The sequence below is a fragment of the Trichechus manatus genome, unplaced genomic scaffold, assembly GCF_000243295.1.
Source record: "Trichechus manatus latirostris isolate Lorelei unplaced genomic scaffold, TriManLat1.0 scaffold00003, whole genome shotgun sequence".
Taxonomy (NCBI): Eukaryota; Metazoa; Chordata; class Mammalia; order Sirenia; family Trichechidae; genus Trichechus; species Trichechus manatus.
The window spans coordinates 31573814-31630858 of NW_004443939.1; the positions used below are offsets into that span (position 1 = coordinate 31573814).

General features: G+C 38.5%; 1 non-coding gene across 1 annotated transcript; it reads right to left on the reverse strand.

Annotated features, from left to right (window-relative positions):
- Positions 1-32496: 32496 nt before the first annotated feature.
- On the reverse strand, positions 32497-32620 carry LOC111820624 (small nucleolar RNA SNORA70). Its single transcript, XR_002824155.1, has one exon. It is a non-coding gene; the product is annotated as a small nucleolar RNA SNORA70 (small nucleolar RNA).
- Between the last annotated feature and the right edge of the window lie 24425 nt (positions 32621-57045).

Sequence of the window (57045 nt, forward strand, 5' to 3'; positions counted from 1 at the left end):
CCAGAAGAACTAGATGGTGCCTGGCTACCACCAATGAACATCCTGACAGGGAACACAACAGAGAGTCCCTGATGGAGCAGTAGGACGATGGGATGCAAGAAAACCAGACTTAATGGTCTGACTGAAACTGGAGGTGCCCCAGAAAGCATGGCCCCTGGATTCGCTATCACCCCAGAACTAAAACAATTTCCAAGGCCAACTCTTCAGACAGGTATTGGACTGGACTGTGGGACATAAAGTGATACTCGTGAAGAACGTGCGCCTCTTAGTCAAGTAGATACAAGAGACCAAAGGGCCAGCTTCTGTCCAGAGGTGAGATGGGAAGGCAGAGAGAGTTAGGAGCTGGTTGAATGTTCATGGGGAATCAGGGGCGGAGGGGAGGAGTGTGCTGTCGCAGAATGGGGTGAGCGGTTGGGGTCTCATAACAATGTATGTAAAAAAAAAAATTTTGTATGGGAGACTAACTTGAAACGTAAACTTCATTTAATCACAACAATTAAAAAAAAAAAAACTGTAAAAAAAAAGAGTAGGTTATTGTTGCAGGTTGAGTTGTGTCACCCAAAGAGATACGCTGAATTTCTAACCCCAGGTACCTATGAATGTCACTTTATTTGGAAATACGGTCTTTGTCGTTAAGATAAGGTAATAGTGGATTAGAGTAGCCCTAAATCCAATGACCGGTGTCTTTATAAGGAGAGGGAGATTCATAGACATGGAGCCGTAACAGGGAAGAAGGCCATGTGATGACAGAGGCAGAGACTGGAGTGATGCATCTGCAAGCCAAGGACCACCAAGGACGGTTACAACCATTAGAAGATAGGAAGAGGCAAAGAAGGATCTTTCCTGGGGCCTTCAGAGCGAGAACGGCACTGCCAACACCTTGATTTCAGACTTCTGGCCTCCAGAACTGTTAGAGAACACATTTTTGTTGTTTTAAGCCACCCAGTCTGTGGCACTTTGTGATGGCAGCCCTAGGACACTAATACAGTTATTTAATTGTTAAAGTTTTGGAAACAAATGAAGTATGAGATTGAAGAACACACAGATCGGGGATAGATGTACCAATTTTAGAATCTTTAGACTAAAGATTGCAGTTCAAGCCACTAAGAAAATACCACATTTAAAAACAAAAAAAGAACTGACAGCATAGTCTTGAAAATTCATTCATAGTTGAGGAAATTGAGCATGGAGTACGGCAACCTGAAAAAGTCATTTAATATCTCCAAGCCCCACTATCTAATACTGTATAAAAGATAAAAGAAAAAGCTGAATTAGACAATCTTTCGGTTCTTTTGCAGCTCTATTATTTTACATCCATCACTAAACTCTTGCTTTGGCCAGCAGTAAGAGAAAAGCACAGAGTATCTTTGGTGATAATAACGACAATAGGAATACTTTGTATTGCGTCTTTCTGGGGCGTTCAAAACATTTTTATCTATAACATCTATTAATCCTAACACGTTCACTATGAAACAGAACAAGCATTATCATCATTTAAAGGATAAAGAAACAGAGACACGGGAGAGTTAAATGAAAAAGATTCTTCAGTGTAATACACTGCCCGAATGAGGCGAAATGCTTACCAGGAGAAAAACTAATGACAATATAAAGAGCATAGAAGTGCTGGTGGGAGACACATTACATTCTACCACTCTCTTGCTCCCTCCTCTAATTCGCCCTCCCTCCCTCTCTTTCTTCTAAATTCCCTTGCCCCTATTTGTAAAAATAGATTTCGGTGACAGAATATTTGACACTCAACGAAAGGGAAATAATTGACATGCAGGGCGATCAAGAAAATAGGTATTTTTCTTCCTCGTTACTTCAGGTGTTTTCCTTCTCAGGGTTAATGAATAAAGAATAGTTATATTAGATACTCTAACATTTCTGTAAAGATGTCAGTTTTCTCCCGTTTTTAAGGACTGGAGCAGTTATCAGTGCTATTTTACTTACGGAAAGAAACTACCGAGCTGCCAAATCTATGTCGTGAGAGTCGAGCCTCATTTTGTTCTTTAGAAAAAGCCAATTCTTCAGGTGTCTTACCCCTTCAAAAGAGACGTTCACAATGTGCTTCAACAAAGCATCAACATTTACTGTTTCCTGATGTTGCCGTTGCATTCTTTCGGCGCTCTTTCCTCCAAAGTTGAAAAACAACAACAACCAGCATCAAACAGTCTGCCTTAAAACACACACTCCACTAGGAACCAAAACTTCCTACTGGCGGTAACCAGCAAGAGCAAATCATACTTAAGAATAATGGCATGTCTTGCACGAGTTGAATTGTGGACTATACAGAGTTAAAAGGTCTCTGTTTTAAAAAGCTGTCAGAGAGGAATTTTCATTCTTTCGTTTGCCTTTGAAGAGTGACTAGCCTGCAGCAATCGCAGCTATATTTTTTCCACTGTGACACAATAACATTCCCAAGTGACACACCCCCTGAATGAGGAGAGATTTTGTTCGGCTGCAGGAACCTGAGACCCAGAACACAGTGGCGTAAACACTCTTTCACGAAACTCCATCAGTGATAGGTGGCTTTCTAGCAAGGTTTTCTCACAGTACTTGCCTAGAAGTACTCGATCCTTTCCACTCCTTGGCTAGTAAACACCAAAGACCAAGACAGAGGTGTTGCTACCTGTCAGGGAACAATTGCTTTAATGAACTGTCACACTTTCAAATAGGCTGTACTATAGGACAAATGTTACATCATTCAAAACATGTAAAAACTGACACATGGAAAATTTAAAAGATTCTTCACTGTGACATAGTGAACTGCCCCAGGATATGTTTGAGACACCATGAGGTCTCTGCACTAGGTGGTCCATGAAGGAATACCCCACTTCAGTCCTTTGACTAGTGCATGGAAGCCCACAGCAGACATTTAATAAATACAGACTGATTTTGAATGAAAGCATTTTTACCTATACTTTACCAGTTCAGCAATTCCTTATGCACTTCTTTTTTTTTTTTTTTAATTGTTGTGCTTTAAATGAAAGTTTACAATTCAAGTTAGTCTCCCATACAAAAATTTATACATACATTGTTATGTGACCCTAGTTGCTCTCCCTATACTGTGACAGCACACTCCTTCCACCCTGGATTTCCCGTGTCCATTCAACTAGCTCCTGACCCTCTCTGCCTTCTCATCTTGCCTCTGGACAGGAGCTGCCATTTAGTCTCATTTATCTACTTGAGCTAAGAAGCACACTCTTCACGAGTATCATTTTATGTCCCATAGTCCAGCCTAATCTTTGTCTGAAGAGTTGGCCTCAGGAATGTTTTTAGTTTTGGGCTAACAGAAGAGTCCAGGGACTGTGTCTTCCGTGATCCCTCCAGTCTCAGTCAAACCATTAAGTCTGGTCTTTTTACTAGAATTTGAGTTCTGTACCCCACTTTTGTCCGGCTCCATCAGGGACTCTCTGTTCTGTTCCCTGTCAGGACGGTCGTTGATGGTAGCCAGGCACCATCTAGTTCTTCTGGTCTCACCTTACACGCTTCTGAACACCAGGATGGTGAAGGGCATGCATGGGTAGGTGGGTGGGAGAGAGCTGAGTTAAAAATAAGGAGAAGGGATAGCTCTGCTCTTCTTGCTTCAATACTTTATTAATTATAATGATGCTAAACCAGATACACATCCCGCTTCAGAGGGTTTTTGTAGCACCCTAAGTAATTTTCATTAAATATTAGCTCTCATTATTATTATCATTCTAGAAATGGGTACTAGGTAGCAGTTTCAGAAGTCATGAAAACCAGATTCATATTTCCATAGCAAATGTGACTATAAAGGCGTATGACCATTAAAACAAACAAAAACATGCTTCATAAAATGTGACTATAAAGTAAGATTTACTGAAGGCAATTCCCACACTGGAGTCGTGAAGATTATCCAAACCAGCTTCATGTCTTTAATGGTTTTCTTTTTTTCCATAATCTGAGCTACAGACACCCTATAAAAGTTTCCCTACCCCAGGAATAGTTGTTTAGTATTCCATCCTGGGTGAATCCAAGAGGGATAGGCTTCAAATTGAGCTGGCTTTCTTAGACATTGGGCTGGGCACAAATGTAGGTGGAGCTGGTCTTCAGCTGCTGCTGCTGCTAATAATAATAAAAACAACAAAAATAATAGTAATTATTTATTGAAAGTTTACTATCTGCCAGATGCCCCATTAAGCACTTTATTTAAATTATCTTATTTAATTATCACAGCAGTTCTTCTAAAATGTACTATTACTATCTCCGTTTCTCATATGAAGAATCAGAGGCTGAGAGAGCTTAAATAACTTTTCCCATGACCATCATGGAACTGTCTCATTCTGAATAAAAGCAAATCCTGTGTAGCAAGGTCAAATTTAAGATAGTAAGACAGAGTTTGAACTGTATCAAAACTGTAAGTCTAGCAACATTTCAGCCTAAACAGATTCAAAGCATGGAGCCTTGAGAGATCTCCTAAGGCTCTGGACTTCTACAAACTCCAAGTCTTGATATCCTCCAGCTCCAGCTCATTACAAAATCCCATAGCCTGGCCCTGGCCCACAGCTGTGGTTAGATTCTGAGCAGCTGGGAGCCATCCTTGGCCAGCTGATGAGGATCATAATAAGTGGTTTGGCTTTTTCTAAGTGGTCATCTTGGCAAGCCAAGCCAGTAGTCGAACAATCACATTAGTTGGAATAAATCACACCATTTTTGGAACTTCTCTTTTGATGTTGCCTTCAGGCCCTACACTATATTTTTTAAAAATATGTATATCTTAATCCTTTAAGATTGAATTGGTCTTTTAAAATCATTGAGATCCAAGCGTGATGAGTAAGGTGGAGATCCAACTGGATGAATACTATCGTCTATCAATCATTAGCAGTCCCTGGGTGGCTCAACCGATAAACATACTTAGCTGCTAATCAAAAGGTTGGCAGTTTTAGTCCACCCGGAGGTGCCTCAAAAGAAAGGACTATTTGTTGATCTACTTCGGAAAAATCAGCATCGAAAACCTTATAGAGCACAATTCTACTCTGACACACATGGGGTCACCATGAGTTGGAATTGACTTGACGGAAACTATTTTGCTTTTTATCAATCACAAAATGTGACTATAAAGTAAGAAGATTTATTCTGAGGACTATCCCCAAAGTGCAGTTCCAAAGATGTTCTGAGGCATCACCACTGGAGTTTGTGTGTGTAGGCTCTCAGGGTTATATTTGAATGTTTGAGTCCGATAGGTGTCTTAAACAATCAGAATTGATACTTTATGATAGTTTAAGGTGCCGTGACTTCTCTCACCAAGTTGTCTAAACGGCCCCTCTTGATCAATCTTGATTTATATAAACAATATGTATTGTCTACTGAGTAGCACTAGTTTACTCTCACAACGATCCTGTGACGTTAGGATTATTATCCCAATTTATAGGTAAGGAAACTGAGACTCATAAGCAAGGCCTATACCACCTATTTCCTCAGTAGTAGAACTAGTATTTAAATCCAGGTCATGTCTAGGATAGTGCTTTCTCTTCACCATTCACAATTGCTTCAGCCCTGGCTTTTCTAAACTCTCTCCAGGTAGAATATTTGGGAAAAACACAGCATTTCCATACTTTAAATCAATCAAGTGGCACAATTTGATGGTACAAAACAACATGAACTCTTTAAACAAGAGAAGGATTATTTTTTCTTTTACATGTAAAAACTAAAAGTTTTACTTCACAAAGTTATGAACTATGTTAGATTTCTTCACTTCTCTAACAAATAACAAGAAATAATGTAATATATTCTAGACAAAATTTTAAGATTATTTAAAAGCTCTTACATTTGGAGGGTAGTACCTGAATCACGGTTGTATATTATTCTCAAGTCTCATTAGAGTTTTCAAGGAGAAAGTCATCTTTATATCTACTAGCTAGTAGAGTATCTGCCAATAGAATTTATAGTGCAAGAGTGACCATTAACTCCCACTTCTTTAAAGCACATTTTCTCTTAGAGACCTTGACAGTTTAGACATAGGGCAAAAGCTTCATTTACTGACTTTTAGTTGAAGAAGATGAAAAGGGTATTTTGAAAAGAAATAATAATAAAAATAAAGGACGAATTATATGCCTTCAAGGAGGAAGATAATAATACTACGCATATATCAGTTATATATATTTTTCCTTGGTGTTAAATATTATATCATACTGAATGTCTAAAGATATTAACAAAAACAGCCTTATATCTTATAAAATCAGATCTGACACACTCTAAGGCAATATTTGCAAACTGATGGTTACGAACCCCAAGAACATTGTTAAATTAGTGGGTCATGAACACCATTTTTAAAAAATGGAATAGAATAGAATAGATTAAAAAATAAAAGAAAATTTTACAATAGAATAGAATGTATCAGCCTGCATAACACATGACAAGGTTAAGTATTGTGTTATGAATATAAACTCCATATTCACTACTGTTTCCCCATCAAACAAAGAACAATGCCTGGCACATAACAGACAGTTGATGAACATTTGCTGTTAAATGAATGAGTATATATGTATATATATACAAATATAGGAAACCCTGGTGGCATAGTAGTTAAGAGTTTGGCTGCTAACCAAAAGATTGGCAGTTCAAATCCATCAGGCACTCCTCGGAACCCCTTTGGGACAGTTCTACTTTGTCCTATATGATCACTATGAGTGTAAATCGATTCGATGGCAATGGGTTTTGGGTTTTATACAAACATAAACAGCAAATGTTTATTATTTTTGTTAATACATATATATTAATAATATATATACTTTCATTAATCCTTGTACTGGGTTATAATGTAAAATGTACTTCCTACTGTAGGACAGGATAAAAAATTTGGAAAACTGTGTGTATACATGTATATATACATACACATACATTAATACGCACATGCATATACACATACATATATAATATATATCATACATACCTATATAATGTCTTAGGTTTGATTTCCTAGGAGCAGAGTAGGAGACAGGGATTCTTGTGCAAGTGATATACCGAGAAAGTGTTTTCAGGAGACACTAATAAGGGAGGGAGATAAACAGGATAAGGCAGTGGAGAGAAAGCAAGGCAAAGCTGAGGTTTCAGACGTCTAACCTCCCAGGCAGCTCCCATCAGCCAAGGGCAACCCCCTTCAGAGGATGCAGCAGCTATGAGCCAGACTCCTTCCATAGTAAAAGCCGATAAAATTCATTCATTTGTTCAACAAATAATTTTTGAGCACATACTCCATGCCAAGAACTGTGTTAGGTATTGGAGTCTGACCTTATCTCATAGAGATTATAGTTTCCTAGGTCGAAGCCCAGAGCCCTGGTGGTGCAATGGTTAAGCGCTCAGCTGCTAACCAAAAGGTTGGCAGTTCAAATCCACCAGCCATTCCTTGGAAACCCTGTGGGGCAGTTCTATCAGGTCCTTTAGGGTTACTCTGAGTCAGAATCAACTCGACAGCAGTGGGTAGGTCAAAGCCCAATTGTGGAAGAAAAAAAAAAAAAATATATATATATATATATATATATGTAGGATTCATATGATAGAATACTTCTAAAGTGGGAAAGGGGCCATTTCCATCACAAATTAGATTCCTTGGATGTTTGTGAAGTTTCTTTCACTTCCCAGTTAACCTACATTTCTTGATTCTTCAACAGTCTAACCGGACATGCATTTATAATGAGGTGACATGAATGTTAAGATATATATTGGGTTTGATTAGCAACCTAAAGGAAACTTTCTGAGTATACCAATATGCTTTACAAACATGTAAAATGTGTTACAGCTTAAAGGCCTGCAATTGTAAGAATAATTACATGAAGTGGCATCAAACCACGTCAACTATGCTACTGATATGGAAATAAAGTTGTGTTTCTGAAGAAAAATGTTTAGCAGAATCTTAAGAAAGCCATCCAGGCAAAACAATTTCTAATCTACTGCTGAATTCTACGTGTTCTCCTAATTTTAGATGATGTTTTTAATATTCGGGTGATTAAAATAATAAGCTACACAACCTAATTTTATGAGACTTGTAGACGTACACTAATATTGAACAGTGAACAAAAATCCCCATTTATTCACATTCTTACACTATCTTTACTTCATAGTTGTTTTTTTTCAGGGTGCGTTGAGAATTTCTACCTGATCAGTCTCAGTTGAAAATACAGATTTAATCATGTCGCTCACCTGCTCCAACACCATCCCTATCTGTGGGTCTTTTACAGTCTGGAACCAACCAACATCTCCCATTCTATCTCCTACCAGTTGCTACAACACGCTTGATTTAAACTTTGCCTCGTTCCCTGCTCCATTGATTTTCCTCCACCCAGAGCTAAGGCCAATTGTCCTCCATTGCACCACCATCCCAGGCTCTGGATCTAATCCTGACCTAAATCAGAAAGCCTAGAGGATTTAGGAATCCCTGGGTGGCACAAATGATGAAGTTCTTGACTACTAGCTGAAAGTTTGGCAGTTCAAATCTACCCAGAGGCACCCTAGAAGACGGGCCTGGCAATCTGCTTCCAAAATGTCACAGCCTTGGAAACCCTATAGAGCAGTTCTACTTGGCACACATGGGGTTGCCCTGACTCAGAATCAACTCGACTACAACTAACAACAGAGGATTTATGGCCCTCTAATTCACCTCAGGAATTGAGTTTTAATGACCTTCTCTCCTGACTATGTTTGACTTTGTGGTCGATATTAGTGCTTTTCAAACTTTAATGTGCATACAAATTGCAGAGAATTGTTAAAAGATGGATTCTGATTCATTAGGTCTGGATAAGACCTGCAAGTCTGCACTTCCAGCTAATGCCAGAGCTGCTAACCTGGGGACAACATTTTGAATAGCAAAAGCCTAGTACACTGATTCTCAAATGTGGCTGCACATCAGAATCACCCTCTGATGACTGATCTCAACCCGAGATATTTAGGCTTTGTTAATGTTGGGTGCAATCTGGTCATGGAGAATTTTAAAAAAGCTCCCCAGTTGATTCTAATGGGCAGCAAGGTTTGGGGAACACTGGTACAGCTGCTGTTGTTGTTAGGCGCCGTCAGGTTGGTTCCGACTCATAGTGACCCTCAGTACAACACAATAAAACACTGCCTGGTCCTGTGCCGTCTTCACAATCGCTGTTACGCTTGAGCCCATTGCAGCCACTATGTCAATCCATCTCGTTGAGAGTCTTCCTCTTTTTCACTGACCCTCCACTTTACCAAGCACGATGTCCTTCTCCAGGGACTGATCCCTCCTGATAACATGTCCAAAGTATGTGAGATGTAGTCTCACCATCCTTGCTTCTAAGAGGCATTCTAGTCGTACTTCTTCCAGGACAGATTTGTTCATTCTTTTGGCAGTCCATTGTATATTCAATATTCTTCTCCAACACTACGATTCAAAGATGTCATATATACCTGATATCAAATTCTGATAATGTACCCTAGTTCTGATAATATTCCTTGATTGTTCTACTTTGCTTCTGCAGTGCCAGACTCCATAGTCTACACAATATAATTATTACCAATCTAGCTTCCTCCATTCCTCCACCCACTCCTGCCCCTAAATGAGACACTGGAGCTCTTTCTCTAAATCGTTGTTCAGACCCTGCTAAGTTTTATAACATTTCCTTGATGCTGATCATAGGGCCTAACTACCTAGATCTTTGAATATTGTTGGCTCTGAGATTTCCCATCATGTCATATTTCTCCTGTCCATCAAAAATTTTTGTGTGACATTCCAAAGCACATAATAAACACTTGATGACATAAATTTAAAAACAGGCATTCATTCATTTGTTTATTCAGTAAATCCTCACTGAGCACCTCTTACGTGTCAGGCAATGTTCTAGGATCTGGTGATCCATTAGTAAACAAACCAAAACAAGTAAAGGCCCTGGCTTAACGAAGCTTAGAGATTAATACGGGAGACAGATAGTAAGCACATAAATATATAAGCTACCCCAAGTAGTGATAAAAACATGAAGAAAAATAAGCAGAATAAAAGGATAAAGACTGAGAGAGTCTGCAATTTCACATAGGGTGGTTAAGGAGGATCTCATGTGTAGGAAACATCTGAGCAAAGACTAGAGTGAGGCTAAGGAACAAGCCATGTACATATCTGGGAGGAAGAATTTTCTAGGCAGATGGAAAGAACAGCTGGGGCAAAGGAGGTTCTGAGCGTTTAAGGTAGAGTAAGGAGGCCATGGTGGGTGGAGCTGAGCGAGCAAAGGGATATGTCATGAGAGGAGGTAGAGGTGGGCAGGGACCAAAGTAGGCACAGCCAGGTAGGACATAGTAAGGACTTTTATTGTAAGTGAAATGCAAAGTCTTTGGAGGGATTTGCACAGAAGATTTAAAAAGAATCAACTTGGCTATAATAGTTTTTTTTTTGTTTTTTGTTTTTTAATCAAACAGACAACATTGGTCTATTCTTTTCAGTCACTAACCTGCCTCTGACTATTTTAGGACATACTGCAAAGGAGTGTCTATCAGTCCATATTATCCTCTACTTGTTTCCAATTTTTTAATGGTGAAACAACTGTCCTACTACTCCCGAGTCCCAATATACAGAGAGAAACTGAGAAAATTTTAGGTGGGCTGCATTTTGTAAAACGTTTGTTTGCCTTTTAAAATGTAGATATGGGCAAGGGAATCTCCCTTTTAAGATGAACACTCAAATATCTCATACATCCCTTTTAATGCCAAATGGGCTTCTCAAACTTAATGTGGCCAAAACAAGAACGTTAATTTTCTCTGTCAGATCCCCTCCTCCCCATTTCAGTAAATAGCACCACCATCTATCCAGTTGTTCAAGTCAAAACTCAGCTTTTATCCTAGCTGCCATCCGAGATTCCTCACATCCAACCCAGAATTAAATCCTGTTGGATCTACCTCCAAAATGTTTCATGAATCAACCACTTTTCTCCACTACTACAAACCTTATCCAAGCCACCACCATGACATGTTAGGCTGGAGAGATTAATCAGACACTGAAATGGAGATAGATTTATTAGTTACATAAATAACTCTGGAGATCAAGAGAGAGGTCTAGGCTAGAGACATTCATGTGAAAGACTTACGGGTGCCAGTGGCATTTAACACCATAAGACTACATGAGATCACCCAGAAAGTATATAAGGAGAGAGAAAATGTCAAAGAACTCAGCCCTAGAGAACTCCGAAGAAGAAAACTGGGTCAGAGACCCAGAGAGGTAGTTAAGAGAATCAAGAGAAAGTGGAGTTCTAAAAGACAAGAGAAAAAAGTGTTTCCAGAAGGAAGAACGGATCAGTATTGTCAAATATGGTTCATAGATTGATGGATTGAGGACTAATATGTAATTGACCACCGAATCCATTCACAAATACGATCTCTTGCCTGGACTACTGCGGTAGCCTCCTTATCTGTCTTCCTGTCTCTCCTCTTACCTGCTTACAGTCCATCTTCTACAAAAAACCCACAGTAATCTTTCTAAAGCTTAATCATATCAGATAATTTCTCCACTTAAAATCCTCCAGTGGCTACTTAGCACCTTAAAACAGTCAAAGTTACACATTATCTGGCTTCTGCATACTTCTCTGAACTCATTTCCTCCATGCTCCCCTCCTCTCACCCCGCTATGCGCCAACTCAATTAGCTTTGAGTTGTCTTTATATATGTTGTGGAAGACGGACAATGGTGATGCCCTGGCCTTATCCTCACACTTGCAGCTACAAGTGAAGAGTTGACAGCATCCTATCTTAAGCACACATATGTCTCCCTTCTTATTTTCCCAAGTGCTTTCTTTAGTTCTTCCAGAGTTCGCTGGACCTCCACAGGCACAATCTGCAAGTGCAGGGGGAGTCAACACCCTGAGAATAACACTCAACCAGTGGCAGATCAGAGATGGTAAATACACAGCTCCTCAACTTCCATGCCCTCTGGTAGGATGATTCTTCTGAGCTGTATTCCAAATGGTTTCTTAGGGGGAAATGAGCCCCAGCAGAAATGAGCCCCCATTGTCCATAGCAATATCTTACTTATAACGCACACTTTGTGCACTTTTCCCCCTCCCTCACCCACTATCTCCATTCCCTCCTTGGTGCTTGTTGGGTGTGACCTCCCCCAAAATTACATGTACCCAAATCCTTACATCAGAGCTTGTTTTGGGAGAAACCCAATCTAAAACACATGCCAAGCCAGTTTCCATCCTTGGGCTTCTTTATGAGCTCTGCCTTCAGCTTGAAAAGTTTTTCTCTCAAACTTTTGCATGCCATCTTTCTGATCAGTGGGCTTCAACCTGAATATTTCACGCTGAAAGAGACTTCTCTGATCCCCTGGTTCTAGTATCCTCCATCAGTCACTCTATCACTGTTGTATCTTCTTCATAGCACCAATCAGTGCTAAAAATTATTCTATTTATTTATCATTTCATGAGTTTATTGGTGGTCTCACCTCTCCCCTCCTCACACCAGCCCCCACCTCCACAAACAAATTCATGGGACACAAGATTACAAGAACTTCTTAAAGGCGTAAACTGTCTCTGCTTTCTTGCTTAGCCCATAAAACAGTACTCAGACTAGAGGAGATAATTGATAAACTGTCAATATTTGCCAACTAGCTGACCTATGAGGCCTTGCTTCTCATACCAGGGTACATGTATTCCCAATTATATACCCAGTATACCTGTTATGGAGCCCTGGTGGCACAGTGGTTAAGAACTCGGCTGCTAACCAAAAAGTCAGCAGTTCAAATCCACCAGCCACTCCTTGGAAACCCTATGGAGCGGTTCTACCCTGTCCTGTGGGGTCGCTATGAGTCGGAATCTACTCAGCGCCAACAGGTGTAGGGTGTGGGGGGTGTGCGTGTGTGTGTATGTATACTCATTATACTAAAAATATGGCCTATCTTCCAGTAACGCAAATTTGATCAGAAAAAGTGTGTGTGTGCTTGTATGTGTACATATTAAATCACTTACTTTTCAATAATTAAAATTTTTATTTTCATATTTAAACAAACATCTTACAGAGTAACGGGAGATTCTCATGAGCTTTGATGATAAAATAAGTGTTCATTGTCCCTTGCTTTAGGGGTACTTTGATGGGAAAGTCTAAAAAGTCTTCCTCTAAGGGACCCATCTCTAATTGGAAAAAGGGAGGAAACTCTGATGGGAATGGACAGCCACACAAGCTGTCCCTATTTTTTCCCTGAGTTTTTTTCCTTTCTCTCAGGAGCCTTAAAGCCATTACCCATACTTCCTCATTTCCTGCCCCAGTTTTCCCCAAACTGAGTTCCTCAGAACCATTTATTTGTGTTCTCTAGAGATTTAATTTAAAAAAAGAAAAAAATCTGTACTCAAGTAAGATTGGAAAATACCAGATTAATCCTCCTTCGAACCTTTAATGTGCTAATGTGCATTTTCCTGTACTAAAAAGAGGTATAGCCTATGCAGCCTTCCTCCAAACTTATTTGATCCTGAAACTTTTAAAAAAAAAAAAAAAAATGTTGGGAAACACTGCTCTAGCCCAAGAGGAAGAAGATGTTATTAGAAATCCTGAGCACATGTTCCAAGGCAAGCATCATGCTAACTGCTTTTCATGGGAGTTTGTACACTTATAAGGTCCCTGGGTGGCACAAACGATTTGCGCTCAACTACTAACCAAAATGTTAGTGGTTCAAACCCACTCAGTGGCTCCACAGAATAACAACAACAACAAAAAAGAAATCCGTTGCCGTCAACTGGATTCCAATCCATAGCGACCCCCATGGAAGAAAGGCCTGGTGATTTGCTTTGTAAAGGTTACAACCAAGAAAACCCTAGGGAGCAGTTCTACACTGTATATAACACACAGAGCCGTCATGAGTCAGAAATGACTCTGCAGCAATTGACTTTTTTTTTTTTTTTTGGTATCCAGACTCATAGCAACCTGTCCTATGGGATTTCCAAGGAGCTGCTAGTGGATTTGAACTGCCGACCTCTTGGTTAGCAGCCAGACTCTTAACCACTACACCACCAGGGCTCCATACCTATTGGCTAAAGCAGTGATTATTTCATTTAAATTCCTCAAGAAAACCTTCATGGTAGCAATTACAATTTTCCATTTCAGAAGAGAGAAAATGAGAGGTAAAATAATTTGAACTCGTTTCCACAGCAGTAAATAGTCAAGAAAGGATTGGAATCCATGTAGGTCTGGTTCCCAGGCCCTTTTTTTCTACTTAGCACAGCTGACAAAAAGGTGGAATGCTCCGAAGCAGCTTTTGCTAAAGCTAAAGAACAGGATTTCCAGATGTCCTCAAAAGTAGAGAACGTGGCAAAAGGAATAGTAAATATTTAATTTTTTAAATTATTGTTTTTTTCAACTAATATTTTGTAATTATTGTTTAAAAATATTGATTTATTTTATACTCTTAGAAATAATTATTTTTAAACAATTGCACAGAATTTTGAAGAAAACACAGAAATTTAATTTATGGCATTCTGTATAATCTGTTCACATATTGTTCGATACATCAAAAATTATTTCTAAGTCATCATTTAAGAGAGGAATCCATGCACAATTAGGAAATATTTATGAAAACATTAACTTAAAATTAAACATACAGTAGACCAAGTGAATGTATAATTTGTTGGCCTGCAGAAGCATATTATAAGAGAATCACATTTGTCTATATAACAATGTTACCATATATGCATATATATTTTGAATTTCAATTTTTATAAAGTTTCAATAATTTTGTAAACCTTCACATTCTCTCCCTGTCTTGCGCTTGCTCTCTCTCTCTTTTTATGTTTTTGTTTCGCCTTTACCAGACGAATAAAAGAAAAAGAAAAAAAAAAGCTCAGTGTTAAAAAACCAAACCCACTGCCATCTAGTCGATTCCAACTCATAGCAACCCTATAGGACAGAGTAGAACTGCCCCATAGGGTTTCCGAGGCTGTAAATCTTTACAGAAGCAGACTGCCACGTCTTTCTCCCACGGAGTGGTTGGTGGGTTCAAACCAAAACCTTTCTGTTAGCTGCCAAGAGCGCTTTAACCCCTGCACCACCAGGACTCCTTAGTTAAAATGCAGGAGTGTATAATTCCAGTGCTGTGCTGAACATCTGGCAACCTGATTAAGAATAAATAGTAAATGAATTTAAAAAATAAGGAGCAGTTTTCTGACGATAGAATAATCTGTGACACCCTTTAACCAGCCCAAGGTCCCATTTCCAAGTCTTTGACGTCTTCCCCGATACTCATATTTTTGCACCACATCCTTTGCAAAAGACCTTGAGGTAGGTACATCTCCTGCCCCCCATTTGCAGGCCAATTTGACGACCTAATGAATGGTTGAGGAGTTGATAGCGCATTGTTGGGGTAAACAACACAATCTTGGCACTTGCTGAGCTTCATTTACATAGTGTTGTGCAGTTGATTGTTTTCTGGCATCCTTTAGGTAAGCAGGCAGAATGGGTGAGTTCTTACTCACAAAAGAAACCATCAGTGAGCTTTCTGAAAACTAAAGCGCCCACCTGGAATCCTGGAGAGCCATCACTCTTCTACCGAGTGACTTTAGGCAAGCCATTTAACCTCTGAGGCTCTCAATTGCCTCATTTGTGAAATGAGGCTGTTGGAATCATTCAAATGTATCTAAACTTCTACAGGTTCCAAAATTCTATAATTCTTTATCTCCAAAGTATGCTACGTTGCTTCTTTTACCCCCTCTGTAGCTCATCTTCCTCTTTATCTGCAAAAGTTCTTAAATAAGAATACTGAAGAATAGTATAATAGAGATCAATTCGACAAGAATCTATTGTACACTTTTAACAAAACAACAGGCATTGTCAAACATTTTATCATATTTATTTTTACCAACAACCTGGGAAGGGAGGTATTATTCTTCCCATACTATATTCAGATTTTTTGCACAACTTCTTTGTGGCAAACTGGGATATAACCTACATCTCCTGCTTACATCAGGAGTACACTACAATTCAATGTCCTTTGGTTGTTTGATGGAACAAAATTTAATAAATTTTCTTTGCAGCATCGTTTTCATTTCATTGCTATCATGACTTCAGCTGATATTATTAAGGTGTAAAAGCTATAAATCACATATTTATAAGCCATCCATTCTCTGCTTTTCTCTCCAACACTCGCCAGTAGTTACTACTCTTATGGCTGAACATTTAAAAGGAAGATTAAAAATGGACTCTTCTAACCAGTCCCAAAGAAAGGTGTGAACTAGGTAAAGCCAGCATTTTGTACTTCAAGTCACTCTTTCCCAAGAGTTGTCCCTGCACCAACCCCTCATGCCACCTCCTTAAGAGTAATATCATCTTACATTTGCATAGCAAGTCTTGTTAACAAGATGCTAGGGCACTCAGAGCGTGCACTCAAAATTTGACAGTGTCTGCAACAATGGGCTGAAACAGCAGTGAATGTGAGGACGGCTCAGGACCAGCAGTGTTTTGCTCTGTTGTCCACAGGGTCACTGTGAGTCAGAACCAACTCACTGGCACCTAACAACAACAACAGGAGTACAAGAGCTGGAGTTGGGAGATCAAAGACGGGTTCCATCTGAAGCATTAATAGGCAAGGTGACTTCGAGTAAATTCTTTCTGCTAAGAAGGAAAGGGTGGGTTGTGCTTAAAACGTTTGGGGCCCCTTTTAGCTCTCGCATTCAATGGTTCATTTTTGATTTTCAGAGTACTTGCCAATTCGGTAGAGTACCTGGGTGGCACTATCGGTTAAGCACTAGACTACTAAGTTAAAGTTTGGGGGTTCGAGGCCACCCAGAGGCACCTGAAAAAAAAGGCCTGGTGGTCTACTTCTGCAAAATCAGCCATTGAAAACCCCATGGAGCACAGCTTTACTCTGACACACATAGGGTCACCATGAGGCAGGATCAACTTGATAGCAATTCCTTTGTTGTGTGTGTGTGTGTTTTAATTCCTCACCCATCCTGGGATAGGTGATTTTAATGGGCTTTTGTTTTTGTTTTCCAGCACCTTTCCCTCTAGCTGAGAGTTTCCTCAGGAAAGAATCTGGTATCACTTGCCTTAATGCAAATTTAAGTCAATTAGCTGCTATTCTTATGTATATTTGCATTTCAATCCTCATCTCTAAAGGTAAAATAAAAGAGTGTAGCTGCAATGTAAAGAATCATATAAGAGAATTATTTCTTGGACTAGGGTTTTTTTTCAGCTCCAGAGATCATACTAGATATTAAAGGCCTAGATCATGATCTACTAAGAATGACTTACTGATATGTTGAAAATCATGATGTCCTTGTTAGAAAATACTTGTTTATACTGAGTGCTACTCAGATCATCTCAAGATCAGAGGATTCTTCAAGTAGCAAATGAGCTAAACTCTGTTCTGATAGGCAATGAGGCATGGCTGTTGAGGGAAGATGAGATACCAGAATTCTGCAACAAAATTCATTCATATTAACAGGAACTCCATCCAGGCATGATTATGTATGTACCCATCAGAAATGTCTTCCTCCAAGCTTATGAGAGGAGTCAGACATTTCAGACACTCTGCAGGTCCATTCTTGGATTGATAGAGCTTTTCCTTTTCCTTTTTTAAAAATCTTAGTAAATACACTGCCTCTGAGGAAGGCCTTTGGGCCTAGGATTCAGGCTGAAGCAATATCTGACACAGGCCATGCCACTCAGCCTCTCTAGACCTCAATTTTCTTATCTGTTAAATGAATCTAAAATGCCATAGCAGCTTTCCAGGGTTATGGGAAATTTTAAAATGCTATGCCATATGTGAAAATAATTTTATCAACTCTAAAATTAGGGCTATTATTATTAAATGAATAACTAATAAAACGATATTTTGAACACCTAGGTGCCTGCTACATTAATATTCACAACAGTTCTTGTGAGATAAATGTTGTTCCCAAGAGAAAGTGAAAGTTCAGAGAAATCGAAATTCATGCTCTAGGTTACACAGCTTAGTAAGCACCAGCAACAAAATGCTCTTAAAATCTGAGTCTAAAATCCAGATTCTTTCCAGCACATAAACTGCCACATCATATTACAGAATACCACACTATTGTTATTAATTGCCATCGAGTTGGCTCCAAATCATATCAACCTTATGTATAACAGAAGGAAACATTGCCGGTCCTGTGCCAATACCACACATCCCCTTGCCCTTGAGTCCATTCCAACTCATAGCAACCCTAGAGGACAGAGTAGAATTACCCACAGAGTTTAGTTTCCAAGGCTTTAGTCTTTATAGAAGCAGCTCGTGGATTGGAACTGCAGACTTCTTGATTAGCAGCTGAGAGCTTTAACCACTGCACCACACAGGCCTCCAATTCCACACATCTTGTTATTATGTGCTGTCAAGTAGATTCTGACTCATAACGATCCTACAGGACAGAGCAGAACTGTTCTATAGGGTTTCCAAGGAGCTGCTGGTGGATTCGAACTGCCGACCTTTCGGTTAGCAGTCAAGCTCTTAACCACTGTGCCACCAGCGCTCCAGTTCCACACATAGTAGGTACTAGAAAGCTGTATAATCAGTGAATGCATAAATGAATATTTACATTATGTTTGACCGTAGAATTTGAATACCACAAGATTTCACCTCATTTAAATGTGTAAGGATCTAAGCTATAATAATCAAAATCAATCACAGTACATAACAGTTCAAAGGTTCACTCCCAGCAAGACAGCATCTATCGGTGGGTACCATACTGGAATCTGGACTCACGAAATTAATGGTAGGACTGATAAAGCAACCAGGAAGTTGCTATTCCGTGCAGTTTCCCCAGGCTGGTGCCAGTATACATTCTGGGGAGATGCGATAACGGCACGTTTTACATCTTCATGTGTTGAGTCCAATAAATCTTAGTCCTTCCAGAAGCACAGCCCTGCTTTGGCGTAAAATTGCAGCCATCGATCTATACAGTTCAGCTTTGACTTAACTTTCTGCCTTTTTCTTTTCGTGCAACCTCCACCTATTTAGATGTGGGTCACTGGGTGGCACGAGGCAAAGGAAACCAAATGTGGGGGGATAAGGGGAGCAGTCAATCAGCTAGTATTTTGGATTTCTGCTTCTAAATAGAAGGTGAAAGACCGATTTCAGAGCAAGTATTTGTTGTAGCTTACAGCCAGTGGTAAGATCAGAACCAAGAGGCTGTGGCTGCTAATTTAGTGCTGAACTAAAAACTGCTTTTATAGCAGGAGTGACTAGACCATGCCAAGTCGGAGGATTAGAACCGCAGACCAGTGAGTCTGACCCCTTCACTTATTGATGGGGAACCTGAAGTCCAGACCGGGAGACACAACTGAGATTCAAGCTCAGAGCTCCAGGCTCAGTTCAGGAACCTCCACTCCACTGAACTGCCCTCTGCCTCCCACTCTCTGCTGCAGCTCCTCACCACTGAGTGCATTGACATTTTGGAGCCCAGCACTTCATAAATCCTTTATGTTTACTGCAGCAAAACAAAAGACACATCTTTCTTCTCCTAGAACATTGGGCACAAAATCTTGCCCAGATGCCATGGTTAATTGTGGTTAAAATGTAATGCCACAATGACGAATTGCACTAGATGGGGAGAGAGGGCTGAAGAGCCACGTTTTTGATCCTGCTGAAGAGTGGTTAGCGTGGGGGCTTTGCACAGCTCTTAGGATGCATCTTACATAGTGACATTTCCAAAAGCCTGAGTTTTCATTCTAACTATCCCTTTTAGAAATAGTGGTGAAGAGGTGTTCCTGGGCTTCCTAGCTTGAAATCTTTCAGACAGATATTTAAAGGATTAATTTAAATTTGAATGCAAGCAGGTTTCAGGGAGAAAGCTAGCTCTGCACTCCCAGGGATTTTGACCCTTCCCACCGGACAAAACGTGTGTGTGCATACACAATTCCTTGGAAGCTTGGAGCCATAGAGTGCTGTGATGTATTGCAAGGAATGCTCTGACCAAGTCCCAGCTCAGACATCAGCACTACGACAGTTGTGCCAGATGCAAGCCGGAAGATGATTTTTATTGATACCAGGCAGTCAACAATCCCAAACTAAATTGCAAATAAAAGGAACTTTATTTTGGAGCTGCCCCACGTTTTCCAGACTCTCCTTCCCTCTTTGGAATCCCCTGCCTCTCCTCACTGAAGCACATAGGGCCCACAGGACTCCACCATCCAGTTCAAAGACATCCTACTTTCCGCCTAATTCTACCCTTCTAGATTTTGTTGTTGTCCTTAGCTGTCATGGAGTCAGGCCCCAACTCATGGCGACCCCATGTACAATGGAATCATACACTGCCCTGTCCTTTGCCATTCACATAATAGGGTTTTCATTGGTTGATTTTCAGAAGTAGATTGCCAGGCTTTCTTCCTAGTCTGTCTTAGTTTGGAAGTGCCGCTGGAATCTGTTGAATATCATAGCAACACACAAGCCTCCACTGACAGACGGGTGGTGTCTGCATATGAGGTACATTAGCTGCTCTACTACAAAGTGCACCACAACCCCTTCCTGCTTCTTTCAGTGCAGAGCTCAGGTAAGATATTATTTGGCTAAAACAATTGACAACAGAGTGCTTCACTGAGGAATGCTATGACCTTGCTCTTCTTACCCCTAAGAATTTGCATTTTAGAAGATCTATTGACTTCTCCCAAAGGAAACTCTTCGTATTTAGAGAAGATATTTTTCAGCTGAGTCTCTGGACTTCTCTGAGTATTCCCCACTCCCAACATGAGCCTTAACTCATAGGATGTATTAAGAGTTGATTTCCGTTCCCAGAATATCTTGGTTATCTTACTCCACCCAACTGGTTTCCCTTAGCTTTTAATGAGTTCTATAAAAAAAAAAAAAAACTAACAGGGTCATCCTAGTTAGCCCTTTCTTGATCCGGACTTTGTGCTAAACACAGTCCTATATTATTCATTCCTTCTCACAACTCTCTGAGGGAGGTTCTCTTATGAGTCTCATTTTATAAAAGAGAAAACAGGCTTAGAAGAGTTAAGTAACTTGTAGCAGAGCTTTGAGCCCAATCCAAGCCCTTGGGATTCTAGACCCACACTGATAACTACCGCACCTATAGGAAAAGCATCATTTCCTAATCTGAAAGCCCAAGTTTGACTCATACTTCTGCCATTAATAGATGGTGATCACCCCCTTTCTTAACCTTTCTAAAACTCCTTTCTCATCTGTAAAACAGGAAAATAATACCTGCCATGCTCGGTGAAGATGAGAATTAAACACGAAAGGTAATTTGTAAAATGGTACGAAGTTTATATGAATATTGCTCACCGACATAAATGTAGGGCTTATTCTTTTTTTTTTTTTTTTAAATTGCCGTTCCTCAAGGGAATTTTATTTCTGTGAACATGTGAATTCTACAAAAGATGGACATATAATAGATAATAGCAAGCTGGGACTCTTTTATTCTTCACTGAGGCTCTCAACAAATGTTTGTTAAATGAATGAATGAGCTTTGCTTGGCAAATAAAAGAAGAGAAAGTCAAATGAAGGAAGAATACTTTGTTAATTCAGAATTGTCACTGGTCTGAAGAAGCACTACTGACTGTTATACATGTTAACCAAGACCTATGAGTCAGAATAGACTCAACGGCAATGGGTTTGTTTTTTTTTTTGGTAAACAGTTAAGTAGTAATAAGGTGTGTTCTGACATTGTATTAAAATGAACTGAAATTTAGTGTTAGTTCTCAACAGGTCAACAGGGTTGTTTAAAGTTTTACTTGTAGCCTGATTTTGACCTGTTTATAGCACCCTTTAGGTTTGCTAACACTACCTTAATCATATTTGAACTTTTGTACCCCATTTCCCAATGGTTTGCAAGTCTTTTTTAAAAAATAGCCGTGTTGAGAGTGTTTGTTTCGTCCACTTCCTTTCCCTACCCCCACCTCCATTTTCTATTTTGGGATGTCACCCTCCCCTTTTGTACCTGGCATGTTTCCCAAGAAGTGCTTCAGTCGCAAAGAAGGAAAATACTGACAGTGCATAATTTAAATGAGAGAGATGTGCCATGCCACATTTTCATTAAAATTACAGAAAAATCCAAGCTGTGTGGAGTTTAAGGGAGATCAGAATAGAGTCCAAAGTGCTATCATTACATTTTGTAGTGTTTTTTTAGCTCAATAAAGCAGCTGTCCTATATTTGCAAAATAGCTTGGAAATTGTTGGTCATGGAAAAGGAAAGATGCACACTGGGTTTTTTCTTTCTTCATTTCAGTTTAGAGTTCTCTACTAGTTACAGGAATTAGAAGAAAATCTAAGTGTACAATTCCTATAATCTCTATTAGCATCTAAATCTGAAACCAAGAAATGTGGAAAGGGCATCTAAAAGTGGACTGGGACAGAGCCTTGCTGACATAGTAATAGATTCTGACCCACAGATCAAATTTTCCACTAGCTGATAAGCTTAATAAAACCATGATATTTGTTTATAATAACGTTCCAGTAAGCAAAAATTTTCTGCAAATATACATATGGCAACCAAATAAAGACGTGATTCTGGGTAAAATAAAAAAAAAAACCTGAAGCAAATGTGGAGAATAAGGAACACCAAAAGCCAAAAAAATTCAAACCTGTTGCCATCAAGTCTATTCCAAATGACAGCGACCCTACAGGACGGAATAGAACTGCCCCATATGGTTTCCAAGGAGCGGCTGATGGATTCGAACTGCCGACCTTTTGGTTAGCAACCGAGCTCTTAATCACTGGTACTAATTTTCTCAGTAAGTATAGGATTTTACTACTCTGGGTGGTACACACAGCTAAGCACTCAACTGCTAACCGAAAGGTTGGCAGTTCAAACCTACCCAAAAGCACCTCGAAAGAAAGGCCTGGAGATCTGCTTCTGAAAGGCCACAGCCTTGAAAACCCCAAGGAGCAGTTCTACTCTGCAACACATGGGGTCGCCATGAGACAGAATTGACTGGATGGCAACTGATTTGGTTTTGGTTTTTTGAGCTCAATAAGCCTTCAAAACTGGAGGTTCATTACATTTTGGCAGCAGTTTGAATAAAAGAGTGGAGCCCTGGTGGTGAAGTGGTTAAGAGTTTGGCTGCTAACCAAAAGGTCGGTAGTTCTAATCCACCAGCTGCTCCTTGGAAACCCTATAGGGCAGTTCTACTCTGTCCTATAAGGTTTCTATGAGTCGGAATCAACTCGACAGCAAGGGGTTTTGAATAAAAAACACTCCTGTCAGTAACCGGGAGATTTTCATCTCAGCAGTTAATACCTTTTTTTGTACAAGACCAAAGCCCATTTTGTTATACTATCTTAGGAACTAGGTTCAAGAGACAGAGATATCAAATAATAAAAATAATCTTTACTATTCGGGGATCCAACAGAAAATCAATGGACAAGAATGTTTAGTAATCTCAGAGAAAACAAATGTAAAAGCTAACATTGATATTTTCACTCATTCTGCAAATAAACCACATGTCTGTGGTTTCCTAACGAAAAATATATAACCATCGCTGAACACAATCGCCTTATAAATGCAAGTCCATCTTCAAATTTGTTAAAAAGTGGGATTTTCGCCTTAACATACATATAGAACTTCCATTCCACCAGATCACCCTGTATACACTATGCTGTTTTTTTATGATTTAATGCTATATTTAATTATGCAAATAGTGTATGAGCATGCTTCTATAAAAAGAGTAAACAACACAGAAGAATACTGAATAAAAATAAAGGACCATTTGTGCTTCCATTTCATATCTAACCAATGTCAACAGTTACTTCCTGATGGATGCTTCCGGCCCTTTTATTTTTTAGACATTTGTATATATACAAGCCATATTATTTCAGTGTTGTGTTTCTTAAGTGGCATCATAGTAGCAACTTTCTTTTCTTTTTTAAAATTTCAACTTCTTATTGTTAATGTATCACAGACCCAGAAAACTATAAGACATACATTGCAACTGAATGAATTTGAAGCCAGCAGCCACCTGCAAGTGCTCCAGGTATGCCCTTCTAATCACAACCCTCTCCTGCTCCCCAGACTAAGGGAGGGAGTTATTACTCAAGTGGACATCTTTATTATTATTTTTTTGGTGAAAATATGCTATCATAATTTATTAATAAATAAGAATTAATTTTTAAAATGTTTAAATTACTTTTGAAATTCACAAAATTTAGAAAAATACCAAAAGAATTCCAAGAAAAAGAGAAGGAAGAGATTAATAAAGAAAAAAGTGAACATTAATTTTTTAGGAAATATAAAAATGTTAGAGCTTTTTAAATATCCAATAACTGATATTTTCAGCTCATGTCATTAGGGAAAAAATAAGGAAGGTTAAGTCTAAATTGAGGAATTGTAAAGGGCAATTAGTTGTAGAGAAGTAAACTAAGGAAAATCTATGGGAACCATTTGCTGAAGTCCATGAATATAAATTAGAAAACCTGAATGAAATGTTTATTTTCCAAGGAAAATATAGTTTAACAACACTGGCTTCATAAGCGTCCCCAGGTGGTACAAGTGGTTTGCGATTGGTTACTAACTGAAATGTTGGTGCTTTGAACCCACTCAGAGGCACCTTGGAAGAAAGGCCTGGTGATCTGCTTCCAAAAGGTCAAGTGAACATCTTTAAATACTATAATTTAATTTTGCTATTTTTGAATTTTTTTATCTCTTTAAATCATAGTTCCCCTTCTACCTCGTTTCTCTTTCTCTTTTTTTCTTAATTATTGCAATTTGTTGAATACACTAGATCATTTGTTTACTTGTCCTGTACAGATCCTGGGTTCTGTTGATTGCATTTCTTTGTTGTTATCCAACATATTCCTCTGCCCTCTGTAATTCCTATACATTGGTAATTGATCTAGGGGTTTATTCAGATTCAATGTCAACTATACACCTTTTTTTTGGTCAAAATACTTCATAGCTAGTGGAGCATTCTTCATTAAGATGTCTCTCTTGCAACTTATTTTTGACTTAACTCTATGTCTTGGAGATTCTTCCATCCTCAGTACATGTGGTGTTGTTAGCTGGCATCAAGTTGGCCCCTGACTCATGGCAACCCCATACACAACAGAACAAAACACTGTCCTGGTCCTGTGCCATCCCATGATCAGTTGCAGAACCCACAGAATGTTCACTGGCTGAATTTCAGAAATACATCACTAGGCCTTTCTTCCTAGTGTATCTTAGTCTGGAGGCTCTGCTGAAATCTGTTCAACATCACAGCAACACACAGGCCTCCACTAATGGACATGTGGTGGCTGCTCGTGATGTGCTTTGGCCGGGAATCAAACTAGGTCTCCTGCTTGGAAGGAGAGAAGTCTAATACTGAACCACCAACACCTCATTCAGTACCTGTAAGCGTACCTTAGTTCTTTATTCCATACAAGAATATACCATAATTTTCATTAGCTTTCCCATCTTAATGGACCTTTAAGTTATTTTCACTTTCATGACTATTGCTACATTGAACATCCTAGTATATAGATTTGGGGCACATAAATGAGAGTTTGTAGGATGGTGATGTCTTTAGTCTTTTTTCTCCTGTGTACACTGTCAAGAGACCTTGAAAAGGGGAGAATTTCATTCACAGAAATAATAGAAGGTCATTTGTTCAGTGCCAAGTATTTAGGCCCCTTCCTAGCACTAGAAAGGGATCTAAGGCATATCAGTGGTCTCCAAAATGGGGTACCTGCCTACCAGGGAGTACTCCAAAACATCCATTGGAGCACAGAAAAGAACATCAGGATTTCTATTTCTATTTATTATGTTCTATGTGTATCTTTTATAATGTACAGGAGTATGAACAATTTATAAGTAAACGTTGTTGTTATTAGTTGCCATTGAGTCGATCCTGACTCATGGCAACCCCACGTGTGCAGAGTAGAACTGCTCTATAAGGTTTTCAAGGCCATGACCTTTCTGGAAGCTTATCACCAGGCATGTCTTCTGAGCACCTCTGGGTGGGTTGAAACCATCAGCCATTCAGCTAGTAGTCACTTCATTGTGTGCACTACCCATTGCCGTTGCCACTGTGTAGCGACCCTATAGGACAGAATAGAACTGTTCCGTAGTTTCCAAGGCTATGATCTTGACGGAAGCAGGCTGACACATCTTTCTCCCATGGAGAGGCTGGTACGTTTGAACTGCCAACCTTTCAGTTAGCAGCTGAGAGCTTAACCACTGTGCTGCCAGGGCTCCCTGTGTACCACCAGGGGCTTATAAATAAATAAACATATCTTAACGGTATGTTCTCTCAAAATTTTTAATTACAAAGGGGTGTTCAAAGTAAAAAGCTTGGACACTGCTGCTGTATATTTCTAATATATAGAGCTAAGTTCTTGCAAGGCTGATTGCCTACCGAGTATCTCCACCTAAACGATTTGTCATCACCTCAAATTCAACCTACAAAAAATGCAGTCATCACTTTTGCTCTCAAGGTCCGGCTTCTCCTCTGATTTCTGTGTTTCTATAAACGGCATCAGCAGCGTTCTCCCAGTCACCCAGCCTCAAACCCTTGAGTCATCTTTTATTTGCTCCACCTTCCATGTCAGTCTCCTCAGTATCTTTTACGCGTCTCCGTTTCCTCCTTTCCTTCTCTGCTGCCACTACCCTTTTTAGGCCAATTTAATGACTGTTGCAATAAAATTCTAACTGGTATCCACTCATTCTCTCTTTTTAAGCTAATATACACCCTAAATGATGAAACTTTCTAAATCACACTTCTGATCACACCCAAGCCTGCATATAAGTATAAGCTACCTAGTGAAATAAGTCATAACTACTCCTAAGCACAGTATTCAAAAGCCCTCAAGACTTTTATTAACCATTACATTAATGAATAGGACTTGGCTAAAAGCTGTTCTTCTCCATCTTCCTCCCCCTCCTCCTCCTTTTCTTTGCTAATATTTATTCAATTGAGTCCTACCTTGTACCTGACACTGGGCTAGGCATATCACAGGTGTTATCTCATTTAATCCTCACCATACCCTGGGAGACAGACGGCTGAATTTCATAGTAGTGAGGGGGGCTCTGGAGCCAGAATGCCTGGATTCCAATTCTAGTCTTCTCAACTATAACATGTGATTTGTTGGACAGGTTTGTAAGCCTCTCTTGCCTCAGTCTCTTCACCTACAAAATTATGGTAATGAATGTACCTACTTCATAGGGTTGTTTTGATGGCGTAAGTACGTTAAAACCTTTAAAGCACTGAGAACTATACTTGGTGCAGAGTAAGACCAGTTGCCAAGTCAATTCCAACTCATGAAGACCCTATGTGTGTCCAGGTAGAACTGTACTCCAAAGGATTTTTAATGGCCGACTTTTCAGAAGTAGATTGCTAGACCTTTCTTCCAAGGCACCTCTAGTTGGACTTGAACCTCCAAGCTTTCAGTTAGAATCTGAGCATGTTAATTGTTTGCGCCACTCAGGGACTCCTTGGCACAGTGCTCAATAAATGTGACTGTGCTCATTTCTTATTTTTATCATTACTATTAATATCCCCATTTCCCTGAAGAGGAAACTGAGGCTCATAGAGGTTAAGTCAATTGGCCCTGTTCACATAGCTAGCAAGTGTGAGAACTGGACCTCAAACCAACATTTGTCTGACTCCAAAGCCCACGTTCTTAACATAGTGCTTTACTGCCTTAGGTTTCCAGGCCCATCTCTCCTATCTCCTACACATAATACTCAAAGCCCTAGTTAAGTCAGGTTACTTGGAATTCTTCAGGCTGCTTCATATTTTTTTCTTTTCTTTTCTTTCTTTTTTGTTTAGCCTTTCCTCTTGATATGTTTCTGCTTTAAATACATTTCATTCCTCTCTTCCTCCTCAGGTGATTTCAGCCTCTTGAAATTCTAGCCATTCCTGTGTAACAGCCACCTTCTTTGTAATACCTTCCTTGACCCTCTTCTTCCCATTTCCAGCAAACAAGCAACTGTGATCTCTCTCTTGCCTGAATGGACATATATTTTATGGTTCTTATCATAGTTGTGAATTTTCTTGTAGATATTTGTCCACCTAAAGTACAAACCAGGACATAATGTTTGAAAGTCCACTAAAGATCGTCTTGCCTAGTAACTGTTTTCAGAGCCCCAGGGTTCAATGAGGCGATTCAGGACTGCCAGAGGGGCTTGGAAAGACTGAGTGGGTGGACCTCTGCATCCTCCTTACATACCTCCACCCCGTCACACAGAGTATCTCTTTTTTATGTGTTTCAAATGTTGGGGTCAGTGTCTAAACACAATCTCATAATAAGTTATTGTCTCTCTCTCCTACTAGATTGCCAACACTTTGTGGGAGGAGAGTATCTTATGAATAGTATGTCTCCAGCAGATACTAGCTCAGGCCTTGACCGAGTAGCTGCTTCTTTGAGGCAGGTCCATAGAGGAAAGTGCCTTCTATGAACCATACTCTGTGCTCACCATTTTAACATATCCTGTCTCAAGTATTTAACTTCTCAGCAACCCTGTGAGGTAAATATCATCTCCATTTTAAAGATGCGAAAATAAAGGCCTACCTCACCGAAGGTAAGAAATCTGCCATAATTCACACAACCAGTGAGTGAGAGAAGCAGAATTCAACTCTAGATCTGTCTAGTTGAGACTTTAACATGAGGTGGACCAAGATTCAAATCCCTGTCTACCTCTAACTATAGCTTTGTGATCTTGGCAAGAGACTTAATCTTCCCTAATCTCATCTTTATAATGTGTGTAGTCATACCTTTAAACACTGTTCCTAGAATTAAATACTGTGCCCCAGATGTCTGGCTTCCAACCAAAGTTGGCTAATGTTATTTTCACTATACTATCTAGAACATGTCCCTCAGAACGCTCTACGTGTCTTAACCTCCGAATCCCCTTCAGCAATAGGTACTAACACACAGCATTCCGAAACATTTTCCATGTACCCTACATGGTTTTAAAATGTTCAGAGAGACTTTTCTGTCAAGAAGAAACAAGTCAGGGCTCCAACATGAACCTGTGATATAGCACCACATGTTATATGAGATGTGGTGAATCTGTTCTGCTAAAAGAATTCCCTCATGATTAAAATATCCTAAGCAAAGTAGCACTTTTGCTCCCTTCCTACTGATCCCCTAGGCACCCAGAGCTCACTCCTGGTAGCCAGAAAAAGCAGAGTCATTTGGGAGAGCGATGTGAGTGAGAGTGACTGTGTATGAGAGTGAGTTGTGTGCGTGAGTGTGTATGTATGTATGTGTATTTGTGTGTGTGAGTGAATGTGTGTGTGAGTGTGCGTGAATGTGTGTGAGTGTGTATGTGTATGTTTGTGAGTGTGTACATGTGTGTTTGTGTCTGTGTGTATGTGAATGTGTGTGTGTATGTATGTGTGGTTTTTGGAACTGTTACTATGGCAAACATCCTATTAATTTCTGTATGCATTCTTAAAAATTTTCAATATGATTTTTCTATTTCTCTATGTTTCTTGGACAAGCAGGCAGAGCTGTTTTCAGAGTATAGCCAGAAACTGCAGGGTATCTCAAATATCAAATTTAAGACTCTTCTAGAAATTTTAACAAAAATATTAATTATAGCCTATTATAACTATTCTACCACCCATTTGTCATATTGTTGTACTGTGATGGCTTGTGTGTTGCTGTGATGCTGGAAACTATGCCACTGGTATTTCAAATACCAGCAGGGCCACTCATGGTAGGCAGGTTTCAGTGAAGTTTCCAGATTTAGATTAGGCAATCTACTTCCAAATATTAGCTAATGAAAACCCTATGAATCACAACAGAATATGGTCAGATACAGTGCTGGTAGATGAGCCTCTAGGTTGGAAGACACTACAGAATGGCTGCAGCAATTGACTCAAACATGCCAAAGATCATGAAGATGGTACAGGACTGGGCACATTTCATTATGCCGTATATAGGGTCATCATGAGTACGTTCCAACTTGACGGCAGCTAACAGCAGCATGATAACTATTTCATCTTTGTAATACTATTATTTGTAATATTATGTTCAACCATGGAACTTAAACATGCAATATTTGTCCTTATTTCACTGTTATAAGGATAAGTAAATTCCTCACAAAGCAAAAAAATAGAAAGAATGTCAAGTCAAAAGGCTTATTTGCAATGTTCTTGATAGGCTCACTTTATCATGTCATTTTCCACTGTATATTATACAGTACATCCATTAATTTAAATGATGTCTTATTATTAACTTGTATACATAAACATTGTCTGTTTTAAAATGCTTATTTCTCATATGCAACTTGCTTTATAGAATGCCTTCTGGTTACATTTTTGAGAAAGCAAGCTGGACATTTGCAGTATCTGTCCCAAAAAGAATGGGAATGAAGTTAGTAAACCTTGCACCCAAAAGGAAACTAGTCTGCAAGAGAGTTTAGTATAAAGTTTCTTTCCTGTCTGTATCTTCCACTTTTGAATTCTCTTGTTATCTGAGAACCCAGTCAAAATAATTGGTTCTTTTTATCAGCCTTCTCAGAGAACATATTCATTAAAAAAAAAAAAATGGATTGAGCACAGGATGTGCAACATCTATGACATTAGAACATTGCCATATGCAGAAGGGCACTTAGTAAGTATCATTTCATAATAACTTGTAGATGCCTGTTAACACGTCTCCATTACCTTCCTCATCTTTTAATGCATCCCACTGGTTTACCACATTCTAATCAGATGGCCAGTAACTGAATTTAACATAATAGAATGTGTCAAAAATATTTTTAAATGACTTTCTTTTTCTGGCATTAAGTTAGGTAGTGAGCCATGAATCAATGTTTATTGGAAAAACAGAAGCTTCGCATACAATGAAATGCTATTTGTGTGTGGGAAAGCATATTTACACAAAGAAAACCATTATTTCAATACATAAATATTTCCTGAATCTATCACCCTGCAAATGTCAAGCATGATCACTACTGATGATTTTCAGATTGATTTTTGCCCTTTTGTCAATCTATTACTAATACCACATGGCCATATTTTCTTCCTCCCAAGTACACGTTCTAGAAATGATTGGATGTATTCTAAGAATTTGGATTTAAAGTGTCCTTCTCTAAGCATGCTCATTTTAGAGCTGTGGAAAATAGACCCAAAGGTCTGGGGGACAGATGACAAAAGCACATTTCTTAAGTTTACATTTGTTTGATGGGTTCAATTTGTTTTGTTGTTGTTGTTGGGTGCCATTGGGTCAGTTCTGACTCATAGTGACCCTATAGCGACCATATAGTGACCCTTTAGAAAACAGTAGAACTGCCCCATAGGGTTTCTAAGGACCGGCTGGTGGATCTGAACTGCTGACCTTTTGGTTAGCAGCTGAGCTGTTAACCACTGTGCCACCAGGGCTCTACAATTTGTTTTAGTGCTCTAAAAAGTAATAACATGTTGCTGTCTTTCATGTATTAGATCTACCATCAGCTGCTTGTTTTCCAAACTGTTAAAATTTTCTGTTGAGTAATGTGCACTCTCTTTATGACCCAAGACTGCCCACAGGAATTGGAGGTACAATCTGTGACTCTGCGGCAGTTTTTCTCTGTGTAAATCTAATAAAATCTGCAACCTTACTCTTATTAGTGCTGTCCTCTCACCAACTGAGCTAACACCTCTGAAAGTAAATATATGATTTGCACAGAGCCACATCCACATTCAATTTCCAAACTAGTTCTTCCTGTGTTCCAGAGGAGAAGCATCCTATGGTGAGAATTCATAGAACTTTTAGTAGTTCTCATAAGCTTCCTCTTCCAGGTTTTAGTGGGAAAAGGATCTTTGAAAAAGGTCAAAGATAAAATTCAAAAGAAAACAGAATCTAGCAATGACCAAATAGAGAACATTTATATTCAAATATAAATAGAGCTCTCTTATTCTGTCTCTCTTAATTTATCATTAATAGGAATTAATTTGGTCAATAATCTATATTGAGTATCTACTTTGGGTCAGATACTGTACAGTTTAATGACAGATAAAATATAATTGGGCCTTGCAAGGCATGCAGCTTAGTAGAGGACACAGATAAGTAAGCAGTAACAATTAATCGTTATAAGGGGAGTTCAGGATGAAATTAGAGGATTTGGGGAAGGCTTTCTGAAAGTGCTAGCAAATCATCAAGGGTTGAAAGTTTTCCGGTCAAAGAGAACAATTTTCCTTCCATTTTATTTCCACATTTCTCTTTCCACTATTTTTTTTTCAGATGGGAAGGTCAAATTACTGGCGGGCACTGGTCAAGTGGGGCAGTGCTGCCAAGGCCCTCATGAATGCAGGGCCTGTCACTTGTCCAAGGGGCCACGATTGGGGATGTATCGAACTCCACAACCATCGGGGATGAGGCGCTTTTCAGCCACCATGTCTTCAAATTTATCAGCATTAAACTTGGTAAAGCCCCACTTCTTGGAGATGTGGATCTTCTGGTGCCCAGGGAACTTGAACTTGGCCCTGCGTAGGGCCTTGATCACATACTCCTTGTTTTGGAGCTTAGTGCAGATGGACATGATGACCTGGCCAATGTGGACCCTGGCCACTGTACCCTGGGGTTTTCCAAAGGCACCTCGCATACCTGTCTGGAGCCTAGAACAGGGACAGCAGAGATTAGCAAGGTCAGGGACATGAAAGAGCAGGAAAAGGCTGTCTCCAAGGTCCCTTAGGGCAACCCATGCGTGCGACAGGTTACATACACTACCGAGGAAGCTGCTGTTTGCACACTGACCCCCACGAGGAAGGAGGACAGTCAGCTTAATTAGCTGCAGAGTCTGTTTGCACTATCTTAACCATAGTTTAATTCCATGCTTTCTAAGATTCTTTTCTTCCTTTGCTTTTACCTTCCTTATTGCTACAAAAGTTTAGAAAATATATTTCTGTGAACATTCTTTTTTTTATCCTTACGTTGTCCCTAGCAATTTAACAAGTGACCCTATCACCTTTGTATCAATGAAAAAATTAAGGCGGAGTGAAGATAAGTCCTACCTGGCAGTAGCATTAGAGTCAAAACCATATTCCAGGTTCTTTGACTCCTAGCATAATAGTCCCTCCATTTGGCTGTGAGCCTTGTGCATCTTGCTTGTTAATCAGGAAATTCTATTACTCTAAGAGTTTAAGATGATAAAAGGTTTTAGAAAAACAAAGGAAAAGAATCTTTGGAAAAAGTCTCTAAATATGTGTCATTTAAGCCCCTTCATCTTCAAGAAAGATACAGTGGAGCAGTTGTTCTCAGTCAGTAATATGATTTTCAAAGACTAGGTAATCAACTGTGTGGTCAAAACCTTTGAAAATTTTACCTTACACAGCCTATACGCAGTAATTAACTTCACTGATCTGCTTAACTCATCCCAAAATTATCTAGTATGCTGATTATTCATAGGTTGATCATACATCCTAGTTTTCCTGGGATAGTCCAAATTTACACCCATTGCCTGGCATAATTAATAATAACACCTTTCACTTGAAAAGTGCCGTGGTTTCAACAATAAATTACATGGTTAACTCTGGTTATTCACCATATTCTAATCAAATGGGTAAAAACAACATGTTGTGCCCCCCTCAGCCCTCTTCTCTGCAAATCTTCTCATAGTCTGTATATCATTTTGAATATCAACCAGATAAGTAAGATTTAATTGTGATAGTGTACAGAAGAAAAAAGTGCCCAGCAATATAATCTGCCTAAATTTTCTTGAAGTATTGGTGGTAAAATTACTTCTATGTCATTTGGTAATAGTACACTGGTGCAATTCTTCTTAAACAAGCACTGCAATTTGGTCGTTTTGTCAAGTTCGGTCTGATTGATTGCAGGAGGGCATGAATAGGTGGTAAGCACTGCTGCCATTTGGTCTTGCTGTTAAATGTCCATTTGTAGGATCCAGGCATTTGTCGGTTGTACTAATCACTGAAGTCGTTTGTTGATGTTAGCTGCAGTGGAATTGACCCTCCGACTCAAGGTGACACCATGCACAAATGAACAAAATGCTACTTAGTCCTATGCCATTCCCATTGTCAGTTGCAGATCAGACTGTTGCGATCCATAGAGTTTTCATTAGCTGATTTTTGGAAGTAGGTCATCAGGCCTTTCTTCCTAGTCTGTTTTACTCCAGAAGCTCCCTGAAACTTGTTCAGCATCATAGAAACAGGCAAGCCTCCACTGCCAGATGGATAGTTGCTGTGTGTGAGGTGCATTGGCCAGGAATCAAACCCCGGGTCTCCCACATGGCAGGGGAGAATTCTACCACTGAACCACCAATGCCCCCAAGTCAAGTTTAGAAGCATGATAATGGCAGGGATTATGCCTTTATTATTCTCATAGTACTTCAAGTATATGACTTACAGATTTTTTTTTCAAGTATAGTAAATAAATATGGTGGAGATAAGGTTGTTTAGTATGGTTTTGATTTTTATTAGAGGAGAAAGGATGTCCGTCTTTCCTTTAGGTTATTCCGTGTTCTTGAAGCAGGAAGGATCATCCTGCTGCCCTTAAGCATTTCCACAACTAATAAGATAACTGTCAAAAGGAAATACAATGTTTCTGGTCTTTCTTCTTGTCTTTTTTTTCTTAATTTGTGTTTCTAAATTGTCCATGTCTGTAAAATTGTTCTGTTTTCCACAGTGCCCAATATGATACCTTATCACTAATTCTCAAAGAAATATTTATCAAATAAACAAATGAAAGGATGACTATTATTTTTATCTTAAAATATATATCAGATTTTAAAATTTCATGATATCATAAGGTAAACTACATCCCAGATTTGTAATAAAAATATTTTTACCATGTTCTAGTAATTTATGGTTATGCCAAGGTCTGCATCTATAGGGGTACCCCTTCTCAGAAAACCAATAAAAATGCCTAAGCAGAGCAATCCATAATTTCACTTTAATAGTGTTGATGTGCTTCCTTCTGGAATAATCAGTGGAATTTAAAACAAACAAACAAATAGTATATAGTGATTAGAATATGCATCCCATGAATGGTACTAAATCTGTTTTTGAATCAAATTCCTTCTATTCTCAAGAGTTTCCCTAACCAGGCATAGATTCAAGAAATTTCTCAGTGATTGCCTTGCTTCCCAGAGAACAGTTGAAAAAGAGCATACACCAATGCTCCAAAAATCAGAAAAGCTGTATTAAGGCACAGATAATTGAGACAATTTAAGAAACTACTTTTATATTAGGCTATCGATGAGAGTATTTGCATTGCATTTCCTCCTTTCTATCCCTATATAATCCTAGGGTGTCAGTAAATATTAAGTCTCTGCTTAAATTCATCCAATTTGTTGATTATACTTATCAGGGAAAACTACAGACGGAAACTGATTCAATATGTGTGGTGTTTAGGCCACATTCATTTATATATATGTATTTATTGAGTCACGATGATATGCCAGGTACAGAGCTTGATGGTGGGAATACAATAAAAAATGAATGCACTTTGTCCCTCCCCACAAGGATCTCATCATTAGAGAGGGGAGGAATGTAAAGAAATAATTAAAATAAATACTGTGTGGGCCAGACAATAAGACAGCGCTGACCAAGGCACAGTGATGACATAGAGAAGAAAGAGATGCATAATGAACTCTGTGTGCGATTGTCCAAAAGTCTTCAGAGATAGCTATATAACTGAATCTTTAAGAATTTGTAGAGTTTGCCAAGTAAACAGCTTGTGAAGACATTTCAGGCAGAGAACATACAAAAGTACAATATATGAAGACGGTAAGTTCCTAGAAACCACAGAGGAAGTGTCTTACTATAAATAGTGTCTTTCCTTTAAAAATTGATACATCAGAAAAAAATAAGTGAACATATTTATTATTTCTATATGTATGATAAGAAGTTTAACCTTTTCTAGCCATTCTCTTTAAATAAGCTAGTATCTAAGCTGAGATACACTTTATCTCTGGTTCATCCATCCCGGCAATAAAGTCTCACGGAGGCATTACTAATCCCACCTTCAATTTTTAAATGTCATTTATCATAGAATTCTATGTCACTGAAATGAGTAGCCAGGGTTAACATTGGGTCTCCTATCTCTATGGGTCATATTCTAGAAAGTGGAGGTGGATATTCCTGTTGAAAAGTATGTTATGTAAATGTCATATTATCTCTGTATGATAACCCCTTAGATGTCACAATCATAAATCTCTGAATAAGAAGCCATATCTAAAACCTGTTGCCATTAAGTCGATACCAACTCATAGAGATCCTGTAGGACAGAACAGAACTGCCCCATAGGGTTTACAAGGCTGTAATCTTTACAGAAGCAGACTGCCACATCTTTCTCCCGCAGAGCAGCTGGTGAGGTCGAATAACCAACCTTTCGGTTAGCAGCCAAGCGCTTAACCACTGTACCCCACACCACCAGGGCTCCTTCAGTATTAATAACAACACAGGTAGTCCTCGACATGGAGACGTTCAAGGTACCATCCATTTCTAGGATACCATGACTCTGACTAATTCCTTTATGGACCAGCAGAGAATCTAGTTTATGTCAATAAACTCCAGGATACCCTGGTACTCTGGGTGGTTCTATGTAACTCTCATTATGACACATAATAACAAAGTCAACTGGGCTAAAAGAAAAGAGTTCCTGTGAATGATCTCACCTGTTAGCTCGTGTGTTTCTTTCCAGTAAGAAAATTAAGTTTCCTCCCTAAAGCTAAATGGCTGGGCTAAGTAAATCAAAGTCATGGAAAACTCTCACTAAATAAATAGATGATAGATAGATAGTGTCATGGATTGAATTATGTCCCCCCAAAAATGTGTGTATCAATTTTGTTGGGCCATGATTCCCGGTATTGTGTGATTTTCCTATATGTTGTAAATCCTGCCTCTATGATGTTAATGAGGAAGGGTGGAAGGCAAGCTGTGTTAGTGAGGCAGGACTCAATCTACAAGATACTGTGTCCTGAGACAATCTCTTGAGATATAAAAGAGAGAAGAGAGCAGAGAGACAGGGGGACCTCACACCATCAAGAAAGCAGTGCCAGGAGTGGAGTGTGTCCGTTGTACTTGGGGTCCCTGCGCAGAGAAGCTCCTAATCTGGGGGGACATTAATGAGAAGGCCGACAGAGAGAGAAAGCTGTCCCCTGGAGCTGACACCCTGGATTTGGACTTCTAGCCTACTTTACTGTGAAGAAATAAATTTCTCTTTGTTAAAGGCATCCACTTGTGGCATTTCTGTTGTAGCAGCACTAGATGACTAAGAGAGAGAGATAGACAGACAGATAGATAGATACGCAAGCACAACTTAATAAAGCTCCTGCCCTGCCAAAATGCAATGTGTCCTTTTAAATCAATTCTGAAATTAGAGTCTCAGGGAAAGGAAATGCTGCTTCATGTCACAGCATCTGCTAGAGTGCATTTATATCCAGTAGAAACAATAGGACAACTTCATGTGGCACTTAGATTATTGAAAGAGACCAAATTGCTACAAAGATGCAATACTGTAAATAGACATTTGTAAAGGTTTGTCAACTCCAATCAAGTGGTTTCTGTGGACTCTTAAAGATTCAGTTATACAGCTATCTCTGCACTCTGCATTTCTTCACTCCTTTAAAAAAAAATTAAAATTAAAAATAAATAAATAAAGGGATGATACCACTAAAATGAGGAAACCTTAAGATAACCTTTCCAGCAAGAGATAAAAACATATTGATTCGTGACTGCTGAAGGACATCATTAAACTCTCAGTGTTTGATTTCATTTCTTCTTCTCTTATTTTATTTATTTATTTATTATTTGGTTGCCCGCAGGCATCTCTGTACCGACTGACCCTGCTAGTTCAACTATTAAAAATTTTTTCTCTCGAAGAGGACTGATGTAAACATGATAATCTGTTTGGCGGCTCCTATGATGGCCCATGAATAAAACATATGACAACTCAGTTGGAGTTGAAGCACTTCACTATTTGTTACCAAAGGGAATGTTTGGAAGCTCCTGGAACACTTCGCCATCGTTAATCCCAGAGGCCTGGAATTTTATTCTTGGTGTAAACTAACCCACAAGAGCTGTGGCTAACCACTGGCCTATGGTCAATCACTCCATAATAACATATTAGGATCTAATGCTAGGATTGGATATGAATGTTCCTATAATTGTGACAGAAAGCAAGTCTCTACTTTTAGAAAAAATATACTGTATCCTGGAAAACAAAAGAAAACATTGGCTGGGTAAGATTTGGGAAGAGAAGTCTGAAAACCAAAGCAAAAGAGCTAGAAAGCAGCCACATCTGTTATGTTTAATGGTGCACACACAGAAATCAAAATGCAAAATTACCTACCTGGCTCTGTAGAATGTTAGAAAGAAGTGACTGGATATTTTTTGCCTTTGATTACCTGTTGAGACCAAGAAAAATTTATAACTCTAACAAAAGAAAAGGTTGTGCTATAATCACTGTACTGGCAAATCAAAGAGGTAAACCCTGTCTTTGGTTGGGTGTATGTTGTTGGGTGGATAAAATCAGAGAGGAATTATTTAATGTGACATTTCCCACACGACAAGAGAACAATTGTTCTTATAATTCGGGTTTATTTTTAAAGCATAGTCATTAAAAAACTGCTTATAACACATTTTTTTTTTCTTGAAAATCTCTCCCTTTGTGCATTGGCTTTGGTCATTAATCCTCTAATTCTGTTCCTGCATATATTTAATTTTTGATCTCCTGTATAAGCAACCATAAAATGAACATTTTATATAAAGATGGTTTTATATTGCTACATAACAGCTGCTATTGACTAAACAACTTTCCTGGGACTGTATTTTGTCTGTCAACAAGTTCTCCTTATCACCTCTGACATACTTTGTATTTTTCACATGGTTGCCATTATTCTTTTTTTCAATGAAAAAATTAAATGCAATACAGCATACTGGCAACATTTGAAATTCTAAAATACATTTTTGCATTCCTAGTATACCTTAGAGTAAGCATGATTTTGAGAGTATATCTAAGTGTGAGTGGTTTTTATTTTAAAAAATTCAGCATTCTATAAAGAGCACTGTCAAAATACAGACCATAATTAATGTAAAATTATAAGTTAATGTCCAGACACATCTACTTTCTGAATATTATAAATAATAAAATTTGCATCTACTGCATATTTATAAGATCTATATTGTTTATGTACTTCTGTTGTGAGATTTAGGTAACTTAATTTAAATATAATGTCTAAAACTCAGTAAATCATTATTGAAAAAATACTGGACTTTAAAAGTTTTAAAAATCATAATTTTTGCAGCAATTGTCTTTAAGAAGAAATGAACATCTAAACAATTTTGATACTTCTCGGTGAGAAAACTATAGTAACACCTAATTTATCAGCTTCACCATAAGATTAGTTTTCTACATAAATAAATTTTCCTAACAATTGTAGCTTGTTCACTACTGCATTTTATGAAAATCAAATGAGAATAAAGTATAGAAAAGTGCTTTATAAACTTGAAAACACCTGATAGTGGATATTATTATCATTATGCTACAAACCTGCTTTAGATAATTTATTTCTAAAAACTTGCCAAACATATATTTTCTTACCTTCTTATGCAGCATATACGGAATATGGGTTTATCTTCATTTTTAACTGAAATTTGTAATTATCAACATTACGTGTGGGGGACCCAGGTTTTGCTAAGGTACCTTCTGCAATATCTTGCCCCGATTATGGCCGTACATTGTTATGCTCTTTTAGTTCTTTTGTCTTTGGTGTTCTATCTTCTCTCTCTGTGAGACTGTCCAGTTGACCTTTTTCATCCCTTCTTTATTCTGCTCCCTTGCTTTTGTTTTCAGTTTGCTACTTGTGTCTGTTGTGGTTTGGAAAAACAGATAGACAAATTCACTTGAATTGAGCCTAAAGAGTAAACAGGTCTGGGTGAGGATCCAGTAAGTTCCTGTAAACTGGATGTGCTTTATTATATGACTTCAAGGGTACAAATTTAGTCTACTAAACATTCATCCATTCAAAAGTATTTATTGAGTGTCTACTATGTTCAGGCACATAGGTAAACAGACATACCTCATGTCCTCATGAAACTTACCACCTACCTGGAGAGACCAACAGAAAACACATGATGATCCAAACATTTCATTAGTTTGGAAAGGTGCTCTGAAGGAGGAATGCATAATGTTATAAGAGCATTTAACAGAAAACCTGTTGCCATCAAGTCGATTCTAACTCATAGCAACCCTATAGGACAGAGTAGAACTGCCCCATAGGGTTTCCAAGGAATGGCTGATGGACTTGAACTGCCACCCTTTTGTTAGCAGCCGAACACTTAACCACTGCACCACCAGAGCTCCATTTAACAGAAGACAACTACACGAGTCTAGGAAGTGTTCCCATTTAAACTGAGACCTGGAGGAGGGGTAGAAATAAAAGGGCCAGATAAAGAAAAGAGTGTATAAGGAAGGTAGGTGTTGTTCAGAGGCTTTTTGTTTATTTCTAGAATCTTCTAGCTAGATGAATTGGCTAATTTAAAAGACCTCTTAAATAAGTGAGTAGTATAATATATAGTTTCTTTTAAGGGATTTTAAAAACTCCTTTGATGATTGGTTGGTGTTCAACGTCTTTTCACCTGCTTCTCCTTCTAGGATGTAGATAACTCTTCTCTAATTTCTCAAGGCATTTGCTAAGTAATTGTGTGGTGTGACTCTCCTATAAGCAAGCCACTTATACTGACTTACCCTGAGGACACATTTCCAATTCTAGACTGTGCTCTGCTCTCAATCTGATTGTAGAACTCCCGCTGATGGCGGTTGGAGCTGTGCTTGTATATCTAGGAAAGTACACTGCCCTCTGTGTCACTGTCAGACTCCTGTGGCACCGAGCCTGGAAGCCTGAGTGGAGATGTGAGTCTCTAAGGAAACAGAGCTCTCGGCTGTGCCACACTAGCAGCAATGTGAATGGAGGCAGAAAAAATAGATGAAAAGGAAGGGCATGACATCTGGGCCAGCATCCTTTCATCCCACCAACCAGGGGCAATAGAAGGAGGGGTGGAGAGAATTACAAGCTTTTTTTTTTTTTTTTGGCAAGATGAGACTCTATTTCATTAAATCATCAACATTCTAGCCACAGATTGATTTTTAATAATAACCATACCCCTAACATACACAAGGCTTGGGCAAGAGTACAAATGGAAGCCCCAGCTTGGGGCCAGCCCCACCTTCTTCCTGGCGTGTGTCTAACCTCTATCTCTCCCTCGTCCCCCACCCCAGACAGACACACCCTTGAGAGGACTGATTGAGGCAAGAGGCTCAAGCTGGCCCTGGAAGTGGGCTTCAGGCCATTATGACAAGGAATTTCTGGAAATACTTGCTCTTAACCATTCCCTAAACTACACTGCCTTAGATAATGGGAAGATTCATAATGGTTTTAAACTGAAGATACATAGGATTTAAAGATGAGAGAGCTATGCATCCCTTAAAGCTTGTTTTTAAATCAGTACTTTTCAAAATTTGTGCCCAAGAATTATCTGGGGATCTTGTTAAAATGCAGATTCTGAGTCATTAGGTCTGGGGTAGAGATTAAGAGTCCACATTTCTAACAAGCTCCCAGGTGATGCTGGTCTGTGTGAATATTACTGGTTTCAACTGTATATAGTGTGTTTGTGCATGTGCATGCCGTTACTTTGGGATGACAACTTTCAATAGTGTGTGAGTGTAAAAGAAAAGATCACCTGGCAGCATAAGTTAGAAAGACACAGCTTTTAGGTTTACTGTTTTTTAAGATTCTGGTCTCAGATGATGTCCCAGACAACAGCCTTTCATACCTACCCCTCCTCCGTATTAATCCCTTATCAATGATGTCCCCATCCATGTCTTGTCTTTGAATTGGGCTCTCAAATGTTGCTTTAGCAGGCTTCTAAAACCTTAAAAAAGATTTCTAAGATACGTATTAGAGCCAATGGAAGACTAAAGGTCTCCTGGTGTAGGAAGAGTTTTTGATTAGATTTAAACAGCTGTCATCTCTGAAATGTCCCTCTCTAAATCATCTGCTGCTTTCAACAAGCTCTTATATATTGCTTTCTTGGATGGATGCTGCCGTTGGTGCCCTTCTAACTACTCGTGTTAACTGTGTGCTGTGGTATGGAACTGGTATCTATTTAAGCACATCTTCACAAACTAAGAAAGCACTTGGCTTGGAGAAATTTTACTCTGCTGTTTTCACTGCCATAATGACTATTTTTCCTTGCATTGAGCAAAATTCAACTCCGTGAAGAAGGGCAATGATGCTGCAGGTTGCACTGCTAAACCCAGTTTTGAAAGCTGCCATGAAAGTGAGCACTCTTCATTTTCCCGAGATGAAATGCAATCTAACGTATACGTGTTCTCAAAAGCAACTTAATCTCAGTTATCAAGGTTTCTGGACTTGGGGGAAACGGCAGTTAAAAACATGTTTGCATTGAACCAAGGTTATATAACGGAAAATGGACTGATTTAATGTTTTAAGGATAAATATAGTTCTAGATTGTGTTGTTGTACATTAACAAAATAAAATGTGAACTAGTCTACTGGGTATTGGACTAAACCTCCCCCGGAGAATTTATGGATTATTAACTGAAATGGCAGTTTTCTTGTTAGTCATGATCAAAGTGATTTGGGAACGTCTAAAAACATGTGAAAGTTGATTACACATTTTATTGCTGGCACCACATTGACTGGCCACCCATATGATGGAGCAATTGTGACTATATAGTAGTCTCAACTAGCCTCAGGGAAAGAGTACACTGGGTTGAGACCTTTAGAAAGCATTTCCTTGCCTCATTTAATCAAGTGACTTTTATAATTTCCCAGCTTGTAGCCTTATTTATTTCACATAAGAAAGAAAAATACTTTATTTCTGGTATTTGGAAAAAGAATATCCACCATTTAAAAATTTCATTTCAAGCCACAAATTCCTCTATTTTTTAAAATTCAACTATTTTGGTTTTCAGTGAGACCAAAGCTATGCTTAAACAGAGTAACTTAATTAGGTCTTTAGGTAACCAATATTTGTCTTTGTCCTACCTCTCAAAATCCTATATACTCTTCAGTAAGGTTCAGTAAAATCCATTTTCTTTCAAAAACCAAACCCACTGCTGTCGAGTTGATACTGACTCATGGCAACCCTATAGGACATAGTAGAACTGCCCCATAAGGTTCCAAGGCTGTAAATCTTTATGGAAGGAGACTTTCTTTCTCCTGTGGAGTGGCTGGTGAGTTCAAACCACTGATCTTTTGGTTAGTAGCCAAGAGCTTTAACCACTGGGCCAACAGAGTGCCTCATTTTCTTTCTGAAAGTCTGTATTTCTCTAGTCAGAATCTCTGTGTCACTTTTCTGCACTCTGGTAATAGAATTTATGCACATCTAATAATACGTCTCGTATATAATCTTTCGAGTAATAATATAGCGTAACCTATCAGAGCTGGAATTTGACCAGACTGCCTTGTTTTTCCAGGTCTTGAAAGTTTCCCGCCTGTGATGAGTGCAGTCCTACCACTTTTCTGTGGCTCTCTGTTAGTGGAAAATATTTGTGTCTTCTTTCTCTCACAGGTTATCACCTTACAAAGGTTCCAGCTTTCATAGGTTTTACTGTATGTGTACTGCTAGAAGGTGAATTCCTGGGGAATAGAAATCATGCTATTTTTTTTCTTTTCCCCCCAAAAGCCTAACCCGTGGCTTTCTAATAATAGAAGGGTCCTGTCTATAATGTTTGAATTGAATCTTCATAATGTCAATGACAACGGATAAATGCATTTTGGGGTGATCCATTTTATTCAGTAAGATCACCAAATCATCACATCGACTTTTTAAGAAATGACCTATGTAAATGATCTTCATAGACTATTAGAGCCCTAGTAATATTTCTAAATTTTATATTTGAATACAATTTAGATAAAAGAAAATCACATTATAAAGTATATTTTATGTCTAATGAAACCCTCCTTAAAGACCAATTTAAAAAAATTAATGGTCTTTTTCTTATTTGTTAAATTTCATGTAGCATTTATTTTTCTTGCACTGAAATACAAACAAAATTATGTATACTTAATGTCCAGTTCATAGGATTTGTATTTCTAGTATGTCAAGATACCTCCATTTGTTTTCAAAACAGGTTTTGTATTTTGTAAAATAGTGTATAACCCAGACTTAACACGTAATAAAAAACACAGCTAATGAATATTTCCATATCCTGGTCACTATTATAGGAAATGAAACAAAACAGGCCAATAGAGAATCGGAGTCAACATTAAACAATGCTTATCCTCTGGCTATAGTTTTAATTTTTTTGTGATAAAATATGTATGTTTATACATTTTCTGTTCTGTCTTCCTTTTAATAGGTGACTTTGGCAACTTTTCCAATTTCTCTATTTTTAGAAGATTGTTAATGAGCCCATAGGCAGCAGAGGAAATGTACTCTCTGGAGCATTAGTACTCAAGAATGACATAATGATAATCTACCCCTCGATCCCAGGAACTGTTTTACAGAGGCACTAATGGGCTTTCAGATGAGAGAATATAAATTAGTCATTTAGACTCAGGCACTGAAGTCAGAAAAACTTGGGTTCGAGGACCAGTTCTATCACTTAATATTTGAATGACCTTAAGAAAGAGACTTAATATCTTATAGACTCAATTTTCTAATCTGAAACAATGGAAATGATAACATGGTCTACTTCATAGAATTGGTTGGAGGACTCTAATGCATGTAAAGCATTTACCACTCAGGCTAGCATAGAACGTATCCTGAAACTGAGGTTGCATGGTGTGGTTGAAGGATCTTGTTTCTGAGAGCCAGACATTGCCATTCATCAGCTAGTCAGGCACGTGAGCTCGTGAGCCAGTGTGTCTCTTCACCACTTGTTTCTGTTTTTGTTTACTCCCAGACAAAAGGGGACACCAGATTGTAGCAATTAGGAGAGAAAGTGAGAACCTTCAATGTTAGAGAAAGAAAATCAAAGCAAGGACCTAGTTACTGTATCTTCCAGAAGAAAAGAAGAGAAAAAGGAGCAAAAGCCTGATGGATTAAATTCTGAATGTAGTTTCTTAAAAGAAATTTTTTGCAGTAAGGGACAATGGAAAGACACCAAGTTACAACAGAAACTCAAGGGCGGGCCTCATGGAAATCAAAGAAATTGACACTATAGGCACATTGTAAAATAAGGGGGATGTTTGAAAAGAGAGGGCTATGTATTTACCATTTTGCTTGATCTACATATCAAAAGCATCCTCCACTATATATAGAAGATCCTTTCAGGAAAACCTTTCATATGAATAATAAAGAAAAGAAAGTGCTGGGGGCCTTGTCATTTTTTTTTTCCTTCCTATTCTCATTCACAGATTTCAGGCCAGGTGCAAGTAGCTTATGTAAACGAATGCCTTCCCAAATCGCTACAAAGGCAAAAGAAGGTATAGGAGAACACAGCATCCACCACAATGAAATGACTTAACTGAGAAGTAGAAATGATGGAGGAAAATTTAAGTAGCCTCAACATAAAAAAAGCTCCCTGTGCTAGTTAGGAAAAAAGGAACTTTTGCTCAGCTAACTGAAGAAATATTTTGTTAATAATATATTTTCCTGAGTATTTGAATCAGTAATACTGAAAAATTGGAAGTCTAATCTTCAATGAGTTGAAACTCAATCTTTAGTTATTTGAAAACCTGTGTTATTCAACCCATGTATCAGGCCTCATCTCTAGCAGACTCTTCCAGGGCAAAGACTTTTTCTTAACAAAGAGATGCCAATCTTTTTTTTTTTTTTAATTGCAAACCAGTTAACAGAAGTTTAAGCTTAATCTCTGTTTTTTAACAGCAAAGAAATCTGTCCAGGCATTTAACCAGAACTCATAACAGCTTTAGGGAAAAAATTAAAGTTTTTTAAAATTTGTCATAACACTCATTAATCCAGTTTATGATTTACTTTGACTCAAAACCCGTTTATCAGGATTTAGCAGGGGGATTTCATTTATGCTGCTTAAAGACTGTAGAAACTGTGTAGAGAACACGCTGGATTTTTAAACAGAAGACTCCAGTTCAAATCCTGGCTCCACTGTGTTCTACTTGTGAGACTGGGCAATTGCCTTAACTTTTTTGAGCTTCATATAAAATGTAGATGAACGTACCTATTGTTTATGTCACATTGTTATTGCGATATTTGAATAACTTAGCATAAGAAAGTAACTGGGCACAGTTCCAGAAATATTTTGGGTGCAATAAAATGTAAGTCCCATTTCCCTGTAAAGAGCACCACCATATAGCCAATTGTTCAAGTTAGCCTCCCTCTCCCACATGTCCTATTGGTTATCACCTCCTGTCATTTCCACCTCCCCAAAACCTCAAAAATACATCTCCTTTTTTCCTCTTCCCTGGCACCAGCTAAATTAAGGCCCTCATTACCTCAGGCCTTAAATAAAATAATGGCCTTGTAATTCACCCTTACTTCAGTCTCAACCACTGCCAACCCCTTCTTTACGTTAGTTCTGTTTCTAGAGAATAAATATAATCATATTATCCTTCTGCTTAAAAACTTGTAATGACTTCCTGATGCCCATAAAGCAGAATTTAATCTCCCTAGAGTGATACACAAGGGCCTTTATCATTAGTGGTTCAACGTCATCTTCTATCATTTCTCACCATACACCCTACGCAACACACTATACTATCCTTTTTGCTGAACTTCTATGTTTGCACTTGCTGTTCCTTTTGCCTATGATGTATTTCCCACCCTCGGACAGTGAACAACTATTCATCTTTAAGACACAGCTAAAATGTCACCTCCCACATGTAGCCTTCTAGGAGCACATAGGAAGAATTTAACATTCCTGTAGGACTTATAATTATTTCCATTATACCACACCATATTTCTTTAATTACTTGTTTACATGTCTGTCGCTCAACTGAACTGTGAGCTCTGGTGTATTGCATAGAGCTGAGCATGTGGTAGTGTTTAAAAAATTATACTAAATTAATGATTGAGAACCACCACCACAACAACAAAGAGAATGATGTCACAGTGGATCCACTCATGAATTAAGATGTCCCAAATTTACAAGTGGCCTGTTATTTTTATGGTATATTTATGGCATCTGTCTACACGAGCAAAAGAAACAGAATTGAGACAATTACCTAGCGAAGTCTAGAAAGAAAACACACACACACACACACACACACACACACAAAACCCCAACAGCCACAACCCTTTTGAGTCAATTATATTGATATTACAAGCAAATGTATCTTTGGCCCGAATTATCAAGTTTAATAGTCTCAATTTACTCTGCTTGTTTATACACAGCATGAACCCAGAATTATTTTTGTTATTACTAGACAATACAAATTTTGGAAAGTCTCTTCTCTCCCATTACAGGCAAGCACAAAGGGGAACCAGCGATATGTGCAAATAGCAAATGCACTTTTGTACGTGACTTGGTCACTGACTCGTTAAGAATTCTCATTTAGCATACCCTGTACCTTGGTTTCCCTTTCTATAAAACAGTACTGGCCTCTATTTTCAGGATGCTGTGGATTTAATGAGAAGGGTCAGTGGCAGTGCCATTTTCTTTGTTAAGAAAATAAGAGAGAAAAGTTAAATATCTTGGTATGCAAAGGTAGGAGTATTACCTTCACTTAGTGGCTAGCAAAGTGCTGACAATGAAAAAACTGTTCCTTGCTGGTGATGAAATACTAAACATAAGAGCCTGTGTTTCTAGCTCTGCACCGTCATAAAGCTGCTATTATTCAGCATTTATTAGGTACCCACAGAATAGGAGGCATAACCATGACAAGTAGAAAACGCACAGTCTCTACTCTCTAAATTACAAAAGACAGATGCACAGGGAAGTAGGTGGACCTCAAAATTGTTTCCACATGGCTGTTTGTAGGAGGATTTAGAGTAGGGATACTGAAGGTGGGGAGGGCAGGGTGGACGGGATGGAGTGTAAGGAAATGGGAGGTGTAAAAGGAGTTAGTGTTTTCATAAAAGGAATAGGGTAGGAGGTCAGGCCAATTTCCAGAAGCGTAATGGGATAGAGCCAAAGATAATGAAGACCCCAAGGGAATTAAGAAGGAAGAGTGTTTTTCTATCCTCTCTATCTTCTTTGCTAGTAGGAGCACTTCCTCCAGATTCCCTGGCTGGGAGTAGAGAAAATCATGATCCTTTTAACGTAAGACACTCCCACGCTTAATGAGTGGTTCTGCCATTTATTAGCAAGGTGTCCTTGGATGAGTCATTTGCTCTCTTTTAGCCTCAATTTCCTCATGTATAAAATGGAACAATAACGCCTGAGCATTAAATAAGATGAAGTATGTAAATGGTTCACTCGGCAACTTGCACATAGTTTAGGAAGCACACTGAGAGCCACAGAAATCTTAGACTAGTGTTCCAATCTCTGATGTCCCAGGTTTCTTGCTTTTCCTGCCATCTCCTTCTGTATAGCAGAAAGAGTAGAATGTTTTCAAGAAAGAGAGGATCACGAACAAACAAGCAATATTTGTTAGTAAATATGTAGACAGGGTTTACATTAACGCTGAGGCTCTGTTTCCAACTGAATTTGGGACCGGTGAGATTTTTACCTAGTTAGTATTTTTTTTTTTAACAGCCATTAGATAGAGACAAAAAAAATCACTGTGGAAGCCTTGTAAAATGGTTCTTGGGACACTCAAGGGCATTTCTCTGAGTCTTTTCATCAACAGAGCTGGTCTATATCATAAGTCTTATTTATAAAGAGGCTTTCAGGCAATTTCACACTGCTTTTTTCTGATGCAGCCCAAAAAAACATGTAAACCCAAGGGATTAGTAGCGACTTAAAGGGAAAATACTGTAAAGTTACACCATGAACTGAGGCAGTGCAGCTAGCCGCCTTGATGCACTGTTCCCTTGGGCTCCTACAGTGAATGAAACATATCTAAGTGATCCAGTCCACTCCCACACTGCCAGATCCGCAGCCCTTTGTTACAACATGCGCCACAATGGCTCAGTCTCAGAGGGCAGCCGAATCTGTAATGACCTGCATTGTAGAAACACAGAGGAGTTCACTAACTAGGAACGAAAACTTAAATCTCCTTTAATATTTCTTTGTTGACAGTTGCAAGCAGGGTTGTGTAGTAAACAAAGTGTTTATTCTGGCAATGTTGATTTCATAGGCTGTTCAGATACATTTATTGAGTAGGTCAGCAGCCTGAAATGGAAATGAAATAGGAATATCATCTGAGGGCTACGTAGAAGTCTTAAAAAAGACTGACTATTCCCCAAACGCAACAGTCTTGAGGCTGGCATACTTACATTGATGATTTCATCAGACCAATAATTAATAAGCATGAATTAGGCTAATGAAATCAGATAGGGTGATGAAAGGCAGTATCCTACTTGTTTGCATTACTATTTTCTCCATTATTTCATCTCTAACAGAAACTGAATTTGCTGCTCAAGAGCTAATCGTGCCTATTTGACTTCGAAACAATTTTTTTAAGAAATCATAAAAGAGCTTTTAAAAAAGCATAATTATAAAAAATATGAAGACTCTTTACAATGATACATGCAAAATTAGGAACACAGATCAAATTGGAACAACTGCAGGCATTTCCTGCTCCTTTGATAGGATTAAAGAAATCACAGGGAAATGATGAAGTGGCACTTTTTTAAAGGCTGGGATTTTTAAAAGGCAAAGATTCTCCATCCCCAAATGGTAGCGTCTTGAATTTTTTGACACAAGTAGCGTAGTAAATAATTAAACTATAACACATCTTTCCTTACGAGGAAGGCATCATAGTATGATCTGGAAAAGTACAGGGAACAAGAATGATCCCTTTGGCCTTCTATAGGCGCTATGAAGACCTAACCTGGAAATGGAAAGAGGGAGATCTCCTTTCTCTGGTGAGAATTCACAAGCTGCCACTGTATCTTAAATCTGCAAGGAAAAAAGTGGATGTTGGTCTGGTGTAATTTGGTTTCGATTTGCGGCTTCTCTTCCAAAGAAAGCTTGAGGATCTGCAAAAGGGAGCAGGGCAAAGGAAGCATGTGCTTCCCATTCTTCTTCCCAAGTAAGCCTCATGTGGATAAGCAGAGTCCCGTGTGAACTGGAACTATTTGGGGCCCAGTCCATGAGACATTTTCTTATGTCTTCTGTTTGAAATCAAGCGCCACAAAAGAGAGAGAAAACACACATTTGTGAGTAAGGGGTTAAAACTCAGCAGGATATGTGGATAAAATTACAGTGTATTTCCTATTTGATAGTATTAGATCTATTTTGAGACTACTTATCAGTTGGTTATTGTGCTAATAATTGCCATTAAAAATAATAGTACATTTTGGGAATTAGGCAAAGAGCTAACAAGTTTGCTTTTACACAGAGCCTTCCAAAAGCAATCTGGGTAACTTGTTTCTGGAATGCAGCTGTGTATAAGTTTTCGTTAACATCTTGCAGGTGGAGTCTAATTTTAGTTCAGCCTTGGGAAGGGGGAATTGTTTTCCTGGTGATATGCACATCACCACAACAGCAGCAAAGCAGGCGGGGTTTTGCCAAGCACTTGTTTACTTTCCTGTGTTTTTTTTCTTAAAACAGATGATTCATATCGTTACTCATACAGTTTCTATCTGATTTTAACATGTCTTTTAACAGGATAGTCTGGAGTACCTTTGACCTACAGTTACTCAAATGTGAAACAAAAGCAATGAAATGGAAAATGATAAGAAAATGAGCAATGAATCCTAAATATAGTGGAGGAGAAACCAGTGAATGGAGTAAAGTAAAATTTAGAAATACATCTGTTTGGCTACAAAAGCATTTTAAAAAGCCACCTTCCAGATTCTCGTTTGGCAGTTTGAAGTTGGCTCGGTTAGAAAGTTCAATTTTTTTTTTTTTCTCTGCCATTGCAAGAAGGAAACTATTAGGGGAAGGAAGCTGTTGCTGGGATGTGGGGAGATGAGGGGTCACAAAGGACAGCTGAGATGCGATGCGGATTGTTTTCTCTTCCAAGTTCCTCCTTGGCCTTTGAATCTCAGTGAATGCCTGGTAATCAGCTTAAATTTTAGATCTGAGGGAAAAACATTTTAAGGAATCAGAGAGTGTAATGACAATAATTTCTCTTTTAATTTGTTTAGGAAATATCTTAAACTCCACATTAAGGTCCAAGGGCACAAACCCCATGCTTAGTGGGTTTCACTGCAGTGAACCTACCGTGTATGTCTCTTTGGATGTGAGGACAGTGAGAAGTGGCCATAATACTGTGGTGGGTCAGCTAGCTTAAACAAGTGCCTTTGAATTCTTATACCCTGTGGGTTGTGCATGAAAATTCCATTACCTCCACAGAGAGGGGGCAGCTCCAAGTGCGGATTTGTTTCTTTCAATGCGATCTCTTGGAATGGATGGAATTTGTGATTATACTGCATAGAGATCTATTGTTCTGAACCTTAAAATAAACCTTTCCTTGAAAGCCCTTTTCTGGACCCGAAGGTCCCCATTCAGGGGCTTCACCTTTATGGAAAGTTTTCAACCTGGGATACAGGTTTTTCCATGACTGTGCTTCAGAATGTTCATGAACAAAGTTTTGTTGTTGTTTGTTTTGGTTTTTTAGACGTGAAAGTTCATTTTTCTCCAAAGCGTGTCTATAGCTTTCCTTGGATTCCCAAAAGGGCTTGTAACCCCCAAAATGTTAAGAACTATTGTCTTACACAGAATGTTTTCAAATACTGCCTTTAATGTAAAGAGGATGCAGTTGTGTACTTTGGCTACTGATTACAACTAAAATGCAGTATTTGTCACCTTCTCATATAGTGAGTGATTGGTCACGTCTGACTTAGGGAGGTTTACATTTTAAGTGTACCCAGTAAATTTTCCTAGGATATCATAATTCTTTCCCTATCCATGCTAACTAAATGAGCATCTAAAGGAATATTAAATTTTCTAATGATTAGTTCCTTTATTTAACATGGATTTATTAATCACTTATTATATTTAATGTACTTCCAGGAATTCAGAAATATATGACACAGTTTCTCTCCTTCAGAATTTTCCAGGCCTGTGGCAGAGAGTCTACCAAGGGAAAACCAAAGCAACCAACCAACCAAACAAACAAAAAACTTCAACCAACTGATCTTTCGTAAAGAGGGGAAAACATCATGTGAGGCCTCAGATTTTCAAAACATTTTGCAGACCTTCATTTTTGAGATGTAAATACAAAGGTTAAAAACAAGTTACTGTGACCTTTTGACAGTATGATAGGGACCACGCCACATCCAGACCTGTTTGTTCCGCCATCCCATTCCACCTACCTGCAGACCTGGCTGTAGAGGGGGCTGTGTGGGGGACAGAATGGAGTGATGGAACTTTTGAAGTGGCTCCCATGAGCTGAATGGAGGGAAAGGTCATCAAAGGGCAAGAAGGAACCAGTTTGTTTGAAACTTAGACTAAGTAAGTATTTTTGACTTATCTGATCTTACAGATTCCCTGAAGCTTCATCAGATTGTGATTTTGCAACTCTCTTGAGGATAGTCGTACTGGGGTTTTCACAAACACAGTGCCGTTTAGTTTTCCTGATAAGACCAATCTTTGGATGAGATCTAGCTCTTATAGATACCTGAAACTCAGACTCTGTGTGTAGGTCTTCCTTTCCCCATCTTATTCACAGAGAGGACAAAGGGAAAGGAAAGTAAGTTGAAACAGAGCCGGAATGGAAGAATGCCAATTCTTTTCCACTGTGAAAAACGCTATCAATAGCAGATGTAATCGATTTGATCTTCCCAATATTCAGTTTGATTTTAGCCTCATTTGGAATGTAATATTTAGAACCCAACTTTTATTCATCATGACATCCAGGACTACCTGGGGAAGGATGAAATGGAGTTGGCAGCCCTATTTTCAGTATTTATAGAAGTTTTATTTTATTTTATTTTTGGCTATCTAAACAGAGGGCTCAGTTTGGGGGATATTCCTAGATAAAAATCACGGAATTGGCAACCTGCCTTTCTCTTTTCTAGCATTTTCATTTCTTTGTAACTTTTTTCCTAGTCTCCTCTCTAGGCAAATCTATACTTTTCCTGTTGAGATTCCTTAAGTCATAGAGTAAAATGTCACCTCTAGGAAACATGTGATTCATTTCACTCTCGCTGGTAGGTACATTCAGAATTCTACTTCAAGAGGTTTATTTCCTGTTTTTAATCTAAACCTTATTGGGCTACCTGCAGTGGAAGCCTCAACCACAGCTGCTGAAATAACATCTTTACAGGAGCACTTAAAGAAGACCCGGTTGTTCTGGTACTGCTTCTGAAGAAGTTCCAATCAGCGGCAGGGTAAAATTTATGGGATCCTTATGAGATTTTTTTTGGTTTCTTAAAAGAGTACACATGCCACAGAAAATCTGAATACATTCCAAGAAAATTGTACCATCCTGTCAAACAGCAGAAATCTTGAGAGGTCACTGTTTGGTAGTACCATGTGAAAACCTTCCCGAATGAGATAAATCCTGCTTAAAGGCCTAAAGTGAAAGCAAGAGAGTCTGCAGCTTCAATCAGGGAGCCATGCCAATATTTAATTGTTATCTTTAGTTCTAGGACCCATCTTCAGTATTCATGGGTATCAGCTCCGCTTGTTTTTTCAGCCTACAAGTTGGGTAAGGATAAACAAAGCTTTGGCCAAAAACCCTGTAAGCACATAAGAATCTCTACTTTGTAGAAAAGAAATAATAATTTTGAGTATTTTGATAGCTCATACCAATGTGCCTGGGTAATGTCTACTCTTAGTTTTCTTTTTAAGACTTGGTTATCAGGAGTTAGGTAGGCTGAGGCAAAATGGCTTTCATATATATATATATATATATATATGTATGTATATACACATGAGGACACTATGAGTCAGAATCAACTCAATGGCAACAGGTTTTTTTTTTCAATATATGCATACATACATATATATTACATATGATCAAATTAGAGAAGGTCTTTTAGAAGTATTTATACCCATGCTACTGCCAAGAGAGGATCCAGTTACTCAAATAGATTGAATCATGTGGGATAACACAGATGCCAAGCAATCTTCACCCAGCAACATTGGACTAATTCCTCTAATGTCAGGCCATTGTATGCCATGTTCTTTTCTGCCCCTGGATTGCTGTTAGAAAAAAATAAAGTCAGGGAAGAGCAAGCAAGACACAAATAGGCTTGCTGGAAAAATGAGAACTGGTGACATTAATAATAATAGGAACAATACTTAAATTGCTATAGCAGATTGTAATTTTTTAACAGTTTACCTACAAGATGATTTGCTCTTTTTAATAATCTTTTGAGGTAGCTAGAGCAAGTATTATCAACTCATTCTATAGACTAGAAAGTTAAATCAGGGGTTGTAGAGTTGCAGCAGACATATTTTTGCCAGCATACTACTTAACAAAACATGCAATGAGTTTTCAGTACTTAAATAAGTAGAGATTTCACATAAAAACCTGGCTATCTGACTTCTCTAGAAAAGTTGGAAGTTCTGGCACTGCTGGAAAACACTGGGTCCATATCCCCCATGGCAACATGGGATAACCACTTCCTACTGCCTTCTATCCAGTCTTCTCACTTACTTACTTATACTGGCCTGGCCTTTTCAGGCACTTGAATTTTGAATACCTTGTGTAAAAGGATTTTCATAAGGCCATGCTCTGAGGTTATGGCAGAGTTAGGCCTAAAGTGCACGTCTGCTGGCTGCATATTTTTATCACAAAGTGTCCACACTGGACGAATGTGTGGCTAGCATATCCTTCTTTCCTTTCCTCCAGGAACCTTCTGCTCCACTGAATTTCCCACACTTGTCCAAGAGATCATGCTTCCCCATGTCCCCATGCAGTTGATGCTGCTCCTTATGCTTTTCATACTGCTGCCTGCCACTCTCCCCTCTGCTGACTAAGCCATACTCTCGTGGTCAACTCAAAGATCCCCTGCTCTCTGCAGCCATTTCAGAGCCTACCTACAGCTTCCCAACTCACCCCCATGCCATCATTTATTCAGCCACTCATTCATTCAGTAAATATTAGATGAGTGAAAGAAAGAAGGAAACCATAGTATTATGCTAATATATTAACCTGCACTTGATTTACACTTCTCCCCAGGACTATGCTGGGATGACCACATTACCACTTCTCCTTCCTTCTCTATTTAAATTATGGGTCACATTACTTAGTAATAAAGCTTGGGAGTGTGGTGGGATGGATCTTGGAGGTGAATGGCATTGAGCCATATTTATCACCACAATGTGGATACACTTTGGGTAACTTCTCTTTGAGGTAGTCTAAGAGGGATCTTTAGATTCAGCATTTTAAACACATTTATTTATTAAAACCACTCTCTGCTTGAGCAGAGAAACTTGTGTTTCTTTGCTACTTTAGTCTGATAAACAGGGAAAACATTAATTCAAAATCTAGAGAAGGCAGTACTCTGCTTTCCCCCAGCAGGAGACAAATTGGTGCCTGGCAGGGAAAATTATGTATTGAGGAACGATACGGAAAAGATAAGGACTAATCTCAGTTGTTGATTCATTCCACAAAAGTTTTTTTAACACCTACTGTGTTCCAGACACCAAGTTAGGCCCTGGGGAAAAGTAAATATGTAAATAAATAGGTGTAACAAATATTACACCTACTGTTATAATGGGCATCAATACAGGATATGGAGGTGCAACACAGACCATGATCAGCTCCATCTAAAGAAATTAGCAAAAATCCCATAAAGAAGTGACCCTTGAGTTTAGTCTTAAAGGATACAAGTATACTCTGCACTCATTTTTAAAAGGACATTAAGGACTGCTTAGCATTACAAACCACTACCCCTCTGTCAGTTTGTGGTACTGTAGTGGCTTGCATGTTGCTATGATGCTGGAAACTGTGCCACCTGTGTTTCAAATACCTGCAAGGTTGTTTATAGTGGACAGAATTTAGCAGAGCTTCCAGGCTAAGACAGACTAGGAAGAAAGACCTGGTGATCTATTTCTGAAAATTAGCCAATAAAAACCCTATGGATTACAACATAATATTGTCCAAAATAGTACTGACAGATGAGCCCTCTGGAAGGAATGCACTCAAAAGACATAGTGGCCACAACAGTGGACTCAAGCAAATCAACATTTGTGGAGATGGCACAGGACGGGGCAATGTTTGGTTCTATTGTAAATAGAGTTACCATGAGTTGGAGCTGATTAACAGCTAACTAACAACTAGCAACTAACCACAACAACAGCGGCAGCAGCATTACAAAACAAATTAGGAAGATGAAGTCTGTCTTTCTTGAGGGTATAGATCATATGAAAAAGACTTAAGAACATGGTGTGTACATAAGGCACCCAACAGACGCAAAATAAATGAATAGAGATCTCCAGATTCTACCTGAGTTTCAATCCTGGCTCAGTTATTTGCTAACAGTGTGACCTTGGAAAAGTTGTTTAATTTTTCTGTGCCTCAGTTTCCTCCTCTGTAAAAAGGTGATGAAGATATTACCTAATTCACACAGTTGTGGTTAGTAATAAATGAGATAATGTATATAAGATGCTTAGCACAATACCTGGCACGTAATAATAAAAAAAGTTAGCCATTAGCATTATTATAATATAACATAAGGCTATCTAATATTTTTCTTTGAAATAGGCAGCATCAAGAAAAGGATCATATATTTCAAAGCCCTTATTAATAAAAACTTGGATAATTAAAACAAAAAAGAAATCTCAAACCTAATATGCCTTGCATCATTTATGTTGCTGTTTTGCATTTTATTCTCCCTCAGATAATGAAACCAGACCAGGTCCCATAATTGCCCTTCTGCAACTAACTGTTCAGTATTCGGTTTCTTGAATTTTTCAGTGAGGTTCATCTTCCAGCATAATATATTAGCATAATACTTCTGTGCTGATGCTTCCAATACTGTATATTACCAAAGAGAAACATTCTTAGCAACAAATTTTTCCTTTCATACGTTGGTCAAAAGTGGGAGTCTTAAATTTTCTATTATATAAAAAACTCTACTTTCAAAATAATATATAATTTTATTCTCTGTCAGAACTGATTTTATTGATAAACTTTTTTTTTGATTAAGTATATTTTAGGAATGTTGAACAAAATATCTTCAATATGAATACATATAGAATATTCTTCTGGAAAACGTGGTTTCAAAAATTCCTTATTTCCTACCATTTCTTTGATAATTTTCTATGAAATTAGTATAAACTGATACTTTATTTTTTTTTTTTTTTT